Source organism: Malus sylvestris, chromosome 6, assembly GCF_916048215.2.
Source record: "Malus sylvestris chromosome 6, drMalSylv7.2, whole genome shotgun sequence".
Classification (NCBI taxonomy): domain Eukaryota; kingdom Viridiplantae; phylum Streptophyta; class Magnoliopsida; order Rosales; family Rosaceae; genus Malus; species Malus sylvestris.
This window is the reverse complement of record NC_062265.1, coordinates 18,823,669-18,895,757: the sequence shown is the minus strand read 5'-3', so window position 1 is coordinate 18,895,757 and position 72,089 is coordinate 18,823,669. Positions and strand designations below refer to the sequence as shown.

At 38.8% G+C, this 72,089-nt stretch overlaps 3 protein-coding genes, 2 long non-coding RNA genes and 1 pseudogene across 18 annotated transcripts; 3 read left to right on the top strand and 3 right to left on the bottom strand.

The window, feature by feature from the left end:
* Window positions 1-5,327: 5,327 nt before the first annotated feature.
* On the bottom strand, window positions 5,328-7,907 carry LOC126627308 (serine racemase). 2 transcript variants are annotated; one of them, XM_050296766.1, is made up of 7 exons: window positions 7,698-7,907; window positions 7,342-7,553; window positions 7,153-7,239; window positions 6,836-7,066; window positions 6,226-6,302; window positions 5,918-6,104; window positions 5,328-5,780 (listed from the first exon to the last, which is right to left on the bottom strand). In XM_050296766.1, exons 1-7 carry the CDS (start codon window positions 7,725-7,727, stop codon window positions 5,534-5,536), a joined length of 1,071 nt encoding a protein of 356 aa, XP_050152723.1. In that variant the 5' UTR covers window positions 7,728-7,907; the 3' UTR covers window positions 5,328-5,533. The 2 variants fall into 2 exon arrangements, with proteins under 2 accessions (XP_050152723.1, XP_050152722.1); XM_050296765.1 differs by having other exon boundaries at window positions 7,656-7,906.
* A 9,089-nt stretch (window positions 7,908-16,996) lies between these two features.
* Window positions 16,997-19,167, bottom strand: LOC126625493 (uncharacterized; annotated as a pseudogene).
* Window positions 19,168-30,013: 10,846 nt separating this feature from the next.
* LOC126625329 (uncharacterized) lies at window positions 30,014-31,439 on the top strand. The gene is made up of 3 exons (XR_007624386.1): window positions 30,014-30,128; window positions 30,348-30,424; window positions 31,294-31,439. It is a non-coding gene; the product is annotated as an uncharacterized LOC126625329 (long non-coding RNA).
* A 6,104-nt stretch (window positions 31,440-37,543) lies between these two features.
* LOC126625327 (uncharacterized) lies at window positions 37,544-39,196 on the top strand. The gene is made up of 3 exons (XR_007624385.1): window positions 37,544-37,726; window positions 37,946-38,022; window positions 38,892-39,196. It is a non-coding gene; the product is annotated as an uncharacterized LOC126625327 (long non-coding RNA).
* A 2,898-nt stretch (window positions 39,197-42,094) lies between these two features.
* Window positions 42,095-44,199, bottom strand: LOC126625325 (probable CoA ligase CCL9). Its single transcript, XM_050294413.1, has 4 exons — window positions 43,911-44,199; window positions 42,760-43,804; window positions 42,564-42,667; window positions 42,095-42,486 (listed from the first exon to the last, which is right to left on the bottom strand). Exons 1-4 carry the CDS (start codon window positions 44,109-44,111, stop codon window positions 42,268-42,270), a joined length of 1,569 nt encoding a protein of 522 aa, XP_050150370.1. The 5' UTR covers window positions 44,112-44,199; the 3' UTR covers window positions 42,095-42,267.
* Window positions 44,200-52,642: 8,443 nt separating this feature from the next.
* Window positions 52,643-57,523, top strand: LOC126625326 (uncharacterized). Of its 13 annotated transcripts, none has more exons than XR_007624384.1 (4): window positions 52,643-52,892; window positions 53,574-53,651; window positions 53,901-56,568; window positions 56,759-56,851. XR_007624384.1 is itself a non-coding variant. In XM_050294424.1 (4 exons), the coding sequence occupies exons 3-4, from the start codon at window positions 56,869-56,871 to the stop codon at window positions 57,376-57,378; spliced, it is 363 nt and encodes a 120-aa protein (XP_050150381.1). In that variant the 5' UTR covers window positions 52,666-52,892; window positions 53,582-53,651; window positions 56,865-56,868; the 3' UTR covers window positions 57,379-57,523. The 13 variants fall into 13 exon arrangements, 11 of the variants coding, with proteins under 11 accessions (XP_050150382.1, XP_050150381.1, XP_050150379.1 ...); XR_007624383.1 differs by having other exon boundaries at window positions 56,717-56,851; XM_050294424.1 differs by lacking the exons at window positions 53,901-56,568; window positions 56,759-56,851 and adding exons at window positions 56,865-57,162; window positions 57,310-57,523 and having other exon boundaries at window positions 52,666-52,892; window positions 53,582-53,651.
* Window positions 57,524-72,089: the final 14,566 nt, after the last annotated feature.

Here is a 72,089-nt window from a genome sequence, read left to right as displayed (position 1 = left end):
TTGAGCCCTAAACAATGCAGCTCAATTAGGGCTTGAGGCCATTTTAAATTGGCCAACCCGTGACCAATTACACACACATACACGTGCCAAACCTCCCTCACACTCTCCTTCTTTCTCGAACACTCTCCCATCCGTACAACCCATAACTCACCATACCCAACCACCCTCAAACTTCATAGATCGAACATGAACTTTACATCATCGTGTTCCTCGTGGTCTCACGATCCTAGTAATACCTTTGGGACAAAGAACAGTTCACGGGAACTCGAGAACTTAGGAGCTCCGATAGGGTGCCATGTTTCCCTGACGTGATCGCCGAAGTTTCACTTGATTTTGAGACTTAAAAAGGTATTCATGCGACTCCCCTAGTGGTTTAGACTCGTTTTGGTTAAGGTTGGACGTCGGAATAAGCTCGACTATGGGTTTCTAGGTTTAGCCGATTTTCGGCCAGTTTCTGTTAGATTTTGGACTTCAAATAGGTAAGGTTATGTTCTTCTATCTGAGAGCTTCAAATCCATATAAAATTCATGAATTTTGGTTGAAAAATGAGTGAGATATTGAAGTTTGAAGTTTTTCCATAATTCGGCGATACATACGGCGGCTGGCAACGGATCCCAACGAAGCACCGAAGAAGAAAGGAGCATATTGCATCAACTTTGACTGAATATAATGACGGCGTCAGGTAAAGTTAATGGTATATACTACTATTTAACGAAATATTCCCTAACGCCGTTAGGGATTCCGTCAGTGTGCCAGGCAAGTGCCTGCACGTGGCCGACACGTGGGATGTCGGAAAATTATTCTAAAAATATGGGGATGCTCGTGGTGTTGAGTAGGCCACGATGATATATTCAAACATCCCAATTGAGCAACGTATGAGAAGTTATTACACGGTTTTGGTTATATGCTTAAAATTAACGTTAAAATAGTTGTTTCACATATAGGTGAGACGTTTCCGAATGACGAGCGCAGCCAGGCGAGACTCGAGGGTTACGACCCTGCAACATACCAGTGAGTGAGTTTTTGGTTTTCTATATATATATATATATATATTCTTTACATTTTTCCCAGAAATTATTTTAAATGGATTTACATTTTTAAATGCCATGTCAATTGCATTACACTTTAGTATATGCATTAGTATAGATATGCATATTATTGCATGATGCTACGGACGCACAGGTAAGCTTCAGGTGAGTACATATTGATAATAATGATTGTGGTGTGTATGGTTATGTTGAGATACATTTAGTGCTCATTATCCTGCACCTCGGCGTTAGTGCTTCGCCCGAGGCCAGGGCCTAGGCTTCACGTGATCGTTCACCTCCTGCACCACATGCTCACCTTGGATCCAAGGCAGGTGCTAGCCCGTCATACAAACCACATTAAGTGGTTCCGATTTGTAGATGACTTGCGATTCTTCGCACAACCTTCATGTGATCGTAGCACTTGAGCGTGCCTATTTACATCCAGCCTGTTGTACAGACCACATTAGGTGGTTCTGACTCGTGTGTAGGATTTGGTAGATGAGATATAGGTTCAGCCGTACAAGTCACGTTAGGTGACTCCGGCTGGCATATCATTTTACATTGATTTATTCCACCTAGTTTACTTATTTCATTGCTGAGATACTTGACATGGCATATACTTGGTTTTCATTACTCTCGAGCTTCATTTCTATAAATACATATGTATTACTATTTTTTGGGAAATTATACGGGTTTTACAGTGAGGGTTATTACTTTTGGAAAGAGAAATGGTTTTGAAAAGCTTTGTTTTTGCCCACTCATGTTTTCTGTTTTGCGCCCCTCCAGGTTCTAGGTAGAAGTTCGTGTTGGTGGCTTACGAGGATTCTATGGCGGTTCTGATAGACTTCAAATAATGTAGGAACTTTATTTCTTTCATATTATGTTTAATTAATATTTAGCCTGCTGGACTGCACTTAGGTTACTTATGCTTTGAGTATGTGAATTTATACTTTAAACACCTGCACTCATACTTATATACTCACCTAGTGTAAAGTAGCTAGTTTGGTGTTTTTATTTACCCACATTTTCTTGTTGCTATCACTTCCGCACTGCACACATGACTACGTCATCCTCACGTGACGGCCAGCATGCCTCGATTTAGGTCGGGATGTGTCAATAGTAGTCCACGTATCACTTTTTGAAATTTTTTCTTCTTTCTTAAGTAGAGGTAAAACTATCCTCTTTGAGAGATTTTTGGCAATTAAATTGATTCCCTCAACACCACCATACCACATCACATACTCTTTTTGTTTTTATCAACTTTTTATTCTGGCTACTTAGTACTACGGTCTAGTAGTATTCCTCTTCACTTGCAAGTGAGAGGTCTTAGGTTCAATTTTTGTCAAAAGCGAATTTGAACCACATTATTGCTAGCTCATTGTGAGGCTTAACCTACTTCCCCATCCTTTTAGTGTAGAGAATATCGTTTGTTAATATATATATATATATATATATATATATATATATATATATTCTTCTGAATGGTTCAATATTTTCTTATTTGACCTAGTGAAGGTAAGGTTAAGAAGAAATTCAAATGCAAAGCCTTTAATTAGTTGAATAACTCAGCCAGCGAAAGGGGACAAACCATCTCTAAAATAAAATAAAATAAAGTTGAACTTAATTTAATGTGTTAGTTTTGGGAGTTTGTGGCTTAATAGTGCGATATTAGATAATCTGTCTTCGTCACAGTGGATATAAAAGGTAAGAAATTTCAAAGTGGTCAAAAAATTAGGAAAGGGAAGAAGAGCTCATTCCTCATTGATTTGGTAGAAGCAGCTTGCAGGTTCTTTTCTTTAGGGGATGAAAATGGTACACACTTTGGTGAGATTAATTCTTCGTCAACGATCACATGTGAGCTATCAATCATTTGGTAAAGGAAAAAGGACCACCACAATCAGAAACCCATATATCAAAGTAAATCAGTGAAAACGATAATGAGGGTAAAAAGACAAGTCTCGACTATGAGCAGAAGTCACAGATCCTAGGATCATAGATCACCGATAATAAGTACACGCTGCAAACCCATAAAAAGCTAACAAATTAACAACCTGATTACCTTCTCGATAGTTATGTGCGTAAATAAATCTATCAAAGACACCTAAAAAAATGAGTCATTTATCTAGTGAAACAAATAGAGTTTTAATTCATGTCTTGTTGTGACTTTCGACGCTTTGTAATTTAAAGGTGGCAAGTTTGTGCCCTATGTCATTTTGACACAAATAATCACATTGGATCCATCAAGTAGTATCATGTTTTCTCTTCATCAAGAAATTAAACTATTTGTATCATCTCAATTGATCATACGAGTGCATACTAGACTACATGTTGAAATGGTTACAAGAGCTACCATCAGTCGCTCGTCCCATCGTACGCATAAACCGTCCGCCATCAACAACTGCGATCAATACAACACATATACAACTGACCCTAGCACTCGTTGAACGTTTCACAATCAACAAAGGTGGTCACCATGGCAGTGGTGCATGTGATTCTCAAATTGTACGTGCAATATGCGTGGATCTGCATCAATCACTTTGTTATAAATGTGCGAATTGAATTAAAAGGTCCATCCCCAACGACATTAATTTCGTCACCTCACACACTAATTAACCACAACAGGGATACGACAGCTTCTCAATCATATTTTGCTCAAAGAAAATGCTAACATAGATATACATACATACATATATATATATATGTATGTATAGAAACAAAACCTTCTTGAGCATGAACTTGACTTTGATGCATTAGACAAATGTTAATCATAACCAGATGCATGAGGGTTCAACATTATGAATGGTAGGTTTCGTTTTCTCGGGCTACATTATACTTCGGGAAAGTGAGTTCCACACACCATTTTCTCCTCGCGTAGAGTCCTGTTTATTTTTGGTCTATAGTATAGATTGAATCAATCAAAGGAGAATCAAAGTGACATAGGTAAACAAAGTGTGCAGAAATCATTTCTCTATACTTTTGGTTCATGTGGTTTTACTTGTTTCCTATTTCGGTCGTGTCATTTTAATTTTGGGAATTTTAGTTGCGGAGCTCGGTTTGATTTGCAATCAAGTCCAAATCATAAATTTCGTTAAATTTATCAATGGAAATTTATAAATGCTCTTAACAATTAAGAGTGAGGAGTAAAGGAAAAGAACCTAGAACTTTTGATGCAGAGGTAAATGCTCTTGACAATTGCGCTACAAGCCCCTTGCTTTTTCTTAACTAGACTTATATGACTTACATTGCTAACTAAACCAAACATTGCTAACTAAACCAAACTACATGGCCAAAATTTTGTGACCTAAAAATTTCTGCAACATTGACATCATATCCTTGCTTTTTCTTAACTAGACTTATATGACTTACATTGCTAACTAAACCAAACCACATGGCCAAAATTTTGTGACCTAAAAACTTCTGCAACATTGACATCATTTCATAGTGGTCCCTAATTGCTAGAAAAATAGTTTACCACATTTAATTGATAGCGTTGCTACTGCAAACATAGTACGTATATCAACCTGCCAACCGCAACAAACATTGATGAGTGATGAAATATAGATATCAGTCACATTCTCCTCTCCTACACCCCATTGTCCAAGAAAACTGTAGTCACCCACCTTTCGATCTTTCTCCAAGGGGGGTGGTCATCTAATTTTCGTTCTTGTACTTTCTTCTTTACCGTTGGACTAAGATCAGAACGGTGGATGACCACAATTTTCTTGGACCAGAACTCATAGAGATATATAGATATATGGATATAAAGATATAGAAGTGGTAAAGCCATAGTACCGTGGTTCATTGAATAGCAAGACCAACTCACTGAAATATCTGATTGCACTAGGATAGGCTATCAGAGGGGTTATCACAACTAGCATCTGGTCCTACTGGTAGAATTTGATGCCATCACTTTCCTTTTCCTTCCCATTATTTAATGTAAGAACCAACAACAAATCTTTCAAGGAGATTCTTACAAGCTGTAGCTGCTGTGCAAGATTGGCTGCTCAGAAATTTATTGGGTTTTGTATGAACAATTCAGCCTTGTTTTGTTTCTCCATGATAGATCCGAACTTGGCCCAAAACTGTGAGTATAGACTGACACGGGTCTCCATTGGAGATGGTCTAACAAGACATAGTTTTCTAAAGGGTTTTTCTCCAAACTGTGAACATCTGCTATATGTTGGGCAGTCAATTCAAGCATATTCCAAGTCTCCCATAAGTTAGCGTTACAATCACCAACAGGACAAAGAATGCAAGCAATGGGTGAACATATAAATCCAAAAGAAATTTAAACAGGTATTCATGAATTTTGTTTCTTGAACTTTTGAAGCACAGAGAGAGTTCTAAAGCTGTTAATTGAGAATACTACTCAAGTAAAGCAAATTAGCGGCTACCGTGCATGATACATGAAAAGTGTGAAGGTTTTTCGTTTCAATTTCCGAAGAACAAGTATCAGTATTAAGGGAAATAGAGAGTTTGCAGACAAGAACAAAGTAATTTAGACTTCACTTTTTGTAGGCATCCCATAGGATGCCTAGATCTACATTACCTCCAGAAAGTATAATTCCGATGTTGCTGCAATCCTTCCAAGCAGAATTTTTCTTGAAACTTTTGGACAAAACAGCAGCAAGGCCTATTGCTCCACTGGGTTCTACTGCAACCTTCAAAATCTCGTAACAGAGTTTCATAGCATTTATTATCTCCTCGTCATTTACAGTTATAACGCCATCGACAAGATCTCTCACAACGGGCCTGGTTCCAGTGCAAAGAAAGAAAGAGTTAAGGCAAATTGCTAACTATGAGTAGAAGCTCATTAATACTGAGCATTATCGACAAGATGAAGATAGATTTCTAATGAACTGCTTGGATAAAATGTGATCTTCCTTTACCAAGTAAGGTCTCCAAGAAAAGCTCGAAGCCCATCTGCAACAGTGTTGGTCTCAGGCAATGTTATAATCCTCCCAGCTGATTTGGATTGAGCTGCATCGTTAGCACCCTCAGGTTCAGCTGCAAAAATTCGAATCGTGGGGTTGATGGACTTGGCGGCCAAAGCCACCCCTGATATCAAGCCACCTCCTATACAGACAGATATACATAAATCAATACTACTACAAAGATTAAAAGTCAACAACAGAATATTGAGGAACAAAAATGAACTAATCAAACAAATTTTATGATTATATGTAACTAAACCAACCGCTTATGGGTACTATAATGCCGTCTAACTGCGGAACTTGTTGCTCCAGAAGCTCCAGTGAAATGGTACCCTGCCCACTGCAAGAACAGTTAAACTTAAACATGCCATAAAGCCCTAATCTCATTAGTTACGTTAAGGAATGTTACTGTTTTCCAATACGTTAATACGTAGTATAGCATTGTCTAGCAGCATCTAATGGATTAACCTACAAGGAACAAGTTTCGCTAATGCATCTGAAATTATTTAAGTAATAGTAATACTTGCCGAGGAGTAACCAGGGTAGTACATCGCCATGAAATTCAAGGGAACGGCTATTGGTGTTTTTCCGAGAGAAAATATGGGAAACGCAATACTACCAGCAGTTTAACAAATCATAATATGATTTTGATTCGGTTCTTTAAGTAAACACACACTCTTACCGTAAAGCAATCTGTTTAAGTTGTCTTTATTGTGCATCAGCTCATTAGAATTTCAACATACATTTTACGTTTCAATAACATTTGCACAGAACAAGCCTATCTTTGAGTAAAAGATTCATGTTCTTCCCTTATCATAGGCGAAATTTCAAACATATGTGATTAAATGCAAATAAACTGAGGTCAATTTGTACCTTATTATGCGCCTATCATTGTAAGGATGGAGAAGAAGTGCGCCAGTTTCATGCAACACCTTAGCTGCTGTACTTTCCCTTGACTGCATAGTGGCCTCACTCCAGATAACATGACCACCGTAACGAATGACATTCTCAACTTTGCAGTTGGGAGCATTTTTTGGTATAACTATGTATGCAGGGATCCCCCGTAGTTTTGCAGCCAAAGACAATGCTGCAGCATGGTTACCACTAAATTCGGAGGAAAAAATCAGGGCGTAATCAGACAAATTGGTTAAGGAAAGTAGCGATGACACGCAAATGAGCGGAAATCAAACCTGCTGTGTGTTACAACCCCCTTAGCAGCCTGGTCATCATCAAGTGAAAACACGGCATTGCAAGCGCCTCTGAATTTGAAAGCGCCACTGCATAGGCAGGCACATAGATTACCCTAATGAAATCCAAACCAAGTTACGAAAGAAAAGAAGACACGCATACGCATGATTGAGTGCGAAGTAGAGTCTCACCCCTTCTGTAAACATTCGCATTTGAAAAAAAGGCGTCTTCCTGAAAGAGCATTGAGGGATTCCGAGGTCAAGACCGGAGTTTTGTGCACGAATGGCTCGATGCGTGCTTGCGCTTCCTTTATAGAGGAAATATCAGCAGCATATTTCGTCTCCGGCATTTGACTCCCTGCTTCCATCTCTATCCCAACACCAACAGAGTCTTGATTTTGGAGCTGGATTGCAAAATTGACATGGAATTCACAAAATTAAAGTTGGATATTTAGAAAATTGACAAGTAGTGCGAGTATTTGGAGTTTAAACTCTCAACAACTTACGGTGTTCGTTGGCCAAATATTCCAGAAACGCAGATTGCTCACCTCTTCTACTTCCACACTTCCAGAGTTCATATGTTCAGTTCTGAGTGCGGATCTGCTATGCCCAGAACCCCTGTACCCACCCTCCGCCTGCCTACGGTGTTGACAAAGGAAGAACAAGTAGACAGCGACGGTTTGAGCGTAGGTGCCAGTTTCAGTGGCTGGTTTGGTTTAATTTTTCTAATTTTCACGCCCTAATCAGATTATTAGTTTCCGTGATAAAATGATAGTTCTATGATATAAAAAATTAAAATTTAACCTCCTGTTGTAAAGTTTATTAGGACTTAGACATAAAATTAAAAATTATATAAACTTTCTATTAATTATTAACACATGAGCCATACATATAAGGCTAAAATCGAAGTAAGTCTCATGTGCTATTTAAAGGAGAGTTGAAGTCATTTTCAATTTTTAGTTTAAATCCTAACAGACTTTACTACAAGAACTTCAACCTAATTTTTTTAACCACATACGCTATTTTTTTATTATCCTCACAAGGGAACTATTAACCCAACTAAGTTAATTTTCAAGGCTAACAGAGTTATAAAAGTGTCATTAAGAGAACACGTGTCCAAACTATAAATTTTGTGACAGGCTGGGCACATCGTCATTTGGCACAGCAGAAATAATCAGAGCACGCCAATGAAGTTGTTTGTGGATAAGCAACGGGCATCATCTTCCCCAAAAGTCAATAAAAACGACACCTGAAAGGGTTTTGTGAATTGGAAGTTCCTAAAAACAAATATTTTTGTTTTATGGAAAGGGATTTGGGAGAATCCGGGCCATTAAAGTTTAATCCAACGGCTATAAACATGAGTTAATTTTAACTATTTGATCAAATTTCAATAGCCTGAATCTCCGAATTTTTTAGATTTGGAGAAAGGGATCCGGAGGGGAACCATTTTCTTGTTTTATAACCTAAAAAGCATTTTAGACTTTTTGTGCATAACGCTTGCAAAATAGAAATGCTACAAAGACTCTCTCAAAGTGAATTTTTTTATGGAATTTCTGTCACCTTATAGTTCATGTACCAATATTATAAAACATTGTGCTAAAAATATGAGGTGGTAGAGAGTCTATGGAGAGTCTCTTTAGTATATCTCTTTTTAGAATTGATAATTCAAAAAGCGATTCGCAAATGAAGAGCTTGTTTGAAAGTGCTTTTAAAATTAAAAGCGTTTTCTGATCACAAAAATCACTTATGACCATGTTTGTGGAAAAAAAAAACACTTTAGAAGAAGCACCTGCTATGTGTTTTTTTTTCTTCGTGAAACCAAAATGTCAACATGCTTCAAATAGATGCGTTTTTATTGAAAATGCATAAGCATAAATGTTTTTAAAGAAGCAATTTCAAAAGAACTTGGCCTCTTGACACCCCGATCCAGAATGTCCACTTGGACTCTGAATCGAGTTGTGCTGGCCGACACCTGGAAGGTGACGAAACCATAAAGTGTAGTGTGGTGGAATATGTGAATAAATTTAAACCTAAAAGTGCTTAAATATAAAAATGCGTTGTGAGCGGGAATGAACCCATTTCATACATGATGTCAGAGCATAAGTACATTACAGTAAAATAGGGTGAGAATTATACCATAAGGTAATCATCTACACTAGCCAAGAATCCTCGTCGATAAGAAAGCTCAGCTACTAAAACTTAGAGGGGCGAAAAATAAGGGTGAGTGGGCCTGAAAATATAGTTTTAATAAAAACATTTGAAAATGTTATAACCCCTCGCTATAAAACATGTATAGTTTCCAAGATTTACATACTACATATAGTATGAAAATACTCACCGTAGCCTGCAAAATATTAAGATATCAATATGGCACAATAGTTCTTATATAAGTGCATGACGTCAATAATCATATACTTTCGCATAAGAAAACATATCAAACTAAGTGCTCATCGACATATGTTAACACACAAGTTCATGCAAAGTTATTATAACATGAACATGACTGAGTGTAATAATGATATACGCTCTAGTGCTACAATAACTTGAAGACTGGCGCTATTCGCGGTCACATACGAGTTGGAGTTGCCTATTGCAACCTGTACAACATGACTGGCACTTACTTGGATCCAAGGCGAGCTTGCGGTGCGGATGTGAACATACACGTGAAAGACTGGCCTGACCTTGGGCGAGCACTAACACTGGTGCAACAAATGATGAGTATAAAATATAAATATTGTTTGTACCATACTTGACCCATCTGGAAACTACTGAGCATCGGTCAATACCGCCAAGGATCCACAATAATCTCTCTCCAACCAGGAGGTCAATCACAGCGCGACACATGTCGACATTAAAGGCTAATCATAGCGCAACACGTGTCAACATCAGAGGCTAATCAAAGTATGACACGTGTCAAAGTCAGAACAAAGCTAGAGACCATCTTCTATAAAAGGAAATCATTCTCTCACAATATTTCCTAATGTCATTTGTACTAAATCATTCACTAGAACTCACTAAAGGAGACCTTGAACCTATGTACTTGTGTAAACCCTTCATAATTAATGAGAACTCCTCTACTCCATGGACGTAGCTAATCTGGGTGAACCGTGTACATCTTGTGTTTGCTTCTCTGTTTCTGTCCATTTACATACCTATCCATATTAGCGACCGAAGCAATCTAGCGAAGGTCACAAACTTGACACTTTCTGTTGTACCAAAGTCCTCACTGATTTTGTGCATCAACATTTGGCACCATCTGTGGGAAACACACTTATTCCTACTCTCTTCAGCTTTGTCAAGCTGGTTTCCACCATTCGTATACTCTCTTTTGACCAGGTATCCCTCTCCAACAAGGGGAGTAAAGGAAGCCACATCACACAGAACGACACCCCATTGCGCCTAGTGTGAGGTTGCGAAAGAATGAACGAAAAAAGCTCGTTCTTCAAGCTAAAGTCGAGCAGCTGGAGGCTCAGAACAACAAGATAGCAATAAAGAATGAGATCTTCCAGGAACAATATGAGAAGCTTTTCGAGACGCTCCAAGAAACTAGGCGTACTCAAACATGAGAGCTTGTTGCCCCTGTGGACATCAACCATCATCTGGGTGCCCCCCAACTTGGAGGGTCACCTTCCTTCGACATGGGTATCCCTGATGAGGAACGAGCTAATCATCAAAACATTGATCAACATGAAACTTCTCTCAACCCAACTGCTTCGACTCGAAGCAGAAGAAGTGGAGGAAGACACCTCTTTGCAGAAAGGTTAGAAGGATCGAAAGCCGTTTATCGTGACTGTCGAGACTTCCTAAAGCAACGTCGAGATAATCCCCTCCACATAAGCTCGAAGATCAATGACCCAAGGGTTTTTGAAAGAGTCGACCCCCTCCCACGACCCAGGACAGCTGCCAATCTAGGGAAGGAACGACAAGTCCTAGAGGAACATAAAGGTACATGGGACTCGGAGGTATTCCGACAGACTAGCCCTAGAAGTCAGTATGGCGAGTCCAAGGAAAAATCACATGCTCTTGCTCAAACTTTCCTACTTCCAAGAGTCGATGGAGACTTACATAAGAAAATTTCAGTGGTACATGACTCTACTCAGGACCTCCTTGTCCTACAGCGCCTTGAGGAAGTAAACAAGTTAAAGGTCAAATATCAAGCCGAGATACCTGACTAGAACCAACCCAGGCCTGACCCTCTCATAAGGAGGATCCTTGACACACCCTTCAAGTGAAGACAAAACAAAAGCTTGGTTTACAACTCTATACTGGAATAGAGGACTCAATTGAACACCTTAACCTCTTTGAGTCCACCATGGCATATCAGATGCACACCGACGAAGAGCGATGTCTTCTCTTCCCTTCCACCTTTTTTGGCGGAGCTCTAAACTGGCATTGTCGTCTTCCACCTGAGACGATAGACTCATTTGAGGAACTGAGGAAACTGTTTGTCTTTCAACACATCTTCCAAACCAATCGCTTGCATTCTGCAGATGACTTGTACATTATTCGCCAGTAGCTGAACGAGGTAGTACGAGAGTATGCTGGTCACTTCAACCATGAGTATTCTCGCCGCGCTGAGGTAGATGATAAGACCGCCTTTAAGGCTTTCACGGCAGGCTTACGTGACTGTTTCTTCAAGTACATGATCAATGTTAACACTTGGAAGACTTGCTCTGAGGTGATGACACAGGCTTACAACCACACCTCCGTCGAAGTAAGGACATATCAAGGGAAACCCCATTCAACCACCCCTTATCAGCAAGTAGGGAGGGGAAGCCATATCCAACTAAATGAGAAGACCTCAACCTTCCAAACGGCAGTGGGGCCTCCCCCTGCCTTACTTAATACTTTGCCAAGTCAACAGACATATCAATCTCAGGGCAAAATGAAAGATTTCCATCCTCACCAGTCTCATTTTAGTAAAAGGAGTAAGGGACACTACCGCGATAACCAAGGGTATCGTCACGATAATCCCCGCCCCTAGGTAGTCAACACAGTAGGTCAAGCACGTGTCAGGATAGGCCCTACCCCTAGGTATAAGGCATACATACCTTTGAACGCCACATGTGTGGCCATTTACCCCAGCATAACACACTTGATACTGAAGCCAAAGCCGAGGTAGCCGGATTACAAGCCCACGAAGAACACGAGCACGTTTTGCTGCTACCACGAGCATAACGGCCATGACGGTGAGAAGTGTATCACCCTTCGTGATCATATTGAAGCTTTGACACGTGAAGGAAAAATTGTTCAATTCTTCTTTCACACTTTAAGGGATAACCATAACCAATGCCAAGTGAAAGTGATATATTCCAAATGTGGCGGCACACCCATACCTAAATCTTCCAACAGGGCCATGAAAAATAGTGAACGAACTTTGAGGCCTGGCCACCAAGTGTTTCACGTGGAAGACATTAAGGGAGGCAAGTATCAAAAGCCTAACTGGGATCCAATATCTTTTTACCTTGATAAAGAAAAAGGTATCATCTACCCTCACAACGACCCATTGAACATGGAAGCTCACATAGCCAACTTTAAAGTACGACGAATCTTGATAGACACAGGGGCTTCGGTTAATATCATGTTTGCTGAAGCTTTTAGGGCACTTAATGTAGCTGAACACTTGCTCGATCACTCGGTTTCTCATCTGATAAGCTTCTTCGATGATATCGTGCAACCTTTAGGGAGCATACACTTACCTTTCACCATTGGTACATGCTCTTACACAACTACCATTACCACTAACTTCATGGTGGTTGATTGCCCAGTGACATACAATGTCATCTTTGGACGCACATGCATTAATGATCTCAAGGCCATGGTATCCACACATATGTTGTTGATGAAATTTCCAATCCCTTATGACAATGGTTACATCAGAGGATATCAACTTAGTGCACGGTCACGTTACAACAGTTCGGTCGAGCAACAACACCTGTCTGTGCCCAAGGAAACCCTTTCTATACATGACCAAGTCATAAAGACCAGCCCAGACGAAGCCAACTTGGATTTTCACAGTGGCAACAATCAACCCAAGAATCCTCGAGATGACTCTTGCACCCAGCAAGCACAACTCGCTGAAGAGTTAGAGAAGGTCTCTATCTCAAAAGATTATCCGGATCGCATGGTGAAGATTGGCACCACTTTGTCACCACCCATTCAGTTGGCATTGATCTCTTTTTTGCAAGAGAACACTGAGGTTTACGCTTGGTCGTACAAGGACATGCCATGCATCTCTCCCGATATCATCTGTCATCGCTTGAGTATTGACCCCAAGATCAAACCGGTGAGATAGAAGCGAAGATCTTATGATGTTGAACGATACGAAGCAATGAAGGTAGACGTTGAAAAACTTAAAAGCATAGGCTTCGTCTGCGAAGTCAATTACCCAACATAAGTAGCAAATGTGGTCATTGTTAAGAAAAATCCGACCAAAAAAAGTCTCTCGCTTTAAAAGATCTTGTGGAGAATGTGTGTCGACTACACCAACCTAAACAAAGGATGCCCGAAAGATAGTTTTCCCCTTCCTCTTATTGATAGACTTGTGGACTTTACAGCAGGGTGTGAACTCTTGAGCTTCATGGATGCTTACTCGGGGTACAACCAAATCCTCATGAACCCCCTGGACCAAGAACACACTACTTTCACTACTAACATAGGACTATATTGCTATAAAGTTATGCCGTTAGGCCTAAAGAATTCAGGGGTGACTTATCGAAGATTAGTCAATTCAATGTTCGTTGAACAGATTGGGAAGAGCATGGAAGTTTATGTTGATGATATGTTAGTCAAGAGCAAACATGCTGACCAACACATCACCAACCTATCTGAAACCTTCACCATCCTGAAGAAGTATCGAAAGAGGTTGAACCCTAACAAATGCGCCTTCAGCTTGGGCTCTGGAAAATTCTTGGGTTTCATGATTAACCAACGAGGCATTGAAGCTAACCCCGAGAAAATCAAGGCAATCATTGACATGAAAGAGCCAATAACTTCAAAGGACATCCAAAGCCTTACTGGCAAGGTGGCAACCTTGACCAGGTTCATTTCTAAGGCTATAGACAAGTGCGCTCATTTTTTCAAAGTGCTTAAGGGAAGTAAGAAGTACATTACATGGACTGATGAATGTGTCGAAGCATTCAAGAACCTTAAAGAGTATATGGGTAAAGCCCCTATGCTCTCCAAACCTGAAATTGGTGACACCTTCATTGTCTATCTATATGTTTCGGCTTTAGCGATCAATTTCGTTCTCATTCGAAGTGATGGTAATGTTGAACGACCTGTTTACTACGCTAGCAAGGCTTTACAAGATGTTGAGACACGATACTTCAAAATTGAGAAATTAGCTCTAGCATTGGTCATGATTGCTCAGAAGCTTCGCCCCTACTTCCAAGCACACTCCATCATTGTACTTACCAATCACCCCCTTCAACAGATACTTCAAAGTCCTGACACTTCAGGGTGAATGATCAAATGGGCGATAACACTGGGTGAGTTTGACATCTCCTACCAACCAAAGCCAGCTAAGAAGGGCCAAGCAGTGGCTGATTTCATCGCCGAATTCACTTACCCTGTTGACATTGCTTTTACACTTGAAGTGGTGGCTTCATTACCTCCGGAATCTCAGAAGATAGAACCAACTTTCCTAGTATGGACTCTATATGTTGACGACTCATTCAACCAACAAGGCTGTGTAGCAAGACTAGTCTTGACTACCCCAGATAAAGTGGCAATGGAGTATGCTCTTCGTTTCAAATTCAAGGCATCAAACAATGAGGCCAAGTATGAAGCCCTTCTAGCATGTTTACGTTTGGCCAAACACCTTAGGGTTAAACAAATTGATATCTTCAGTGACTCCCAATTAGTGGTTAACCAAGTCACAAACAACTTTGATGCTAAGGATAGCTCTATGGCAGCATATCTTGCACAAACGCAACTTTTGCCCAAGCACTTCCACTACCAGATCACCCAAGTTCCTCGAGCAGCAAATAGTCATGCAGACGCTTTAATTAGCCTCGCCTTAGTAGTGAAAGACAAGATTTGGAGAAAAATTCAGGTCGAATTATTGGCAGCACCAAGCACCATAGCCACGGAAGTGTGCAACTTACCACAGGGGAATAATTGGATTACCCCAATTTATAAATTCCTTGATCATGGCACCCTTCTAAAGACAAAGTCCAAGCCAAGTAGATTCGATACAAGTCTACCGTTACTTGATCATTAATGACCAACTCTACAAGCAGGGTTTTAACCTACCATACCTAAGATGACTTACGCTCGTGGAGGAGGAAATTGTCATTCGGGAAATACATGAAGGAGTCTGCGAGGATCATGTTGGATCTCGATCCCTAGCATACAAGGTTTTTTGCCAAGGGTATTACTGGCCAACACTCCACCAAAATGCCAACAAAATATCCCGTTCATGTGATAAGTGTCAACGCTACGCAACTATTCCTCACTCCCTTTCCGAGCCGCTCATTCATATTATCAGCCCTTGGCCCTTCGCCCAATGAGGACTTGATTTGATCAGCCCAATGCCCGCAGGGAAAGGTAAGGTCTGCTATGCAATCGTTGCAGTTGACTACTTCACAAAGTGGGCCAAAGTAGAACCCTTGACAACCATTACTGAGGCAAAAATAGAAGACTTCGTATGGAAGAACATCCTTTGTAGATTTAGCATTCCCAATGCGATAGTCACTAACAATGGGCGACAGTTCGACATCAATAAGTTCAGGATGTTCTACTCTAAGTTCAACATCAACTTATGTTTCGCCTCCCCAGCTCATCCCTAGTCTAATGGACAAGTTGAAGCCATCAACAAAATAATCAAGCACAACCAGCTTGGACAAGGCTAAAGGCTGTTGGCCAGAATTTGTACCCTAAGTGCTTTGGTCATACCGCACTTCGTATCGGACTCCAATAGGAGAAACTCCATTCTCATTTCTTTTGGTATAGAGGCAGTTGTCCTAGTTGAGCTTGAGTAAGCAATGTTCCGAGTCCAAAACTACATGCAAAGCTAAAATGACAAACAACTTACCTTCAACTTAGATCTAGCCGAGGAACACAGAAACCAGGCTCACTTGAGGAATGTCGCCTACAAGTAGCGCATCTCCAACTACTACAACTCAAGAGTCAAACCTTATTCTTTCAAAGTGGGGGACTGGGTATTGAAGAAAAGATTACTCTGCGATAGAGTCCCGAGTGAATGAACACTCAGTTCAAACTGGGATGGACTGTTTGAAGTTGTTGGCATCAGTTGTCTTGGCTCCTACAAGCTCAGAAGCTCCGATGGCAAGACCCTTGGTTATCCATGGAACGCTGATCACTTGAAGTGCTATTACAAGTAGACTCACATTGTACAAGTGTTAAGCTTTAGCCGTTCGGCATCTTATGTAACGAAGATCATTTGGCATGAATTCAATAAAGAGGTGATTTAGATAACTCGGTCCTAATTCTCTTACATTCCTAGCAATGACACACTCAGGTTCAAAGCTTCAACATGAATGCTCCTAATATGAAATAAAGTCTAAGTATATGTCAACAAGACTATATAAATAAATGAACAGCTCTATAGTATATTTGTTCAATCTTACCCAAGTCATGGCTTATATCCAAACAAGGGATCTATTCAAACATAGCCAAACATCCATCAATGGTAGTGCAAACACTTGGCAATTAACATTAAACTATACGACACAAAGTCGTAAACATCCATAAATAAAAAGCTCTCAGGCTTACAACATGGCACATGCCATATAGACAACAAACTAGTACATCCAGAGTACATGGCACATGCCACACAAACAACAAACTAGTACATCCAAAGTACATGCAGAAAATGAAGGTACTACGAGTCATCCTCACCTGAGGTCGAACCCCTGGCAATATCACTTTGTGTCCCACCATCATCTTCTGCATCTTCAAGATCATCCTCACCCTGCTGAGTCTGCTCATCAGCACTAGGCTCATCATCAGACTCATCTTCGCTACTAGGATCAACTGCGAAGACGAAAGTTTCACCCTTTTGATGATACTCATCTATTTCTTCACGATACTTTCAAATAATACTTCCATCGTCATAACGCTCAAGGACGGCCATCCATTTCCTTTTCTCAAAGTGAACCTCCCGGGTGCAGTGAGGTCTAATGGCATGGTGAAAGGCCTGGGAACCTAAGTACTTCTGTACGGCAGCCTCCCTCTTAGTTAGGATACTCCTCTTCAACTCAGAATCCTCGACCAAGGCACCATCCAACTTTCCTTGACCTTGGATGCCTCTAGGGTAGCTATCTGTAACTGTTTTTTAGTCGCCTCAAACAGTTTCTTGAGCCTCACGTTCTCACCATTCCGCCTCGTCAACCTCTCCATGGTTTGGTCCTTAAGCTGGATGGCCTCAGTCAAAAGTTTCTTATTCCTCCTGGCATCATCCACAAGCTACATATTCTCTTTCAATTTCGCCTTATACCGCTCAACCTCTCGCAGTCTGTCGTCGTACTCAATCATGACCTATATGACAAGATGATCATCACTACCTAAAAATAATAAAGAGGAGAAAGTAAGGAAACGACAAAGTAACACTCACATAAAAAGATAGCTTCAACATCCGGTTACGATCTGATTCATTCTTAGCTAATGGCTCTCTGAGCTCATCAAAAGTGAATCGACGCCCTGCCAGGCAATTGTTGACATACCCAAAGCTCTTTGGCTGCATGGCAGCTTTCAAGTCATTCCGAGGGACACTGCTAACCTCTTCATTATCCTTACTCTTGCAGTTGGAATTAGGATCACCTTCTTGGTCAGTGTGCTCCATAACTGGAGGAAATATGGGATCAATAATAGGAAGAGGAGGCAACAATCGCCTCTCATCCCCTATAACTATGGCAGCAGCACGTCTGATGGCCCCAGCTTCAGCTTTCCTCGAGGCAGCAATCTTGAGGACCTCCTCTTGAGATTTAGGCTTAATGGCTGATCTTACTCAGTGCTTGCGAGCTTCCTTGTGAAACAGGATGTCTTCTGAGGGAACTAACATGAGTGTTTTCCTTTTCTTAATGATAGTCTCCCCTTTCTTGCTCACCTTCTCCATTGAACAAGGAAGACCAAAGTGAGGAATACAATTTTATATAAAATAAAAAATAAAAAATAAATAAAAAATAAAGAAGGGAGGAGCAAGGGTCAGGTGAAAGACACAACTTACTAACTTGTCTCTAGCAGTTGGGAAATAGGGGCTGGAAACCGTACTGTCAAAATAAGGGACGTAGCTTGCCCAAGTGTTTATCCTCTTTGGGCACCCTCAACACCTTCTCTACGTCAACTAGCTCCTGTCCGAACAACTTGATGGTTCCTCAAGTCACTGCACGAAGAAAAATGTTAAAAGCAAGAGAAAATCACAACAAATAGCAAATAATGCAAACAATGGATACATTACAACCTACAGTCTGGATGTGAGTAGGAACACGTCGCTCAGGTGTGACACCTTTAGCATACTCCCAATCATTGTAAAGAAAGCACCAACGGTTTTTCCATGTGCAGTATGCATTTTTTCTTACCAAAGACAATACGCTCTCTCTCGCTTTGACACGCACACTCGGCATAACTAGTGCATGACTTCACCGAGTGCATCTTATAGCAGTAACACCATTGATGGAAGGAAGGCTCACCCAACCCACACTCCATCCAAATGATATAAAACCCGACCAAGGTATCCTAGAAACCAGGGTTGAGTTGCCCAGGCGCATATCCAATAAAAGATAGCATTTGTTGCAACCATGGGTGCAAAGGTAGTTTCACCCCTAAGGTCACTAGTATCTGGGTGTAGAACATAACATGACCCTTAGGCGGCTTAGAGGGCAATTCTTCACAATGTACCAAACGTATTTCTACACTACAGGGGATACTACATGAATGCCTTAGGGCCTAAAGCTACTTTTTGTTATCTAACAAGTTGTTCTCTAAATGGTCCACTGTGAACTCAGAGCGAAATATGGGTATGGCGTCAAAAACAACCCCCTTACCCACTGACATGAAGGAGGAAGAACCAACATTGGCTAAGGTTTAACAGTTTTAAAGATCATCCAACGTTTCTTTTGTACAAAACTCTAACAAAGGCCCTGAAGACTTTGACATCGCAGGCTCAAACTTAGAGTTAGAGCTAGAGGAGCCTTCATCACTAGGATTCCAGGCTCTAACATCTACAACAAACAGAAACAAACTCTATCACTACATAAAGGATCAAAACCTAAGCAGTTCCTAGGCATGACGAAAAGCTCAACCAGTTCATCATGTTCTTAACCAAATACATGAATACTCAAACAAAAAAAGTGAAAGCATTTGATATAGTAGAGAAGACTACCAACTGAAGATGGTGCAAAGCATTGCCGGAAACCCTCTCAACTATAAGATCACTCTATCTCCAAAAATCATTACAACATGAGCAAATGAAGACAATGAAAAGAGTGGAAACTTATCATTCTTATATGGTTCAACATGGCCAAAGAAATTCAAATTTCAAATTTCAAACCATGAGAAAACCCCACATGGAAAGTCTTCAAACTTCCACACAAGCTAGGGAGTTTTCAAATTTCAAACTCACAGCTCCCATTCTCCCCCTAAAAAAAAGGGGAGGGGGAGGAGGTGAACACAGCAGCTTCATCAAAGGAGTTCAACCATAACTCTCAAAAGCTTCATACACTCTTGATTAAGATAGTGTGAAGCAAAATCAATTTATGGTGCCAACAAGAGCTTCATCAATAGAGGGCAACTACAATTCTCAAAAGCTTCACACACTCTTGATCAAGATAATGTGAAGTAAAACCAATTTATAGTGCCAACAAAAGCTTCACCTACAAAGCTTCACACACAAAGCTTCACTTACAAAGCTTCAACCACAAAGCTTCACCTACAAAGCTTCAACACAAAAGCTTCACCTACAAAGCTTCACTTATAAAGCTTCACTTGCAAAGCTTCAACACAAAAGCTTCACATACAAAGTTTCAACACCAAAGCTTCACCTACAAAGCTTCAACATTAATGCTTCACCTATTAAAAAAATATTTTCGAAAATTAGAAAAAAATTCGAAAAAAAAAGGCCTAGGCCTCCCCTTCTTTAGGCCTAACAACTTTCATACCAAATATATATGAAGGAGGAGTTTTGGGCTACCACTTAGTAAGGAAAATGGTGAAGTTTTGTTACTTTGGAAAATTGGCTACTAGCAAGACACCTCATTCGTCAACTCCCTCGACCGAAGATTTGGGGGACTCCTACCATATGCTACTACACCACGATACTCGAAAGTGTCACGACCACCCAATGGTCTGGATCTTTCAAGTCTCCAACCGAGAAATTTTCCTCACTTGGGAAACTAGGGGAGCACTATTTCAACCTACAGGATCCACCCACGAAGTTTCAACATGCAAATTTCAACAAAAGAAAAAAATCAAAGAACTTAGTGAATGATGCCTTAGTGTATTTAACACAACACGCTGAATGAAGTAAAGCTTATTTATTGACATCTTCAATAAATTACAAATACGTGCATACACATAAATCAAAACAAACCAACAGGAGAGGGCTTTCACAAAGGTTGCTCATGAGAAATCTCAGCACTCGACAGAGCCCCAGAAATAGAAGGCACATGAAGGTGATCATTTGGAGCCTCAATATTGGGTAGAACCCCAGAAAGAGGAGGCACCAGAGGTTGATCATTTGGAGTTTCAGTACGTGGTACAGCTTCAAATGATGAAGGTAATAAATGCCTTTCGAATAAACTCACAAACCTCTGATGATCATTTAAAATCTGACCATCGGATTCCTACAACTGGTCAAGCTTTATCTTCATGCTTATAGCATAGCTATGTGCGAGCCTATGCAACTGTTTGTTCTCATGCTTGAGCGCTCTGATCTCCTGTTTGAGACTTATCACTTCAGCCACCAATGATTCAATTTGGCAGGTTCGAGCAAATAGGTGTTGAGCCATATTAGACACTGAACCGGCACATTGAACACTGAGAGCCAAAGAATCCTTAACAGCCAACTCATCGAACCATTTGGAAAATAGTCTGTTATCTATGGGAGTGAAAAGATTCTTGGCCACCACCACAACGGTCATGTCATTCTTCATCACAGAGTCCCCCAATGGTAAGGGGACCAATATGGGATAAGAAGAATGGGCGTCATATGTTGTCTTGAGGAGACATGGCTACCTCTACCACAGTATTCAAGTCTAAACGACAGTCGAATGGGCCTAACATTTTCAGAAATGATGAAGAAAAAATGAGGTACAGTAAATCTCATAAATACGAAAATAGGGGGAAATTCCTACAAGCGGTAACTTTATCAACATACTTCTTGAACACAATTGGTGCTCCTATAAAAGAACGGGCAACAGGGCAATTTATTCAACAATCAAAGAGGCACCACTCTTCGAATTTTGAGAAGCATATTTTACTGAGTAAAATTTATCAGCAATCTTCACACGCGATATCAGCTCCTCGGATACCAAGAATAACTTTGCCAAAGAACTCTGACAAAGTTTAAGGCACGAGAATTTCAAAGTTTCAGCTACCCTACTATTACCCATAAGGGTAAAGGAATAGCACCACTACTGGCTAATTGGCAAATCCCTAGATGTGTCAACCTTCATCTTTCGTGGCAAAGTATGCTCACAAGAATGCCCAAATTTTCCTCATATCCAAGAATACAACTTCAACAGGTCTGTTTGTTCAAAAATCGAAGAGGCAACACTCTTCGAATTTTGAGAGTCAGATCTCCAATAGATTTGCTTATTCAAAAATTGAAAAGGCAACATTCTCCGCATTTCAAGAGCCAGATCTTCAACATATCTTCTTGTTTGAAAATCGAAGAGGCACCGCTCTTCGAATTTCAAGAGCCAGATGTCATTGGATAAAATTTGTCTGCAATCTTCACACGCAACACCAGCTTTCCGGATACCACATACCACTTTGTCAAATATCTCTGACAAAGTTAAAACACGTGAATCCTGCAGCTCCCACTACATTGCTATGACCGAGAAGGGTAAAGGAACAGCATTACTACTTGCTGTTGGAGAAATTCCTATATATGTCGATCTCCATCCTCCATGGACAGGCAGACCTGCAAAAATGCTCAACCTTTCCTCGCATCAGAGAGAGCACTCCCAACGAAGCCTCTCAAAATACTCAGCTTCCTTGTCCCATGATAATACCTCTGCAAACCAGCCACACTAGAGCAAGAGTATCTCATATCATCAGGGTTAAAAGCAAAAGTATCCCATATCATGCCTTTTCCCTGTTTTTTCCTTTGCCCTTGCTCTTACCTGTAAGACAATGAGAAAGAACGCAATCAGTCGGAACCTGAAATCAAACTTTCGATCTGGAACTGATTGCCTGGAACCTTTTCCTGGTTGTTTACCTAGCATTGCTCTCAAGTACTCATCCTCAACTGTTGTCAAGGTCACAAATTCCTTCAGCAAATACCTCAGAACAGTTTATACGATATTGACGCTTTACACTGAAGCTGCCATGCATGGATAAGTCGATGATGAGTAGTGCTCTGAAAGACCATTTAAATGCAAAGGTTATGCACCACTTTTGCGACGCAAAAGATTGAAGCAGAAGGTTCAACGATGAGCTGGAACAGATCATTACCGCACAATGCCCTTCATGCAGAACCGCACAATCCAGAAGGAAGAGTCTAAGCCAAATCCAAGCTCGCATCGCTGCCCTATCCGAAGAACTTGAGAAGCTTCAACAACCTTTCACTAGCACTGTCGCCAAAGAGCAAAGCCTCGTCATACGACTTCAACTACTTTGTTAACAGCAAAAGTATCATATATCATCAAGGTCGAACGAACTCTTAATTTGATGGACTTGTTTTGACCCTCAAATTCTTAAGTCGGACTTATACTCTGGAGCAAACCAGAAAATCCTCCAGCACAGTTCAAGAATAAGCATGTGGAAAATGAGGGGTCCTTTTATAGAATAAGGAATCCTCACTTATTACATATTTGCCCCTTCCTTTATCACATAATTACATTTAAGTCCCCCAAGTATTTGTACGAGGTCTAAATACGGAGGTCCTAAATATGGTATAAACAGTAGTCCCCCAAGTCTTCAGTCAAGAGAGTCTTTTGGCTGGAGACTTGAAATTCAATCCATGTGTGGGCCGAAATAACTAGATGTTATCTTGAACTGATGTTCGATATGAGGCGGTGCCCAATCTAAAATGATGTTCAACTATAAGTAGCACATGCTGCGAAGCTGCTCGGTTCGTGGCTTATGCTGCCTTGGTGGCTTGGCTTGTGGCTTTGAAGGTGAGGGAGTCCTTTTTTATAGAATAAGGGTTCGCTCCTCAATACATGAATGATGGGCTAGAGTTGATGCTCGCGGCGAGGCGGGTGCTCAGTAGGCGGCGATGCTCTCTAATGGTGATGAGGGAGTCCCTTTTATAAAATAAGGGCTCGCTCTTCAATACATGAATAATGTGCTAGAGTTGATGCTCTCTAATGACGATGAGGGAGTCCATTTTATAAAATAAGGGCTCGTTCCTCAATACATAAGTGATGGGCTAAGTCCCCCAAGTATTTTTCATGAGGCCCAGTTGAGTCCCAATATATGGTACATAATGTAGTCCCTCGAGTCTTCGGTCAACAGAGTCTGTTGGCTGGAGACTTCAAATTGAATCCATGTATGGGCTGAAGTGGTGGTTGTTCGGAGGCGGTATTTGTATACCCTACACTGAAGCTTCGTAGGTGAAGCTTTGCAAGTGAAACTTTGAAGCTAGAACTCTGTAAATGAAGCTTTCGAAGCTGGAGCTTTTGTAAATGAAGCTTTTGAAGCTAAAGCTCTATAAATGAAGCTTTTGAAGCTAGAGCTCTATAGATGACGCTTTTGAAGTTGATTGACATGAGTGATGCTCATGAATGTTTGAGTTGATTGACATGAGTGATGCTCATGGATGTTGTTATGAGTGATGCTCATGAATGTTAACATGAGTGATGCTCATGAATGTTGACATGAATGATGGTCATGAATGTTTATGTATGATTGTCATGAGTGATGCTCATGAATGTTTATGTATGAATGACATGAGTAATGCTCATGTATAATTTGGAGTATTGGGCGTACTTTTGATCACATGGTTGGTGGCATGAAGGAGAGTACGGGTTGTACCTTTCATCACCTAGTTGGTGGCATGAATGGCTAGTTGCCAAATGATATTGGAGTACGGGTTGTACATTTCATCACCTGGTTGGTGGTAATAGCGGCAGGTTGCCGAATAATTTTTGGAGTATTGGGCATACTTTTGGTCACCTGGTTGGTGATAATAGAGGCAGGTTGCCGAATAATTTTGGAGTACTAGGCGTACTTTTGATGACCTGGTTGATGCTATTTTAGGCTTATGGGCATTCGCCCTCTACAAAACATTCCAGCCCATTTATTTTGGGGTTTTTTTTTTTTTTAGTTACCCTTTGATGGGGTTTATATAGATGTCTCCGAAAGATAAGGAAAATAAATTACATCACTCAAGAATAAGGAAAGTACATCACATCATTCTGGTGGGGTGTTTATTCCTTGCTTTTGCAGTGTCACCATGTGCTCTTGCAGAGGAAGGCCTCTCTTTTGCTTCCTGCTTTTTCTTGGTTTTTTTATGCTTTGTTTTCGCTTTTGTTTCTGTTTTTTCTGCTTTGTTTCCCACTGCTTTTCTACTTTTCAAAACTGCAGGGGTTGGATTCTTTCTTCTTGCTGGGAAGAAAAAGTAGGGAAGGATGATGGGAAAACCACAAAGTTGCACTACTGTGGCCAGCCAATTGCCTTTTACTTTTTCCTGTTTCTGAAATATTCTCCCAACACCATCATGATCTTTTTTTCTTTTTTTTATTCCTTTCTCCTGATCTCGTATCCTCATCCTCTTCCACTCGTAACATTAACCCAACAGACAAAACGCTGTTGTAACACTGTTACCTCATTCGTCGACTTCCTCATCTTCAGATTGTATGAGCACGTATTGACAGAAATTAACAACAAGAAAGGAAGAAGATGGAAGTCTCTCTCTCCTCACTTTCTCTCTCCTCAATGCAAGAACCAGGATCATTTGTTGTTGCTGCTATTCTAGAGGCAATGGAAGTAGAGCTGGATCTCCGCCTTAAGGGTAAGACGGGAGTGACCTCCGCCTGAAGGGGACACTTCGCAGTGATCTCAGACTTCTTGTTCCCAAACAGTTTCCAGCTCCAGTGACACAAATAGTTTGGCCATGGCCGAAAACTGGTGAGCTATCGGCATGCATCTTGGTTTTTCATTGTCAGGGAGATAGTGATTGAGTTGACATTGGTCGCTGTTGCTGCTGCATGTCTCGTCCGTCAGAGGAGAGAGAGGAGAAGATAGTGATGTTATCGGCATGCTGTTGCTGCTGCATGTCTCGTCTTTCTTCGAGCCCCTTCATGAGTTCCCCAGGCGTTGATAACCTCCGAATCTTCCCGGGGCGGTGAAGATTTCATCGCGACCTTCTTGCTTTCTGCCATGCAATCTTTGATGAGTTATTGGCCATTTTTGAAGTTCAGAACGTCATAAATGCTGAAAGTGAGAGAGATGACGTGGTTGATGACGTATTCGCCACCGCCATTGTTGTCTTCTTTCTTGAACAGTTTTGATGAAGCGCAGCCCATTGACGAGTGAGCTGGATCTTTGAATTTGGAAATATTCAGGGAGGCGGGGACAGCGGCAACGCGATCGGTGTAGGAGCTGTAGTCAGCGTAGCTCTCGATGACGACGTCGTCCAGGTCAAAGTGGTTGTTGGAAACATGGAGATTGTCGCCGTCCATGCTGAACGCGTCGAAGGAAGCCATTTTTCGTGGTGGCGATTTCTCCCTCTCTATCTTTCTGTCTGCTTTGAACTTAGATGTTAGACCACTTGTCCATGAACTTTTTTACCATCGTGGAGATGTTGGGATCCGAGGGCTTGGATTTGACAATGGCGCGTGAGGAAGCGGGGTGCTTGAGCTTTCTGGAAGACGAGGGGTCGGAGAAGTGCGAGGACGTTGAAGAGCGGGCATCGTATGAACTGTACCGCGACGAGGGCTTTTGTGAAGTTGGATTCCAACTCATCCCACCAGAAGAAGAAGACTCTCAAACAAACCAACCTCAAAAGTAAAGCATAAAAAATGAGGCTTGCTTATTGCCTACTGCCTACTGCATGCTGCCCGCTGCCTGCTTTGATGATTTCAGTGGATTTGACTAGACTTCAGTTGGTGAACATTCGAGGAAAGGAAATGAAAGTACGAGACAGAGAGAAAGGTTATTGGGTTTCTGAGTTTTCGTGATTTTGCAGATTCACGGTGGAGGTGAAAAAATGAAAGAGAACCGACATAGCTTTTCGTGTCGATTTCCACAGACGACGCCAAATGTTGATGCACAAAACCGGAGGTCTTGGAACAACATAAACCGATCTTGAATTTGCAAATGTAAATAACACGAGATGTATCATGTTCACCCCAAGGTTTGGGCTACGTCCACACTGATTGTATTGTATTTTCTGAGAGGTGAGGGAGAGAACCTCTGTAATGATAGAAGATGTGAGAGGGAGTGAGAAGGCTCCAAAAATAGCCTCCGCTAATTATGAGGGTGAGGGGTCCTTTTATAGAATAAGGACTTCTCACTTATTACATATTTACCCCTTCCTTTATCACATAATTACATTTAAGTCCCCGAGTATTTGTACGATGTCTAAATGTGAAGGCCTTAAATATGGTATAAACAAGACAAATAAGGCAAGTGAAAAACGATACCACACTTCGTTAGTTAGAAGTTTCATGATTACTCAATGGCTTGGATCTTGCAAGTCCCTAACCGAGGAGCTTCTCTCACTCGGGAACTTAGGGGAGCACTGTTTGTACCATACTTGACCAATCCCAAAACTACTGAGCACTGATCAACGTTATACCACCAAGGATCCATAAGAATCTCCTTCCAACCAGGAGGCCAATCACAGCGCGACACGTGTCGACATCAAAGGCCAATCATAGCGCGACACGTGTTAACATCAGAGGCCAATCAAAGCACGACACATGTCAAAGTCAGAACAAAGCTGGAGACTCTCTTCTATAAAAGGAGATCATTCTCTCACAATATTTTTTAATGTCATTTGTACTAAATCATTCACTAGAACTCACTAAAGGAGACCTTGAACCTATGTACTTGTGTAAACCCTTCACAATTAATGAGAACTCCTCTACTCCATGGACGTAGACAATCTGGGTGAACCACATACATCTTGTGTTTGCTTCCCTGTTTCTGTCCATTTACATACCTATCCATACTAGCGACCGGAGCAATCTAGCGAAGGTCACAAACTTGACACTTTCTGTTATACCAAAGTCCTCACTAATTTTGTGCATCAACAAATATAGTCATGCCATAGTGGTTCGATAATTCTAATCAGCATAATATCATTCATAGTCGTAGGTATATTCATGGTATCAATAAACATACTCATACATGTGCATCCCATAGGATTTATGATCACTTCATAATTTTTCGTTATTTCGCTAATTCTTATAAGCATTAGTCTATAAGCTAGGCATACGTAGTAAATTCTATTTCAATTTATAAATGGAAACTAACAAATACGTATATACTATATAAAAGAAAAGACCCACTCACTTGAAGTCCGCGCTACAACTCCCTAGCATGAATATCGAGGAGTCACGAACGATCGTCGCTTAGAACAACTATCAAATCACATCTTAGAATTCTTATCAATAGAACACGTAACTTACATAAAACATATCCCGAAGGATGTTCTAGAATGATTTGTAACCCATTGACCAAAAGTCAATCGTCGGTCAAAGGTCGACGGTAGGGTCCACAACCCTACGAAACTCAATCCTGAAGATCCACACCTCGAATTTCTGATCCGTAACTTCCCAAAGTTTCATTAAGCTTCTAGAACATCATCTTAAAGTTTCGGAATGATCCAACGGTCGGATCTCCGTCAATCGCTAAAATTAAGTGACGACCGACATTTAGATTTACAAACTTAGAAAACCCATCCGGGAAGATCCATACGTCATATTCTCGATCCATCAGTTCCTAAAATCCTCAAATATTATGTACTATTACGTATTAAATTTTGGTTACAATCCAACTGTCGGATCGTCAAATCATATAATAACCAAGTGGCGACTCTTAACGGAAATATAACCAAACAATGGAATTTTGTCAATCGGATGTCTAATATGGAATTGAGGTACCCATTTTAGCTTGGGGAGGTCAAGTGGTGTCTTTGTCCATCCGTAGCTGGATGCGGCAGCCGGTCGCCCTGACTCGCTGGAAAATTCAACTAATTCCAAAAATTCTCAAATTTCACATAAATGTAGAACAAGCCAAGGGGAACAACTTTCATACCTGAGCTAAAGTCCAATTTGGGCGGGAAACGCCTGAATTTTCCCACGAACGGTCGGAACCCTAGTTTTGGGTGTGCTTCAAATCAACCTCCATACCCGCTCCAACGCCTCCACCATTGTTTGGGCTTTGTTCCTGGTCTCTAGAGAAGTGTTTGGTGGTGGTGATTGAAGGTAAGTGTTTTGGAAATGGATGGATTACCGCAAGTGTCTGTCGCATCCATCAGTGCGGTTCTTCTCGAAACTAGGGTTAAACCCAGTTGGGTTTGGATGAAATTGGAAGCTTGGATGGATCTAAGGTGTATGGTGGTGGTGGTTTGCCAATTTTCACCGAAGAATTCGATGAAAATCCCGTCGAAATCATGCAACCATTCGGGTTGCAATCAGGTCGTAAGGAGAAATGGGCGAGGATGGGAAAATCCGTAGCTTCTCACTCTCTCCCTTCCCCTCCTTTCCTTCTCTCTCCATTGGGCAGCCTCTTTCTCTCTCCTCTCCTGATTCGCCACCACCCCCTTTCTTTCCCCTCCTGAAACTCTCATCCTCCCTTTCTCTTCTTCGTTCATCACTCTCATTTCTTTCAACTAATTTTAAAATAATAATATAATAACAAAATAATGTTAAAATAATAATATAGTAATTATGAGAAATATATAAAATAGTAAATAGTAGTCTTTACAAAAGTACTTTTCGAATTTATAGTTCCGTAAAACCTCTGTCATAGTTCCGATTTCAATTCTGCTTGCGTGCACGTTCACACCATCGAGTAGTTTTGGAATATGATAAAGTAATAGTTCATAAGTGTCATGAACTAACAGTCAACAAAAATCAATAATCTCGCCTCTAGGGCATTTTTGTCAATTCACGCTTTTAAAAATAAAAAAAAATCGTAAAAGTAGGGACAGAGTGTCACACCTCTCCTCTAATATCTATAAAATGGACCACAATGTTTGTGTTATGACTTGCTCTCGTGCTCAGAATAGTGACTATGGGAAAACTTTAGTTTCCAACTCTGGTTGACCAACATCTTGACCAGAAAACTTATTGCTTTGAATATTAATTTAATAATAATTAAACATATTTACATTGAAATCCGTTTGGTCCTATTTTCTTGCACTTGCAACTTTTATTTGGCTAGTTGATATTTACATTGAGAAATTTGTTAGCTGAAAATGTGTTAATTATGTAGGTGCCCATGATCCAAATGTTGCAGCGGGTATCGTAATATCCCGAAAATTTTAAGTGGGGATTAAGAGTGAATCACTTGTGATCTTTGTTAGCAAAAATTGATTTGCCTTATTTGAGGTTAGATCAATTGGCCTTTGGCCATTAAAAAAAAAAATATATATATATATATATATATATATAAAGAAAAAAAAAAGTAAAGTTGACGTTTGGGATAAAACAAAAAGGGATGGGTTCTAGAAATCCCTATTTTCCCTTCCTGCCTTCCCTCCAGCCGAAAGTAATGAAGGGGGTTTACCCCTTTTAGCTCTTCACTTGTCAAAAAGGAAATCTAAGGAAGATGAGTTTAGTTTTCTTTACTAGTGAAGATTAGAACAAGTGAGGATCTTTCCTTTGTCTCCATTTAAGGTATCCATTTCTTACCTTTGGGATCTATTTGATTTTTATGGTTTGTTAACCCATGAATTAGTTTGGGTGGGAGTAAAAGAACATGAAGGTATCATAGTTCATGTTATAGTTTTAGAGTTGAGCACCAAGTGTTTGATTTCAGTCCCCAATTAACCTTGAATTAGGGTATATTGTTAGATATTTGTATAAGTGGTGTGTAATGATTTTTCTTGTTTATAGATAAGGAAGAGAAGGACAAGGGGATGACACAAGTCGACGAACACCCTGGAAGTTGAATATCAAGAAATTGTGTTGAGGTAGGGGAGTTTTAATCAAAAATAAAATATTTTGGTTTTTCATTTTTTACTTGATCAAGGATTGATGGCATTTGAGCATTATTTGAAGCTTACTTAAAATGTTTTCTTTTTCGATTATGTGAAAGAAGTGAAGAAAATATTTCACTATGGTTTGATCTTAATGATTCGAATTCCGTTACTACAACTTTGGTGAGTTTAAAGTGATTGAAATGATTTTTCAAGATTTTGTTTTGATGTACATGCCTCTTATTTTACTCAATACCAAATACTGAAGCATCTCAATACGAATGTTAAATTGTGAAAGTAGATGGAAAGTGGTGTAATACATGTGCAGTTGAGAATGTTGAGAAATGTATGAATGGGCACAATGACCCGTGAATTTGTTTGATTATGGGCACAGTGACCCAAGGTTCCCCGGGGAAAGCTCCATGTGTGGGGGCTGTGAGAATGAGTTACGAAAGTGATAAATACATGTGATATGTGTATTGGCCAGGTATATTACGGTTCTTTCCAATCTGTTTGTCACTTGTTTGGGATAAAAGAAGATCTTTGTGATTTGGTGTGCTAGTGATTCTTTAAATGATAATGGCTTTGTTATTCTTAGGACAAAAGAAGTGATTTTTGAACTTGTGTGTTGTACCGTTGTTATCAAGCTGCTAATGCTCCGAAACCTTTGGTTTTTCTGTCACATGTTACTTTCCATAAATTTTTGGGCATATTTCATATTGTTGGATTACGTGGTGGTGAAAATAAAGTGTTTTGAATCACTTTTATTACTTTTGGCATGCACTAGAGATTTTAAATGACTACGGACTTACCCCTACTGGGCATTTTATGCTCACCCCGTTTTTCTAAACATGTACTTTCAGGTGTGTAGAGTCGACTAGCTGATTTTCAAGTGGTAGCTCTAATGTGGGTTAGTTGACGGGAGTCCAGGCGTACACTTCTTTTGGGTGAGCTGCCAAAGTGTTTGTATCGTTAGTTTCTGTTTGTAAATGATCCTTTTTGTGGCGTAGTAGACTCAAATGATATCGACCTCAGTGGGTTGGATATTCTACTTACCTGGGCCATGAAAACCATGTATATATAACTACTCGTCTTTTGGCTCGTATAGTTTTGCTCATGTACATTTTCCTCAAATAGCCTGAAAATGTTTTCTTGTTAGAAGCCCTAAAGGTCTTTTGTGAACTTATTTTAATCTGTAAGGTTTTATGAACGGCTCTTGAAGAATCACTATGAGCTTGGTTATGTTTAAAATTATGGGTGTGTATCTATTACCTAAGTGGTATGTTGAAAAAAATTCAGATTTTGTTCCTTGGAATATAAATGGTTTTATTTGTAAAGTAATTTGGAACTGCTGAAATTGTTCTTACAGGAAAATAGCAGGATGCCTATTTTAGTTTTAACAGTTTCCTATACTTTCTGAACTCGAAAATCAATGAAATTTTGACACAACTTAGTTTCATGGGTCTACTTTGGATCTGGAAATTTCACGCATTTTGGTTGAACGAGCTATTTTCGGTGAATTTTATGGTTCAGGTCGCTTTACCATGAGATCTTTAACTCTATTTCTTTAAATTGACTTTTGTAGTTTAACTTTATGGAAACTGGGGGATTTAAATTTTCATCGACATAATCTTAAGATGAGATTTGTTTTGCATCCTTAAACGACCACTTTGTTCTATTTATTTTACTTAATCTCACACCTCAAGTTTTGGGGTGTGACAATTTGGTATCAGAGCCCAGGGAGTAGAATTGTTAGGGTTGAGTCTAGAAGTTTTAGCTTAATTAATCGTTTCTTGGGGAGTCTAGCAGAGTCTGTTGTTGTAGAATAAATGTTTTCTACATCTTCTCAGGATTGAAGGATGTCCGCTGTAGCCAACACTATTTATCATGATGGTGATGATCAAACGAATATTGATCATCCAACGAATGATCAGGGAGTTAATAATGTGAATTGGAGACTGACATGTTTGAAATATTTTCAAAAGTTGAATCCTCCTAACTTTGCCGGAACCACGGAACCCTTAGAGGCAGAGTCTTGGCTTAAACAAGTGAAAAAGAAATTAGATGTTTTGAGAATCCCCGAGGATTTTAGAGTGGAGTTTGCTGCCTATTTGTTTGTTGGTGAAGCAGATCATTGGTGGGACTACATCAGGAGGACTGACAATGTTGAAACCATGACTTGGGCTAATTTCGAGAAGACTTTCTATGGAAAATACTTCCCTCAAACCGTAAGTAATGCAAAGTTGAAGGAATTTGTTGAGCTAACTCAATGCGATCTCACAGTGACTCAATATGAAGCTAAATTTACACAGCTTTCTCGTTATGCACCACTACTACATCAGGAGGACTGACAATGTTGAAACCATGACTTGGGCTAATTTCGAGGAGACTTTCTATGGAAAATACTTCCCTCAAACCGTAAGGAATGCAAAGTTGAAGGAATTTGTTGAGCTAACTCAAGGCGATCTCACAGTGACTCAATATGAAGCTAAATTTACACAGCTTTCTCGTTATGCACCACTACTAGTTGCTAATGAGGAGAATAAAACTAACAGATTCGCTGATGGTCTTATACGCCCTATACGGAAGATGGTCGTCGCATTGGGGCTGACAGTCTACAAGGAGGCAGTGGCTGCCGCTTTATGAATTGAGCAAGAGCATAATGATCACATGGCTAAGCAAGCTAAGAATAAGGCTCTTTCAAACAGTGGAAGGAAGATTACTCGGAGAACTGATTATAGTGGTCAAAAGGGTGGTAACAAAGAAGGCAACAGTAATAGCTCTTTCAGAAATCCAAGACCTAGCCCTTACCCTTGTTTCAAGTGTGGGCAACCTAGTCATCTTCAACATCAATGTCCACAAAATCAATCACCTCAAATTTCTGGAGGGTCGTCTCAACAACAAATGGTTTCTCAAACCCGTCAGTCATTCTTTACTCCACAAACCAGCCAGCAACCTCAGGCTTCTTCTTAGATTCTTCAACCACGAGGGTCTCGGGGCAAAGGAAAAGATAATAGACCTCAGGGAAGAGCATTCACAGTCACTCGAACTGAATCTGTGGGGCAAACTAGCCATGCTGTTATGAAAGGTACGATCCTTGTTTCCAACTTCTGTACCAAAGTTTTATTTGATACAGGGGCTAATCATTCTTTCATTTCCCTAGGGTTGGTAAATTTCCTTGAGTTGAAACCTGAAAAGTTGGATCCTCCAATTACTCTTATTACCGTTCATGGTGTATTGGGTGTTACTACCATATTTAGGGCATGCTTTATAGAAATCTCTGGCCATAGACTAGAAGCAGATTTAATTATGCTAGATCCATATCCCTTTGATTTGATTTTGGGTACTAATTAGTTATCTAAGTATCGCGCCTTGATCGATTGTTATAGTAGAAAGGTCACCCTACGTCTAGAAAATGGGTCAATACTTGAATTGTATGGGAACCAAGGAGTGTTTCCTCAAAACCCCCTACTTAAAACATGTTTTAGGGGAAGAAGAAATCAGGAGGGTGCTGCTCCTTTTGCTATCATAGAGAAAATTCAAGGTGCCAATAACACAGTTTTATGCATTCCGGTTGTGAGTGAATTTCCTGATGTTTTTCCTGAGCAGTTACCAGGCTTGCCTCCAAAAAGGGAAATTGATTTCGCTATTGAAGTTTGCTCAGGAACTTCTCCAATATCTATTTCTCCATACAGGATGGCTCCGGCAGAGCTAGTGGAATTGAAGAAGCAATTAGAAAAGTTGTTACAGAAGAGATTTATTTGTAAAAGTACTTCTCCATGGGGTGCTCCGGTGTTATTTGTTGCAAAAAGTGACGGAACTCTACGATTGTACATTGATTATCGACAATTGAATCGAGCCACTATTAAGAATAGGTATCCCTTGCCTCGAATTGACGATCTCTTTGATCAATTGGGCAAATCTTGTTATTTTTCAAAAATCGACTTGAGGTCAAGTTATCATCAATTGCGAGTAAAGGAAGAAAACATTCCGAAGACAGCTTTTCAGACCCGTTACGGACACTATGAGTTCCTTGTAATGCCGTTCGGATTGACAAATGCCCCTGCAGCCTTTATGGATTTAATGAATCAGGTCTTCTATCCATACCTTGATAAGTTCGTGATTGTTTTTATTGACGACATTCTGGTTTACTCTAAGACGTATGAGGAGCACCAACAACACTTCAGAATAATCTTGCAAACTTTAAGGGAACATCAACTTTATGCAAAGAGGGAGAAATGTGACTTTTGGATGACAGAGGTTAAATTTCTCGGTCACATCATCTCAAGTAACGACATATCAGTGGATCCATCTAAGGTTGAAGCGGTGTTGAATTAAGAGAGGCCTAAAACAGTGACAAAAATTCGAAGTTTCCTTGGGTAGACAGGCTATTACTGAAGGTTTGTTGAGAATTTCTCTCGGATTGCTTCTCCAATGACGAGACTTACAAGGAAGGGCATCAAATTTGAATGGATGGCTGAATGTGATGTTGCATTCCAGGAATTGAAGGAGAAATTAACTACTGCTCCAGTTCTTGCAGTTCCAAATCTCAAAGAACCTTATGTTGTTTTTACTGATGCCTCGTCGAAAGGTTTGGGCTGTGTCCTAATGCAACATGGTCGAGTAATAGCATATGCTTCAAGGCAACTCAAGAACCATGAACAAAACTATCCCACGCATGACTTAGAGTTGGCAGCTGTGATTTTTGCTTTGAAAATCTGGAGATGTTATCTTTACGGAGCACAATTTCAGATATATTCAGATCATAAAAGCTTGAAATATCTCTTTACACAAAGAGATTTGAATTTAAGGCAACGAAGATGGGTAGAATACATGAAGGACTATGATTTTTCTTTACACTACCACCCTGGAATGGTAGCCGATGCTTTAAGTGGAAAGTCTGGTGATGTTGTTGCATGTTTCATGCTAGAGGAGTGGGAGGGAGGTTGTATGGTTGCAGATTTCAATTTGGCTCTCTGCAGTACTACTCAAACTGCATATGTCTTTGGTGTAGTAGCGAGTCCTACACTAATTCACAACTTGGTCCAAAACCAAATACATGATGAGGCGCTAAAAGATGTGTTGGCCCAGCTTCGAAAAGGTGAAGAAGTTAATGGGTGGAGCATGCACTCAGATGGAGGGCTTAGATTCCAAGGTCAGTTGGTTATCCTGAACAATCCACAATTAAAAGAGGAAGTATTGAATGAAGCGTATCGATTGTGGCACTCTATTCATCCAGGAAGTACTAAGATGTACAGAGATTTAGGAGGGTGTATTCAATTGAGAATTTGAGAGATTTTAATGGATTTATAAATCCATGGATTTTTATGGAGTTTAATTGATTTGTAGAGATTTCATGTAAAATTTTGATTCAATTCCCTCGAAATCTCTTGGAAATAGGTGAGATTTGTGGATGCTCAAAATACACTACGAAATCTCTCCAATTCCCTCTAATTCCTCAACTTTCTCAAATTATTTAAAATCAAATTCTAATTGAATACACCTGTAATGTGATAAACTTCTTTAAAATCCTAATTGAATACACCCGGATTTCTAAGGATTTTCATAAACTATCTTAAAATCCTGATTGAATACACATTGAATTTCAGAGAATCACTTAAATTCTTGATTGAATACCCCTCGATTCATTAAAAGAATTAAAATCCCTCAAAATCCCAATTGAATACACCTCCCTTAAGAAGACACTTCTGGTGGAAAGGTATGAAGAGAGATGTGGCTCAATTTGTGGCTAACTGCACGGTATGTCAACAAATTAAGGCAGAAAATCAAAAGCCCGCTGGACCCCTACAATTACTACCTGTTTCTGAGTGGAAGTGGGACAATGTCACCATGGATTTTATGAGTGGCTTGCCAAAGTCTAAGAAAGGGTATGATTCTATTTGGGTGATTGTTGACAGGCCTATTTCCTTCCAGTGAAAACTGCATATTCTTTATCAACCTTGAGTGATATCTACATAAGGGAAATTATTAAATTGCATGGAATTCCCTTATCAATAATCTCTGATAGAGATCCTCGGTTCACGTCTCAATTTTGGAAAAGCTTGCACAATGCGTTGGGAACAAAACTACAGTTTAGCACCGCGTACCATCCTTAAACGGATAGACAGTCAGAGAGACTCATCCAGATACTTGAGGATATGCTAAGGGCTTGTGTGCTAGATTTTAAAGGTAACTGGTGTGATTACCTGCCTTTGGTAGAATTTTCGTACAATAATAGTTATCAGTCAAGTATAGGCATGGCTCCTTTTGAGGCTTTGTATGGGAGACCATGTCGATCTCCGTTATGTTGGGCAGAGGCAGAAGATTTCAGTCTTCTTGGCCCTGAATTAATTCAAGAAACTAATGAGAAGATCAAGATTATTAAAGATAGGTTACGTACTGCTCAAAGTAGACAAAAGAGCTACGCTGATCGAAGACGGAGACTGCTAGAATTCCAAGTTGGTGATTTTGTTCTCTTGAAAATTAGTCCTCGCAAGGGAGTTTCAAGATTTGGAAAGAGTGGAAAATTAGCTTCGAGATATATTGGTTCTTTCGAAATAGTAAAACGAGTTGGTGAAGTTGCCTACCAACTTGCCTTGCCTTCTTCTCTAGCACATGTGCATGATGTATTCCACGTGTCAATGCTACAGAAGAGTCAACCTAATGCAACTCAAGTGATAGAATGGGATGAGGTGCCACTTCAAGACGATGTTACATAAGAAGAACAACCTACTCAAATCTGGGATCGAAAAGAAAAGACCTTGAGAAATCGGGTAATTCCTTTAATCAAAGTTCTTTGGAAGCTTCATGGGACTGAAGAGGCCACTTGGGAAGTTGAGTCTGAGATGCTTGAGAAGCATCCACATCTATTCCAAAATTAAGGTACTTACTCTATGAAAATTTCGAGGACGAAATTTATTTTAAGGAGGGTGGATTGTAATATCCCGAAAATTTTAAGTGGGGATTAAGAGTGAATCACTTGTGATCTTTGTTAGCAAAAATTGATTTGCCTTATTTGAGGTTAGATCAATTGGCTTTTGGCCATTAAAAAAAAAAATATATATATATATAAAGAAAAAAAAGGTAAAGTTGACATTTGGGATAAAAAAAAAAAGGGATGGGTTCTAAAAATCCATATTTTCCCTTCCTGCCTTCCCTCCAGCCGAAAGTAATGAAAGGGGTTTACCCCTTTTAGCTCTTCACTTGTCAAAAAGGAAATCTAAGTAAGATGAGTTTAGTTTTCTTTGCTTTTGAAGATTAGAACAAGTGAGGATCTTTCCTTTGTCTCCATTTAAGGTATCTATTTCTTACCTTTGGGATCTATTTGATTTTTATGGTTTGTTAACCCATGAATTAGTTTGGGTGGGAGTAAAAGAACATGAAGGTATCATAGTTCATGTTATAGTTTTAGAGTTGAGCACCAAGTGTTTGATTTAAGTCCCCAATTAACCTTGAATTAGGGTATGTTGTTAGATATTTGTATAGGTGGTGTGTAATGATTTTTCTTGTTTATAGATAAGGTAGAGAAGGACAAGGGGACGACACAAGTCGACGAACACCCTGGAAGTTGAATATCAAGAAATTGTGTTGAGGTAGGGGAGTTTTAATCAAAAATAAAATATTTTGGTTTTTCATTTTTTACTTGATCAAGGATTGATGGCATTTGAGCATTATTTGAAGCTTACTTAAAATGTTTTCTTTTTCGATTATGTGAAAGAAGTGAAGAAAATATTTCACTATGGTTTGATCTTAATGATTTGAATTCCGTTACTACAACTTTGGTGAGTTTAAAGTGATTGAAATGATTTTTCAAGATTTTGTTTTGATGTGCATGCCTCTTATTATACTCAATACCAAATACTGAAGCATCTCAATACGAATGTCAAATTGTGAAAGTAGATGGAAAGTGGTGTAATACATGTGCAGTTGAGAATGTTGAGAAATGTATGAATGGGCACAATGACCCGTAAAGTTGTTTGATTATGGGCACAATGACCCAAGGTTCCACGGGGAAAGCTCCATGCGTGGGGGCTGTGAGAATGAGTTACGAAAGTGATAAATACATGTGATATGTGTATTGGCCAGGTATATTACGGTTCTTTCCAATCTGCTTGTCACTTGTTTGGGATAAAAGAAGATCTTTGTGATTTGGTGTGCTAGTGATTCTTTAAATGATAATGGCTTTGTTATTCTTAGGACAAAAGAAGTGATTTTTGAACTTGTGTGTTGTACCGTTGTTATCAAGCTGCTAATGCTCCGAAACCTTTGGTTTTTTTGTCACATGTTACTTTCCATAAATTTTTTGGCAAATTTCAAATTGTTGGATTACGTGGTGGTGAAAATAAACTGTTTTGAATCACTTTTATTACTTTCGGCATGCACTAGAGATTTTAAATGACTACGGACTTACCCTTACTGGGCATTTTATGCTCACCCCGTTTTTCTAAACATGTACTTTCAGGTGTGTAGAGTCGACTAGCTGATTTTCAAGTGGCAGCTCTAGTGTGGATTAGTTGACAGGAGTCCAGGCGTACACTTCTTTTGGGTGAGCTGCCAAAGTGTTTGTATAGTTAGTTTCTGTTTGTAAATGATCCTTTTGTGGCGTAGTAGACTAAAATGATATCGACCTCGGTGGGTTGGAAATTCTACTTACCTGGGCCATGAAAACCATGTATATATAACTGCTCGTCTTTTGGCTTGTACAGTTTTGCTCATGTGCATTTTCCTCAAATAGCCTGAAAATGTTTTCTTGTTAGAAGCCCTAAAGGTCTTTTGTGAACTTATTTTAATCTGTAAGGTTTTATGAACGGCTCTTGAAGAATCACTATGAGCTTGGTTATGTTTAAAATTGTGGGTGTGTATCTATTACCTAAGTGGTATGTTGAAAAAAAATTCAGATTTTTGTTCCTTGGAATATAAATAGTTTTATTTGCAAAGTAATTTGGAACTGCTAAAATTGTTCTTACAGGAAAACAGCAGCATGCCTGTTTTAGTTTTAACATTTTCCTATACTTCCCGATCTCGAAAATCAATGAAATTTTGACACAACTTAGTTTCATGGATCTACTTTGGATCTGGAAATGTTCACGCATTTTGGTTGAACGAGCTATTTTCGGTGAATTTTAAGGTTCAGGTCACTTTTGTAGTTTGTATTACCATGAGATCTTTAACGCTATTTCTTTAAATTGACTTTTGTAGTTTAACTTTATGGAAATTGGGGGATTTAAATTTTCATCGACATAATCTTAAGATGAGATTTGTTTTGCATCCTTAAACAACCACTTTTTTCTATTTATTTTACTTAATCTCACACCTCAAGTTTTGGAGTGTGACAGGTATTATGTTTCGTGTAAATGAGTGACACATAATAGATAATTAGATGTATAGTAAGCATATACCAAGGTTTAGGTTGGTGAGCAAAAATGCTCCTTATAGTGTTGTGCGTGCTTCTCAACAATATGACAAGATCATAAATATTGTTATTAGTCAAGCAATCTCAGTAGCCCGTAGGCTACAAATCATTTCAGCTCTAAAGTTGTTTTCTACAAATATGTCTACTATCGAATCTATCATATAAGATGTCAAGTTTTTGCTACATTTGATCACTGAATCTACTACGTCCCACATCCGTCGCCAAGCAAACTTTGTAACTCATAAGCTTGTTCGTTTTGCCCTCCATAGTGGAACTGATTGTGCTAGGTCCGATGAAACTCCCTCTTTGATTTGCGACTTTATTGAGGAGGATAGTTTCATCCCTTGTATTGAGTAGTATATTCTATCCTCTTCTTGGCTTTGAATAAAAATCATATCGACTTTTGAAAAATATAAAAATTTTATGAACTAGAAATCTTTCACTGAAGATTGACTATAGTAATTATTCCGTACTATAATACGAAAAGTAGTAATGATGTGACGGTTAAATATAAAAAAAAATAAAAAACAAGTTTTGTGGAAGGTACAACCAAAGAAAGTGGATTATTACAGTAATACATTTCCCTTATAAAAGTAAAAAGGCCGCCACCATTTGAGTAAGTGGCGATCGACTTGGAGTTGGAAAGTGGCAAAGTATGAGCCCTCGGAATCAAAACCAACCCAGATAAATAGTCCTAGCCCTACAAAGCCAGGGGAATCAAAGTCGAATCAAACAACATCCTCGTCAATATTCATTGTGGTCAAATAAAATACGCGCACACCAGTCCACTACACGTTAACAATTGTGCCACTGTCACACCAATGTGTTTTAAAGGGTAAATTACACAGTAGCCCTTCAGGTTTTAAGGTTTATTACAACCCCATACAACAACTTTAAAACATTTCACTTCATACCTCAAGTACTATTTTATTTCAATATAATACATCCGTTAGATTTTTCATCCATTAATCCGTTAAATGCTGACGTGGCTGCCACATTTGTGCCACGTGGTTACCAAATATCTGCCACGTGGCAAAAAAATAATTTTTTAATTTTTTTTTAAAACCTGAATTTTCTCAACCAAAAAAAAAAATTTGAAACCCACATCTGCAACCAGCGATCAGAAGGAGGAAAAGAAAAAAAAAATTTGTCCCTCCCCAAGCAACCCTCCCCCCACCCCGACCCAGCTCCCTTCCTCCCCTCCCGTCCCCCCCCTCCCCCCCCCGCGCCCAGCGACCCTCCCCCCACCCCAACCCAGCTCCCTTTTCCCCCCCCCCTTTTTTTTCTTCCTCCGACGACCCTCCTCCCGTCCCCACCCCCGCGCCCAGCGACCCTCCCCCCCACCCTGATCTCTTCTTCCTCTTCCTCTTCTTCCTCTTCTTCTTCTTGCAGTGGGTTTCTATTTTTTTTTTCTTTTTCTTTCTTCCTCCCTCCTCTTCTTCTTCTTGCAAATGTGGGTTTCAAATTTTTTTTTTTTTATGAGAAAATTCAGGTTTTTTAAAAAAATTAAAAAATTATTTTATTTGTCATGTGGCATATATGTGGCAGCCACGTCAGCATTTAACATATCCATGGATGGAAAATGTAACGGTTGTATGAAATTGAAATAAAATAGTACTGGAGGTATGAAAGTGAAATGTTTTAAAGATGTTGTATAAGATTGCAATAGACCTCAAACCTGAAGGACTACTATGTAATTTACCCAATAAAAAATTAAAAACTTAAATGTTAAAATGATCTCAGTATTATTAAGAATATTTTTATCTGCCACTTAGTACTACATTCTGATGGTATTCCTCTTCATTTGAAAGTGAGAGATCTTAGGTTCGAATCTCGTTAATGGCGAATTCGATATCAAATTAGGTTGTCCATTGTGTAGTTTAGCAGAACTCTCCATCTTCTTAGTATAAAAATATTGATATATTAGAAAGAAAAAAAAGAATACCATCATATAATCTCTGAAAATTTCATAAATTGTAATAAACTTATTTATAAAATTACTTATTTGATTTAAAATATTTTCAAATGAAATAAAATTAAAAATTAAAAAAAAAATTATTCTCCTCCCAATTCCCCAACCTTCTCCCTAAAGATAACCCCTCTTCTTTTTATGTCACCCTTAATAATTTTTCAGATTGGAAGTATTATCTCTTATACATGTGTATTATGTCTCATTGATTAGGATTGTTTATGTGAAGAGAAATGGTAATTTATATTTCTTATAATTTTTCATATGAATTTTTTACGAGAGGTTGAATGAAATGTCCTTAATTGGCTAATAAAGATAAACATGATGACCAACTTGGCCAAATTGAAAACGGGAATTAAATTGACCATATGATTATAACACATGACCATTTTAACATTTAAGCCAAAATTAAACTAAAAAATGTTCTTGTGCTAGGCTGGTGGAATTGTAGTAGAATTAAGCGCCAAACTTGGGAACTTTGGCGGTGGATATTTGTGCAAGGAAGTGCTCCCCCACGATCCGCCGTTGGATTTTCCCGGTGGCAGTTTTCGGAAGAGAGTCGGTGATGAACACCTTCTTGGGTACTTTGAAAGAAGCCAGATTCTTCTTGCAATGTCGCATCACTTGTTCCTCGTCTAAGCTCGAGCCTTCTCTTGGGATTACGGCACAGTTAATCTACAAACGTAACACATTATACGTAAATAATCAAGCACAAACAATATCGACTTCTTGAAATGTCGCATCGCTTATACCTCTTCGCCATATTTATCATCAGGAACTCCAAATGCAACGCCTTGGGCAACCTCTGGATGTGACAAAAGCACTGCATCGACTTCAATCGGCGAAATCTTCTCCCCTGAAAGCAACAATACAAAACACATTGTCAGCCACACTTCACTACCGCATTTTATCAAACCCTTGGAGTGCACTTTGGATTCATCTGGTTACCTCCGCGGTTAATCAGCTCCTTAATCCGACCCACCAGGCTCAAATACCCATCGGAATCCAAAACTCCGATGTCCCCAGTATGAAACCACCCGAACAAGAAAGCTGCTTTGTTCGCTTCTGCGTTGTTCTTGTACCCTTTAGTCACATTGGGCCCTCTAATGCAAACCTCGCCGTTCACGCCCTCCGGCTGAATCGCACCGTTCTCGTCCAAAATCGCAAGCTCCTGACCCACGGGTCGACCAACTGACCCGGGCTTGTGGGCTCCGTCTTCCGGTAACGGATTCGAACACATCAAATGGGTCGCCTCCGTCATCGCATAGGCCTCTAAAACCGGCGCGCCGAACGATTCTTCCAGCCGCGCCAAAATAGACGGAGCCAGCGAGGCGCTGCAGCTCCGGATAAACCGGAGATTCGGGTATTGCGGTTCGGGTTTGCTGCTGTGGCGGTCGAGGATGATTTGGTGGATGGTGGGGACTGCGGTGTACCACGTGGCGTTGTATGCGACCATGTCGGACCAAAAGGTTGAAGCGGAGAATCGACCCGCGGCTGGGAGGGCCACAGCGGCGCCGGCGGAGAAGGAACTCAATAACCCGGCGATTAATCCGTGGACGTGAAATAAAGGGAGGACGACCACCGTCGAGTCCGACTCAGTGAGTCTGTAGACAGATTTGATGTTCTGGACGGAGGAGGCCAGATTGAGCTGCGTCAAGGGGACTCCCTTGGGCCGGCTCGTGGTGCCCGACGTGTGGAGGAAGATCGCCACGTCGGACGGGTCGTTGACGAGTTGCGATACCGAGTCGGGGCTCGCCTCGACGGCGGATGAGAGAGTCACGTGGCTGGCGGCGTCGGACAGGTTGGCGGTCAAGTGAGGAATGTTGAGCTTCGAAGACGCCGCTTTGGCCGCATGAATCGGTTCTTCCGGCGTGATCAGGAGCTTCGACTCGGAGTCGGAAAGGTAGAACTCGAACTCTTCCGCCGTGTACGCCGCGTTAAGCGGCGCCGCTGTCGCCCGGCACCGAATCACCGCCAAAAACATCACAACAAACTACAGAAAAAGGGGGAAAAAACCCGTCATATATTTTATTTTTTAGTTAAAAAACTTGTTTGGTTGCGGAGAAAATGCTGGGAAACCAAATAAAACGATGAGATACCTCGACGGTGTTGGGGAATGTGAGTGCGACGGTGTCGTTTGGGGCGATGCCGGAGGCAATTAAGAGGGTGGCGGCGTGATCGACGAGCTCCTGCAACCGCGCGTGGGTCAAATCGAATTTTCCGGAAACGGAAAGGGCGCGGTGGTTCGGGAACTCCGCCGCGACCTGCTTCAGCAATCCGGTTAGAGTCGGACTTTTCATTTTTAAGAATAAAATTAAATATTTTGAGAGAATAAAATAGAATAAAATAGAAATAATAAATGGAAGCGAATTTATATGAAGATTCGAGAAGTGAGGTTTGATATTTATAGCGTTCGGGAAAGTGAGGGGAGGGGTGGGATTTGGTGGAGGCTGGAACCGGAGGGGAGACGTGGAGCTCTGTTGCTGGTCAGTTAGAGTGTGCCGCACCTTGGGAGGTGCATATCCAGGTATCCGCGTCATGTCGTTCCTTCCGACACGTCAACAAGTTGCTGGGATGGAGAAATTTTTAGTTGTGATGAAAGATGATATACTACGTGTTTTTATTTAAGTGGTGAAAAATTTTATTTTGTATGTTATTGATTTTTTAACATACATATCTCATTATTTATATAATAGCACTTGATGTATCATTCTATATAACGATCTTAATGAAAAATCTCTTGCCAGGTTGGCCGACCCAGTGGGGACCATCGGCGGGATTGGTTGGGAAATGTGATGGATGATTCGGTGGCGGGGAATGGATGTTGAAAGGGTGGGCGAAGGGAGGACGAAGAGTCGTTTTGGGCTCTTTTATGGGATGGTTGTGGGCCCAGCCCATGTGACTTTCATGGACGGGAACTTCATTTTTAGTGTTATATGCCAATTTTGCTTTGTAGATTTTTTAAATTTTTTTTTGAAATAAAAGATAGGCTTATTTTATTAACACCACACAAATTGTTGAATAAACTTCACATACTTAATACATCCCATATTTTCTTTTTCAATTAAAAATTATATTCATACACCCCATTTCATTTCCCATAATACCCTCACACATACATTCTCAATATACACTATACATTTTCTACATACACCCCATATTTTTTATACACCTCATATTTCTCAAATCTTATAACACTCATTTTTTATTTTGCCGAATGATTTCAAACCATCTAAACATTAGTTTGCCAAATAATTTCAAATTGAATGATTTGAAAAATGTTTAGGTTCATTTGAACGTCTTTCAATAACAATAATAATGACCGTGATTCCACATTGCTCAACTTTTCTTTCGAGAAATTGTGCGACTATGTGGAGTGTCTCAGTCTATTACTACTGATCGTGATTCAACATTTCTCAGTCATTTTTGGATTACCTTGTGGAAATTATTTGGTACAGATTTGTGGCGTAGTACTACGACTCACCCACAGACGGATGGTCAAACCGAGGTTACAAACCGCACCATGGGTAACATGGTTCGTAGTGTTTGTGGGACCTTGCTCTTCCTCAAATTGAACTTGCCTACGACAGTGTTGTTCACAGCATAACTGGCAAGTCTCCTTTCTCCCTACTGTATGCTACTATCCCCAAGCATGTAGTGGGCCTCATCAAGCTCCCTAAGGGTCCAAGTGTGAGTGTTGTTGCTGAAAAGATGGCATAAAGCATCGAGGCTATTAAGGCAAAGGTTTGTGAACGTCTGGCACAGACAAATGCAAAATACAAAGTGGCGGTTGACCAACAAAGGCGTTCCCATGTGTTTCAGGTCAGTGACGCTGTGATGGTGTTTTTGAGGAAAGAAAGATTTCCAGTCGAGACTTACAGCAAGGTCAAGCCTCGCAAGTATGGACCCTATAAGATTCTACAGAAGATTAATGATAATGCTTATGTTGTGGATCTTCCTTCTTCTATGAGCATTTCTCCTACCTTCAATGTTGCTGATCTTTTTGAGTTCTAAAATTAAATAATTATCGATGTCGTCGAAATCACTAAAACAATGAAAAATATAAAGTCTTACCCCATGTGAAAATTTCGAAATACCGATTGCGTGTTCCATTCGTCAAAAATAATTTTTTTCAATCAACATATTTGTAGTTTCATTGGTTAGAGTTTTATTCAACAATGGAGGGTGGGTGGGGTTTTGATAGTTGAAGAAGATAAATAATACGTTAAAAGTGATTTAGGGTCTATTTAGAAATTTTTTATTTTTTTAAACCTAATAAGGTCAAAATTGTCATTGCATAGTAAGATAAATAAGTCATTAATATTAAATTTTAATGTGGGGTGCATTCAACATTTTGTGGGGTGTTAATATAAAAAGCCTAAACGATATTAGCTACATTAAGGAAAAATAAGGTTGACTTAGCCTTATAATAATTTAACAATAATGTGGTTTAAATTCTTTTTTGGAGAGAATTGAATCTAAAACCTCTAACTTACAAGTGAAGAGGAACAAGACTAGACTGTAAATTAAGTGATTAGATTTTAAATGTTTAACGCTTGTAGTTGTAGGAGGATGCTGGATCCTCTTTGTGGGGATGTTAGCGATCCTCATATCCTAACCGAACATCTTACATGATGTAGCCAATTTTCGTTAGATACTATTTGTATTTAATTTTAATAAAAAAATTCAAATGATTCTGACCGCTTAATATACGACGAATGATCAAGATGTGAGAATCCTTAAATCCCACAATTTAGATCCGGTTGAGATCCAAATCCGTTGTAGGCAATGGCATGTAGGGAAGGGGACTTTGTTGACGTCATCATATTTGCATTTGTCTGCATCGGAACTTTTTGTTTTTTTTAAAAAATAATTAAGTGCTTTTCTTATTATATTTTTTATACCGTATATGTACTATTCGTCTAATAGCAATGAACATGTATTTGCGGCTCTACTTCTAATAGAGTTTGCAACTGATAATCATATTAACATAAATGTAGATCAGTAAGTGTAGCTTTACTCTAATTTCTTTTAAATCATACATATATAGCTTGTAATCGATAATTATATCAACATAAAATCAACAAAATAAACACAAGAGTGATTGTATTCATGTCTCATTGTAGCAAAAATGATTGACTGGAGTCGTCAAGGAACCTTAATAATTTTTCCATATTAATTTTGTAAAATATATTTAGCAAAACTAATCTTTATATTAATCATAATAGTATTACGGTTTAAATTTCATTATTATTTTATTAGCTTTCCGACGTAGGAATATTTTTAATATAAATATTAGCGTATTAGATGTTGATTTTTTTATTTTTTGGTAACGAAATCTTTAGTTAATTGAAAAAAAATGGCACCACACATTTTGTTGATGACTGGAAGAAACACCGGGCCTAGCCACCAGCGAGGCAATCAGTGCCTTCTCATAAGAGCAAGAAAAGAGCAAGTCCACCCAGAGGCGGCTTCCGGAGGGAGTGAAAACTAATCTCAGGGTTCTAAAGCCCCTTATTTATAATGTAATAATGTTGTACTTGTACATTAAAAAAAAATAGTTTTATTAACACTTTAAAATCTTTTTGTGTACGTGTAATTTTCTTTTAAATATAAAAATTTGAAACGCACAATGAGATATTTGAAGTGTTCATAACAACATCCTAAATCTAGCAAAAAAAAAAAAAAAAAACACCCTAAAAACGTTTTTTTATTCTAATTTTATTATATCATAATGCTTTATATTGGATGAGGATCCTCTCCGGATCCTCTTTGTGAGGATCTCGAGAATCCTCCAAGCGAATCAGTTTATCGTACATCGTGCGACCAGTTTTCATAGGTACTATTTATATTCAATTTTATATAAAAGAATTTATAATGATTTCTGACCACACGATATACGATTGGAGGATCCTTGGGATCCTCATAAAGAGGATCCATAGAGGATCATAATTCCCTTATATTCAAGTGAAACTTTAAAGTTAGAGTTATTGAAGCTTCTTTTCTTGTTTGGTTGTTTAAGATTGAATTGCTTTGGATTATTTAGTAAAGATTATGTTTGTAGCTCTTTTTACGTATTATTTCATGACATTTGTAATCTTACAATCAGTGAGTCCTAAAATTTGTTATGATTTAATTTATTGCTTTCTAGTATCAATACATTATCCTACTTTTTTCTTCTTTTTTTTTGGGAAAACCATCTTAAAGAGGCGCCCTTTTTTTAAATTTCACATAGGTCTCTTGAAATCTTAGAGATAGCCCTCAATCCACCCATTACCCAAAAGGCAGGGTAAGGGCTGCCAAATTGCTGTTTAGCCCGAAAAAAAAACACTTTCACCTGTCCATTTTGTGGGGGGCAATTGATGGGCCAACACATGACCATCCAACATCCCGAGCAATTTGAGCCCGACCATGCAGCAGCAGGCAAGGCTGACGTTAGTATGACATCAGCCATGTTCGAGTGAGCGGAGCTGGCAACTTCGGTTATTGTGGGTCCACTGCAGCAGCTCCATCAGAAACCTCAACGTCTTTATGGCGTGGCGAGATGTTAACCCTAGGATTTTCACGGCCTGATGGTCTAGAACAATGAATTTTCAACAATAAAATAAAGTTGAAAAAAATTTATTGGTGTACCACTTGACACATTCTAGTGTGTCAAATTCAATAATAAGAAAAATCAAATGGTCAAGATTAATCCAGTTGTTAAAAATAGAATAAAAAACATAGAAAAGGGGGAAAAAGTTACCTGACCATCTTCTGCATTTGCCTTTTATTTTTAAATAATTATGCTTGTTGTAATGCTATGTTTTGCTTTGTATTTGAAATCAAAATATGAGATTTTTTTTTTAACAAATGATATTATTTATATTAAGGGAGGGAGGGAGTGAGTTTAACCTCATAATAAGTTATCAATAATAATGTGGTTCAAATAACATATTACAGAGTTAACATTGTTGCGCAAAAATAGTAAATTTAAAAGGTACAATTCTTAAGTAAGTGGGCCTCTATTCCAGTGGTGAAAATAAGCGTTAACAGATTTATTGTTTGACAAAAAAAAGAATTGCAATTCTTGATAGAAAATCAATGGGGGGATTATCAATATTGGACGTGTACTTAAGAGGGAGGGAGGGAGGGAGGGGCAGACGGACGACAGAGGGAGCTAGGGAGAGAGAAATAAGGAGAGAGGCCCAATTATGGACAAAGTTGCAGGTTTGAAACAAAGGGAATCGGGTTTCCTGGAAGCCATGGCAAAGCGGTGGGGAGAGGGGTACTTTATAGAGGAGGAGATGGTTGGTTGCTAGAGATTTTTTTTTTTTTTTTTTTCACAAAAGTTCTTTATGTATTTTTCATTTTTCTTGCGTAGCTAGTTCTAAGGTTAAATTTGTCTTTAATAATTTCTTTTAGATGAAATCTGATTAAAAGGGGTTATGTGAAAGAGAATTAAAGCATGAGAAGGTGTTAGTTTAATGTAAACTAGCATTTGCCTACACACTTTGTGTGTATGAACACATTTTTTTTTTGTAAAGTGAGAGAGAGAGAGAGAGAGAGAGAGAGAGAGAGAGAGAATGTTGGGAGAGTGGAAGGTTTTTGTTTTTAGTTTTTTTTTTTAAATTTTAAATATTAGAGATATTTTAATATTATTTGTAGGTGAGGCTTCAATAAAAAACAATAAAATTTGAACTTATGAAATTACATTACTGCCTATCATTTTTTGTGTGATAAAAAATTAAGTTGTCTTTTCACTCTCTTTTGGTTGACAAAGAGAGTTTCAATAATTAGTAGAGATAACACCTTATGTATGAAAAAAAAAAATCACTATTTGACTTTAATGAGAAATGGATGGTCTTTTGGTGGGGCATGTTAAATTTGTTAGTTGGTACTTGGTAGGGTGTTTTTTTTTAAAGAGGTCGTGGTTCGAGTATGATGGTAACTCAAATAGTTGGTACTTAGAGAAAATGTTGGAATTTGAATAAGTACTAACAACATAAGATTTCTACTTTGTTTAGGGTCTAATTTATGCACGTTTGGTATTTTTTTCTTTTTTCTCATAAAAAAACGGCTTCATTTTAAATTAAGCAATAAAAAATGTTTGATAAAAATAAAATATCTTATTTATTTTTAAACCAATTGCTTTTAGACGGTTGTTTTAACAAATAACATGTACATTGCTTTTAAAAGCTAATTTCATAAGACAGGGATAATTTAGCCATCAGATTCACAACCTGTATGAAATGTTAAGGGCTTGTACGTGAGAAAATGACGGTATTAAACTCTAAAGTATGTCAAGTAACTTAAGTTGACGAAAAATTACATAAAATAGCTTTGAATATAATAGCATGGATGAAATTAGCAATTTTTAAAGAATTTAGGGACTTATTTTACCGAAAAAGTAATTCAGATACCTAATTTTCACTAATAGGTCAGCAACTACATCGGCACTTCACCCTTCTTAAAAAGTTGCATTTTTGTTCTTCACTCTTTACAGCATCTGCACCTATTAGTGGAAGGCAAAGGCAATAAAATTGCTTTCACTATTTACTCTAAACAATAATTGCCTTTGTGCAGGTCCATCTGTTTGGAAGGAGGAAGGGCATAGGCGATTGCTATTATTCACAAATATTTTTTTATTATTCTTTTAATGTTTTATTCATCTAACGAAATGACAACATGTCATTCCGAATTAGACCAAACAAATCAGACCAAGACTTTCCCTTCAAAAATTGTTGCCTATGTTAATAACTTTGACACTTTCCAATGATACGTGGAGAAGCCGGCGAAAGTGCATCCAATTAATAGCTCCTAATAGGCCTCTGTCCATGTAAATCCAAAATGGAAGACATTGATGAGATTAAGGAAAAATAATGTATACGTCTTGCGCTTTTAACTTCAATCCAAAACTCGTGTACAAACTCACTACTTAGCATGGAAATTCTTTTATCTAGATCAAAACTTGTAACTGTATGTATTTTCCCTAGCGACTTAATCAACAGTTGGTCGAAGTGTTCGTACATGATGCCTTAAAAGTCGATCACAGTTCTGGTTTGAAAATGACTGAGTGGTGAAAGGACTTTGTTGTTAGCATAATACTAGTTCCTAAACTCGTTGAATCCACTTATCGGACAGTTTCGATGTATGGTGGAAAATACGATCACCCAAGTCTTTCTTGTCATTATGAAATACGAGAAATATCTCTTGAATAATTAGAATTTCCACCACCGTAGTTGGTTGGAATTGAGACTGTGTTGCTGTTGAAGTCCCCACAAATGAGCTCTTACCAAGCCACTTGCACCAATTAAGACATCGGTGTAAGGGTTTTAGTCGCGCTATTTGCAAATTCCATTAAAGGCCTCTAATTGGGCATTCATATCCTTTACACAACCATTAATTTAACATTCAGTGACTAATTGTTAATAAATCAATGATCATGAAAAGAAGAAAATGGATTGCAAAGTCAAATCTTGTTTCATAGATAAAAAAAAGAACGTTACAAAGTTTTCAAGACGGTTAGATTACATGAAATGAATACATCTTGTCAAACATTTATTATAGAGTTACAAGATTCTCGACCATTCATATAGTGCCATGTGTCATTATTCATTAGTAATATCCTCTCAGATTTTTGATAAGATTCTCGATATAATACCACATTGCTTTCACTATTTACTCTAAACAGTAATTGATTTTGTGCAGGTCCACCTGTTTGGAAGGAGGAAGGGCATAGGCGATCGCTATTATTCACAAATATATATTTTTTATTCCTTTAATGTTTTATTCATCTTATCCTCTACATGTCATTATTGCCGTAGATTTTGTTAAGATTCTCGACCATTTACATAGTGCCACGTATTATTATCCATTAGTTATATCCTCTCAAATTTTTTTATAAGATTCTCGACCATTCATATAATACCACGTGTCATTATCCATTAGTAATATCCTCTCAAATTTTTTTATAAGATTCTCGACCATTCATATAATACCACGTGTCATTATCTATTAGTAATATCCGCTAAGATTTTTAGTATGATTCTTTACCATTTATAAATTAGGGTAAAAGACTGTTTACTATCCTTATGTTTCGTGGTTTTCAACATTTAGTACATCAAGTTTTTTTCGTCTCAGATTCATACCTAAAGTGTAAATTTTGGGATAGTCTCATACATCCGTTAGTCAAACTGTTAAGTTTTCTGTTAACTGTGACGTGGCGCACTAACTGGGCGCCACGTGTCATCCGAGTTTTTTTTTTTTTTTTTTTTTTTCTTTCTTTTCTTTTCTTCTTCCTTATTCCTTATTCCTTCTTCTTCTTCTTCTTCTTCTTCTTCTTCTTCTTCTTCTTCTTCTTCTTCTTCTTCTTCTTCTTCTTCTTCTTCTTCTTCTTCTTCTTCTTCTTCTTCTTCTTCTTCTTCTTCTTCCTAAAAAAACAAACAAACTTCCCTAGATTTCGGAGGAAGAAGAAGAAGAAGAAGGAGAAGGAAGAAGAAGGAAGAAGGGGAAGGAAGAAGGAGGAAGGAAGAAGGAGAAGGAGGAAGAAAAAAAAAAAGTTGCAGTCGGGGGAAGAAGAAGAAGAAGAAGGAAGAAGAAGAAAAAGGAAGAAGAAAAGAAAAGAAAGAAAAAAAAAAACTTGGATGACACGTGACGTCCAGTCAGTGCGCCACGTCACAGTTAACAGAAAACTTAACAGTTTGACTAACGGATGTATGAGACTGTCCCAAAATTTACACTTTAGGTATGAATCTGAGACGAAAAAAACTTGATGTACTGAATGTTGAAAATCACGAAACATGAGGGTAGTAAACGGTCTTTTACCCTATAAATTATATATTGGCATGTGTTATTATCCAATCATTTTCTCAGTTTTCTTTGTATAAACCCTTCAAACCACCATCAAACCACCATATATACTCACACCAATCCTCTCCGTCCTCCCTACTCATATCAGTTCATAAATTTTTACAAAACAAAGTTCTTTCAACCAATAGATAACCTAAGGAGGTTGCAAGAGAAAGAAGAGGGAAAAGATAAACAACTAAGAAGGAGACATACCCAACACCGAAGGCGTAGGAGAAGCATCAAGAAATTGAGTAAGCTTTCTTTTTCTTGTTCTTCTTTAACCTGAAATTGAATGCAGATTCTTGTGTTTTAATGGCGGAAATTCCTTAGCTTGCTTGATTCGGTGCCGAAACTCTGGCGTCTAACTGTGAGGAAGTAGGTGGTAATATTACGGTCGAGTCGACTCATTGTTTAACTCAGTCAACAATGGCGAGTGTTGCCGTTTTCTCTTCTTTTTGCCCAACGAAAGTATAATTACGCCACAGGAAACCGAATTATAAAAAGGAAATGTGTGTAATTTTTCTTACATTGGGGATAATCGATTGATTGGTGATGTGGGTAGAATTATTGAGTTATTAATATTAGTTTTTCAATTAAATTCCAAAATTTATATCATCATTCATGTGCGGCTTACAAGCCCATGTTTCTGCTAAAAGATAATAAATTTTTTAATTAGTGCACTGCAAATTTCCAAAATGATTAGGTTAAAGATTTATCCACTGATTATTGGGTATTTTTCGGTATAAAAAGAGGTGAATTGGGGAGGGGATTTTATCATTTTGTAGTTTTTTAGTTATGCTATTATCTGGAAAAATATTTGCTAATCCTCTTCATCACAGGAGCAATGAGCAAATAGTTACAGTTCATTTATGTTTACATTTATGGTGACTATTGGTGTGAATCATGTATAATAGTTCTTCTAACACTAACAGCGTGGAAGGTTGGGGAAGATGGAATTGAGGCAAGAACCAATCTTCTGACGGAATTGAAGCATTGACACGGAGAGGAAGGTATAACAATTTGTGTATCTCTTAAACCGAAATTGAAATTATGCTAAAGATAACACGTTGTGCTGGGACAATTGTGTGTATTTGTTTCTTTTGCTCCATTGCTTTGTGTTTCTTTTAAACTGGTTTCCATAAATGTAGCCCAAAAGATAACTGTTATTGAATCATATTAGACATGAAAATCTAATTTGGAAATAATATAGTTGTTCTGTTTTTCGTTGCCTCCTTGACATGTTCAATTTTCATTGTCAGTTTGTTTTTCGCTTCTTTAAAATTAGATATTTATAGATACGCTTCTTATAAGTCCATAATATAAGTTTGACAAAATATATTCTTTTCTTGTAATCATATGGTATGAGCAATTTTGAAATGTTATTCTTTATTTTGTAATTTATAATCCATTTTTGGTTAACAATTAACAATTAATCACTAAATGTAAATTAATGGTTGCGTATAGGATATGAATGCCAGTTAGATACATTTAATAAAATTTTCCAAATGGCGCGACTAAAACCCTTACCCCATTGTCTTAATTGGTGCAACACGCTCAGTATGAGCTCACTTGTGGGGATTTCAACAACAACACGGTCTCAATTCTAGCAAACTACGGTGTTGGCAATTCTAATTATTCAAGAAATCTTAAAGTTTTCGTACTTCATAATTGCAGGAAAGACTTGGGTGATCGTATTTTCCACCATACATTGAAACTGTTCGATTAGTGGATTCGATGAGTTTAGGCACCTGTATTCTGCCATAGCAAAAGTCCTTTCACCATTTTGTTATTTTGAAACCAGAATTGTGATCGACTCTTAAGGCATTATATACAAACACTTCAACAATCGGTTAAGTGAGTGGCTAGGGAATGTACGGACAAATACAAGTTTTGCTCAAGATAAAAGACATTTTCAGGCTAGGTAATGAGTCTAGACACGGGTTTTGGATCGAAGTTATCAAGAAAGTGCAATTGTATGATTTTTCCTTAATCTAATATATCCAATATCTTGTGTTTTGGAATATGTCTTCTATTTTGGATTTACATGGACAGGGGCCTATTAGGAGCTATTAATTGAATGTACTTTCATCGGCTTCTCCACATATCATTGGAAAGTCTCACGAGCTACCTGACTATTGGGAAGCATGTCAAAGTTATTAACATAAGCAACAAGTTTTGAAGGGAAATCTTGGTCTCATTTGTTTCGCCTCATTCAAAATGACTTGCTGTCATTCTAGGATATGCTCAAGAAACTATTGGTACCTTCTGCAGAAGTATGGCCTGAGTGCGCTGCATTTTATGCTTTCTTTGATATGTGCAATACTAGTAATCTACGTCACAAGGAGGAGTAAGTTATATAGTTATATCCCACCTCTTGTTACATAAGTAAGTTTTAGAGAGAATGTATACCCAATTATTTGAAATTCATTACAATTTTTATAAAAAATCTAAGTACTCTTAGCACTTGAGAATACTTGGATTTTTTTTATAAATATTACAAGAATTTCAAATAGTTGAGCATTCTCTCTCTAAAACTTACTTGTGTAACAAGAGTTGGAATATAGCCTCTCCATAAAATGGGGGTAAGGCTAGCCGACATTCACCTCTCCCAGACCCTGCGTAAAGCGGGAGCCTTGTGCACTGGGTACGACCTTTATCCTACTCCTCATTGTGACGCAGATTACTAGTATTGCACAAATCAAAGAAAGCGGCGCACTCAAGCCATACAGTTGCAGAAGGTACCAATAGTTTCTTGAGTGTATCCTAGAATGACAGCATGTCATTCCGAATGAGACCAAGACTTCCCTTAAAAAATTGTTGCCTATGTTAATAACTTTGACATGCTTCCCAATAGTCAAGTAGCTCATGAGACTTTCCAATGGTACGTGGAGAAGCCGGCGAAAGGGCATCCAATTAATAGCTCCTAATAGGCCCAAGTCCATGTAAATCCAAAATAGAAGACATTGAATATGATGAGATTAAGGAAAAATAATGCATACGTCTTGCGCTTTTAAATCCAAAACACAAGATATTGGATATATCAGATTAAGGAAATATCATACCAGTGCACTTTCTTGATAACTTCGATCCAAAACTCATGTACACACTCACTACTTAGCATGGAAATTCTTTTATCTAGATCAAAAATGTATCTGTATGTACTTTCCCTAGCCACTCAATCAACAGATTGTCGAAGTGTTCGTATACGATGCCTTAAAAGTCGATCACAGTTCTGGTTTGAAAATGACTGTGTGGTGAAAGGACTTTGCTGTTGGCAGAATACAGGTTCCTAAACTCGTTGAATCCACTTATCGGAAAGTTTCTATGTATGGTGGAAAATACAATCACCCAAGTCTTTCATGTCATTATGAAATACGAGAACTTTAAGATCTCTTGAATAATTAGAATTTCCACCACCTTAGTTTGCTGGAATTGAGACCGTGTTACTATTCTCTTGAATAATTAGAATTTCCACCACCTTAGTTTGCTGGAATTGAGACCGTGTCACTATTGAAGTCCCCACAAGTGAGCTCTTACCAAGCCACTATTGCACCAATTAAGACATCGGTGTAAGGGTTTTAGTCGCGGTGTTTGCAAATTCCATTAAAGGCCTCTAACTGGGCATTCATATCCTTTACACGACCATTAATTAACATTCAGTGACAAATTGTTAACAAATCAATGATCATGAAAAATAGAAAATGGATTGCAAATTCAAATCTTGTTTCATAGATAAAAATAAAGAACATTACAAAGTTTTCAAGATGGTTAGATTACATGAAATGAATTCTTGTCAAACATTTATTATGGAGTTACAAGAAGCGTATCTATAAATATCTAATTTCAAAAAAATAAAATAAACCGGCAATGAAAAACTGAGCAGGTGAAGAAGCATAAGAGATGAAGAGTTAATGAAAAGCTAAACAGGTATATTTTTTTCAACTTACATTTTCATGCCTAATACCACTTAATGTCACTTGTCTTTTGCGCTACATTTATGCACACAATTTTATAAGAAACACAAATCCATAGAGCAAAAGACACAATGTGTAATTTTAGCTTAATTTCAATGTAGATGTACGAATTTTCTCACCTTCCACCCCGTGTCTTGCAATAGATAAACACTTACTATGGTATCAAATTTGCTCCCACTTTCAAAGTTAGTTAAGAGATGGAAAGTTTTTCTCACCTTCCACTCTTTTTGCCATGAGGTCAACTTGAAGGTGGATGTATCAGCTTGAAAGTGGCAGGGGACCCTTGGGTGTGATAGAATACACTGCTCTCCTGGGTAGATTTGATAGGGAGAAACAAAAATTGAGAGGACAGTTTGTGTTCTTCTACCAAGTATGTGACATCACAGAGAGAGACGTTCACTTTATGGTTAAATCACTTGTGATGCAAGGAAATGGATGCAATGCATTTGATGCAAATGGTGAGGTTGTGTATCAGGTCGATAACTATGATAACAAGCACATCGACGAAGTTTATCTCATGGATCTCCGCGGCAATCTTCTCTTGACGGTATGTGAGAACAAAATGTGGTTTCCCGAGTTGGAAGGGCTATGGAAGCAATAATAATATTACTGCTCAACCTGATTCTTTTCTTCATTCAATTAACTAAAATGTCTTTGGATTTTGACTGGGAGCATTGTATATTTTCTGCGGCAGACAAGCATGCATGGGTGGGACAAAAGAGAGAGCAACAGGTTGTTAGCAATTGCAGAAATGGCAAATTAGAAGCATCTTATCTGGAGGAGAGATTTACTCGAGGAGAGATTCTAACATGTAACCGACTATATATCTTCCGATTAGTATCACTCTCGAGGCACCATGATGTACTACGTTCTGTTTAATAATCATGGCCCAAATTTTATTACAATAATGAAGTACATAACCGACCTAAATACAACCGATGAATTTTAACGAAGACTAGCTAAACGCCGGCCAAAGGAATACGGCATACAATACAGATTGAAGCAGAAAGCAAGAAAGGTAGAAAAAAAATGAAAAAAAATTATATTAATGATATAAAATTGCCATATATATTGGACTGGTAGACCAGAATATTGTTAGCAGAATGCTCAATCTTCATATCAACGAATCAACGAGTTTGCCCTAAGTCTTTCATCTCAAATTCCCGCTTTAGGTGTGAGGTAGTTTTTCTAAAGCTCTTCCAGAGTTCAGTTGAGATTTATGTAAGAAGCGAACGATTGGATAGAAGGCCAAATGAGAGGGAGGAAATATAAGTAGTGAACAAAATGAAGGTGTACATTAACAGAGTATGAAAGGATATTGGACAAATGAGATTTCTTTAATAGAAAACTAGCGAAAAGTCAAAAAAACTTTAGTTTTAATGAAAAATTATAAATAAAGGTCTAGTGAATAATGCCTAGAAAAGGTAAAAATGTGATTTTTCGTTAAAAGTGAACAGTACTAGGAGTTTCGTTAAAACTCCCTTGTTTAATTGGGTGCTTGGTGAAAATGCTATAAGAGAGAAACGGAGGAGAGTTTTTCAGTTTATTGTGAACACATTCGTATACCAAGTGCCATAGACTCATAATATAAGAAGTTGAATAATAAAAAATAAAAAAAATTCTAACCACTTGTGTGTACCGAACCATATTTTTGACGCATTAGAAAATTTCTCGAAAGAAAGAAGACTTAAGGCCTATTTATTTGGCTTCACTAAACTTCCTTAGACTAGACTAGATTACACTTTGGTTTAGTCCCGTGTTTATTTCACGTCGACACTATGTTTAATGAGACTCGCCTAAACTAAGTCAGACTAAAAACTTCGTTGAAAAGCCTTAGCGAGGCCCCCACGAAATTGGCCGGACTACTAAGCCAAATATGCTCGCTTCACCCCTCCCTACTTCGTTCCTCCCATCTACATCTTTCTCGTGTCTCAAAATCCTTTTCAAACACAGATCCCGCAAAATTCGAAAAAAAAAAGCAAAAAATTTCGAACCCAGAGAACCCAAAATTTGAACTTAGAAAAACTTAGAAACCCAAAAAACCAAAGAAATCCAAAAAAAATCTGCAGTGGGATGATCATGGTTGTTTCAATCACAAATGCACCAAAAAAAACCCAGAGATCCAACCCTTATCTTCCACCTTTGAGCCAATCACACAATCACTTCGCCTCTTTCAATCTCTTTCTTGCTCTATGTTTTGATTTTGAGATTTGCTATTGATTTTGTGAGTGGAAGTGAAGAGATAGGAGGGAGAGGTGAAGTAAAGAGGCAGGAGGCGAAGATGAAGTGAAGAGATAGAGGATTTGCAATAAAAAAAATTTCAGTCTGTTCGTCTGATTAATAATGGCTGAGAGGATTTGCAAACGTGAAACATAATTAGGATTTCAAAAAATTAAATAAGTACAATATAATTTTTGTTTTTTTAAGGTAAAAGTAAATTAAATATGATAAAAAAATAATTTGGGTCCTAAAAGTATTTTAGTCCATAGTTTAGTTACCAAACATTATTATTTTTATCTTACTTAGTCCAAGTCAAGTCAATTCAATTTAGACATGGAGGAATTAAGCTCAAAGTAATATGTCGTTTTTTGGTCTATTAAATAAATTTCTTTTATCAATTGACAATTTTTTTTTTTAACAATGGATATTATTATACTAAGGAGAGAATGTAGGTTTAACTTATAATAGACGAGTAATAATGTGGTCAAATTCATAAAGGTAAAGGTCGTACCCAGTGCACAAGGCTCCCGCTTTACGCAGGGTCTGGGAGAGGTGAATGTCGGCTAGCCTTACCCCCATTTTATGGAGAGGCTGCTCCCAAGTCTCGAACCCGAGACCTACCGTTCATGTGGTCAAATTCATGTTCGATGAAAATCGAATCTACGACCTATCTCAACCTGCAAGGAGCAGATAACAATGGCGGTGGAATGAAGGGGATAGGGGAGAGAGAGAGAGAGAGAGAGAGAGAGAGAGAGAGAGAGAGAGAGAGAGAGAGAGAGAGAGAGAGAGAGAGAGAGAGAGGGAAAGTATTTTTGGTATATTGTTTTTAATTCAGATCACCGTTACAATGCTTCTTCCACTATTAGGGGATATATTCCCAATCTCAAACAGAAATTGCCAGCTAGCCATTCACTAATTAAACTAATTAAACCCAATAAAACGACTTAAGTAATACTTAACAGATAACAGACTTAATGCACAGCCCTAACACTCTGCATCTACTTCTTCCAGCGGTGCTTCACAAACGAAAAACTGGGCTGCCCAGCCGTCCTCCGGTTATATTGTTGTGTATCCGATAAGTGATTTCACCACCATAGCCGCAGTCTTAAAATCACGTTCTGCGTGCCGCGGCTGCCGCATCCCCAAGCTTCTGGGTGAGTGACCTAGTCGATTTCTTCTTCGTAATTCTTGGTTTATCTGTAAAATTGTTGATGTTGTTGGACCAAATTGTTGTTGGTTTTTAAATTTCTTGACCAATTTGTTTTCTTGTTACATTGAGTATGGCTTTGTGGTATTTGTCTCCTTGTTAAGGGCATCTATCTGTCTTTTTCCTTTTTCTTCTGGCAATTTGTGGTATTTTGTAATTCTGATGATTTATTCAGTGAATTGAGTATGGCCTTGACATTGCTTCATTCTCTCTAGGTAGTGTCTTGTTCTATCTCTGTTATGATCCCACTTCTGAGATTGCCTTAATCGTAGGACATTGGACAAATTTGCAATAGGGAGTTAATTGGTAGGAGATTTTGGGGCTCTTTTTGTAATAGAGTCTAAATTGGGGGCTGATTTAATAGACTTTTTTTTGTTTTGTTGAGCTGGCAAGGCAGCAAAATGTTGTTATATACCCTTGGATTGTGGCAACGGTCATATATGAAAAAACAATATTCAAATACTTCTTCAATTGTTCTTTTCTTCTCTCTGCAATTCCACCATTGTTGCAGGTCAAGGTTGAACCCAGGTTATTGGGATACTAAGATTGGTATCACCCACGATCTTGGCTCCCTTCCGTGCATGCCCCGCCAAATTGCTGCTACCTGCGCAACCACCATGGATGCTCGAGTTTCTTCCTTGGAAGCTGCTTTTGCTTCCATTCCTGCTCTCATCGCCGAGAATGTGAAGTCCTTTGTGAACGCCGCTGTTGCTACTGCCATGGATTCCTAGCTCTCGGCACAACTCGATCATCATCTTCCCATCTATTTCGAGCAATTTCGACATGAAATCCGATCATCCACCTCTTCGCGATCGGGATCAGATCCAGTTGCCTCAAAGCCTGTTGAAGTGTTGAAGTGTATTTTGGCCTCTAGAGTCAGCTACCATGTTCTCTAGGGATAGCTCTAGGCACTAGAGTAATTAGTCTTCTTTCCTTGATTTAAGGGATGTGATTGATTGGTGAGTTATCATGTTCCCTAGGGATAGATCTAGGCACTAGAGTAATTAGTCTTCTTTCCTTGATTTAAGGGATGTGATTGATTGGTGCAAGTTGTTTTTTGTAAGGTGTAGATTAGGCTAGCATTAGGCTAGCTTCCCTTTCTTCCCCCTCTTTCTTCTCATATATATCTGGACCCCTTGTACATTAAACTCATGAAATACATTACAAATTAAAGCCATAATTTCTATAAAGCCCAAATGGGACTGGGGGTGGTCCACCGCCTCGTCCGGTGTGGACTCCTCGCGTTGATTTTCCACATTTCATGGAGGAGGAGCATACTTCATCGATGGTAAATAAAGATGTTCAAGATAGGTCTCTGTTTTTATTCGCGCCTTTTCTGAGTGGTCCACATTGCGCTGCATTCTTTGAAGTACAACTCAAACAACAAGGAGATGATCAAGTGAAAGGAGGAGGAAGAGTCAACCGCGAAACCCCCGTGCTCAAACCTCTTCTCAAGTTATTTGATGGTCCAGAGCAGTCTTATCTCTGTACTTCTGCAAGGATTTTCAGCCACTCCAAGGTATATGTACTTCTAGAGGATGGTCATCGTCCCAGGCCATTGGAGGCTGACACCATTACCAACACCAACACTCCACGTGCGGGGTATGCTTTTGGCCTGAAAACTGGATCATTTGATAAATTCGCTTCCCTAAAATCAATTAAGCCACTTGGTACTCTTCTTTCGGCCCATGGACAACTTTATTATATTGCTTCTCCATGGGGCTTCCCATGGATTCCGGAAGCATCCTTTGAGCGTTATGATCCTGCTCATGATAAATGGGACACACTGCCCTCTTTTCCCTACTATTCTTATCGTTTGGATCGTACGTATAAACTGGTTATGCTGTTTGTTACGGCTGGATTTTGTTTTCGATGCTGGACATGCGTTCCCAGACAGTCCAACTCTTTGGCTATCATGACAAGAAAAATGAATGGTACCCAGTTAAAGGTTCCACTGGTTTCGCTGGGAGGGCCGTGGTTGCAGGCGAGACTCTCTATGCCGTAGCATTGTCTCATAATCTGGTTATAGCATTCTCCTTTGGGAAATGTGGTGGTGAAGACGGGGTCCTATTGCCTATACACTAAGCCCATCCTTACCATTGAAAGGCCTAAAGACTGCAGATCCACCATCTCCATTTTGTGAGAGGACGTCAGTGTGTTTGGTTCATTTGGGTGGCCGTGATTTTTTGTCATGTCCAGACCGGGCAAAGCCTATACCTTGCTGATATCCAACACATTGGTGTCACCACGTTTGAGATTGTTGATGATGGAGAGGAAGGGAACCCTATGATCAATACCTTACATTCAACTGTCTATGCTGTTGATACCTCAGATTTGGATATTTTCGATATTGACTTCGGCTTCGCGACGTAAGTTTTCTTCAAGTTTCTTATGTTTTCATCTATAACTAATCTTAATTCGTCTGTTGTGGTTCATTTACACATTTGTATGTAATGTAACCTCTCTATGGTTGATGATATATATGACTTGGTTGGACGATGTTGAACCGGAAGGGTAGATTATGACACTCCTAATTGAACAAGAAGAAACAGAGTGCAAGGTAATTAAGCTACCATCCTCACCTACTGTGACTGGAATGTGTTTGTTTATATTGGAAGGAGTAACGCAATATGGTCTTCCTAGCAATTTTCAATTGGAAAAACGATTTGTTCTGGTTCCTGAATTGGTCATTTCAATTTGTTTGCTGGAGTTGATATGTAGTGATTTTCTTATGTTTAGAGTCCGCGAGAATCAATTTGCTGTGCGATTTTATTGAACAGGAAACGGGTCTGGAAGAATTGAATTGGGGTGTCGCGGATGCTTGTCAGCTGACCAAGGGAGAGGTGAGATTTCTTCGCAGATTAAAATGGTTGCATATCTATTAAGTGATTTTATTAGCCATAGAGGTCGCACTTGGTGCGATGACAAGTGCCTTCGTCCATGAGCGGTAGGTCTCGGGTTCGAGACTTGGGAGCAGCCTCTCCATAAATGGGGGTAAGGCTAGCCGACATTCACCTCTCCCAGACCCTGCGTAAAGCGGGAGCCTTGTGCACTGGGTACGACCTTTATAGAGTCATGATTTCTGCAACATTATTATTGGGTTTTGCAGGGAAAAGTCAAGAAGAAATCCAGACCAGGGAAATAGAAGAGAAAGAATATATTTGTTGGCTTCTCTCAGTAAAATTGAGGGTTAACATAGTGCTTTAAATGCGGGCTTCATTTGAACTACGTCAACAATTAACGTCTAATTAGACAATGAAATTGACGGTAAACGTGTGCCTACCATTTTCCAATTGTAAAAACGTATTATTTGTTCTGGTCCTTGTATTGGTCATTTCAATTTGTTTGCTGGAGTTAATATGTAGTGAGCTGGCAGGGTGGGCAAACGGGTAGAGGAACCGTGGGTTGGGGTGGGTAATCTAGGTTCGAGGCGGGGTACGGGCCGGTTTCAAATGTTTTAGAAAATAAACGGGGCGGGGCGGGACGGGGCGGGCCCGTGTCATTTACGGGGTGGGCCGGGTCCTAAACCTTAGAAAAAGAGGGCCTCGGACCGACTCGTTTCTAATTATAATGAACGGTTGAGATTGAATGATAACCTATCATCCAATCTGAACCGTTAGTTTCTACCCTAGTCATCTAGAGTCCAGGTTTCCGAATTAGTCTCACTCTCGCCTCTCCAACATCCGTCACTCCCTCGACTCCGACAACATCCCAGAGAACCCAGCCCATCGCTGCCGCCGTAACCAACACAACGACACCACCCATCTAGCCATCCTCCTCAACGACATCCCAGAGAACCTAGGTCCTAGAACCATTACGGCTTGATTCTCTCCTCTTCGACAACACCACCGCCGTCGCAACCACCATCACCCCATAACCGTCGTCGAGGGCACTGCTACCAGCCATCACCCCTCTAAAATTTAGGTAATTTTGAATTAGAGTTTTGTTATTAATGTGAATTTCTGGTGTGGGATTTTAGGGTTTTTAAATTAGAATTTGTAGATTGATGAATATTGAGAATTTTTGTGGGCGTTGATTTTACTAGGTTAATTTGCCCTCCAATTGGGTATTGGGTATTCATTTTCTTTTTTGTTTTCCATCTTTCGATTATCTGGTTCTTTTTTTATAGGAAGAAACAAACTTTTATATACGGTTAAATTATACCATTTTTATGTGTATATGGTGAATTTCATGTATTCCTCTATCACAGGGACTTCATATGTCTGTCCTGTTTATCTCATAGTTGAATTTGTTGGGTTTGAATTTTGTTTACTACTTCCTATCCGATTCCGTGTCTAGAATTGTTCGTTTTGTGCTTGCTTAGATTGAAATCTTGTTCTTGTGCATGATATACTTAATCTGTTTTTCTCTCTTTGATTCTCAAAGAACGTAATTGATCGAGTATTTTGCTTTGGAATTATATTTTCTCATGTAAGTTTCCTGTTAATTTCAGATTGTCTGTTCTTTAGAATTAGCTTGGTTTCAGTTTCGTATAAAAACTTTATGGAAACTTAGTTATATTTTACCCGATTGGGAGTAATGATTTAAGCACCTTCCCTTTGTGTTGAAATTTATCGTTTGTTTGAGAGTTATCTATGTTTTTTGTTTGGAGACCTTCATTTCTAATAGTCCTGATGCTTCCATATTGCTGAATACATGTTTTCTAGAGCTGTCTGCTCTGCTGAATACAGTTCACCCTCTCTTGCCTATCCATAGTTCTGTATGATTTCTATTGTATCGAAATACAGTCAAACTTTTCATATTTCAACACCTTCCCTTTGTGTTAAAATTTATCCAAGTGGACATTGTTATTGACATTATCATGAATTTGGAATTTATTGTGGATGCGGATGTCATGTTTATGTTATTTTGGATTATTTGATTTTGGACTTCGGAATTTAGATGTATCGGACTCTCGGATATTTTGTATGTTGATTTGATTTTTAGATGTCTCTCAGATATTATTTTGAATGACTCAGATTTAATGAATCGAACGATGTTGGATGATGTAATATTGTTATTTTAGATGTATTATTAATCTATAGACTTGGATGTTGGACTCTGTAATATTTGGATTGGATGTGAATTTGTGTAGGGAGTGAATTTGTGCAAATTGTAAAATCTGCACACTGCACTGGTAGTGAATTAAAAAAAAAAAAAAACCAAAAGACTCGTGGACCCAACCCGAACCGACCCGTTTCAATCTGGCCGGGTTGGAACCGGTTCCTATATTAGAATATGTTGTCCCCGGCCTGTGCCCAGCCCTCCGTTGGCTTGATGCTTACCAATTGCTAGGAAAAGGAATAAAATGCGTCTATAAAATCCTTTTATTATTTTTCTTATAATTTTTATACTTCAATTAGCATCTCCTAAATTGTGTAAAAGTACTTGGAATTATTTCTACATCTTCAATTTCCTCTCCAAGTACCGTATATTTCTTAAGACGTAAAGCGCCTTGTTATTAATTAATTAGGTCATCGCTAAGTGCACTTTCAAAATAAAATGCTTTCCACTTCTTCACCTTCCAAAAATCCAATCGCATTGTAACATGTGTTTTGAACTCCGGTGTACCATAGCCGGCCCAACTCCAGAAATTTTTGTTGATATCATTTTAGATCTTGGTGTTATTTATTTATTGCAACAAAGATTTGTTGTTTCTTAGTTTTTCTTAATAAGCAACGGTTTTTAGAAAATTCAGCCATTTGCCTTTATAATTTTATCCTTATCTTGTTCAATTAGCATCTCCTAAATTGAATAAAACTTGCAAAATACTTTAACTATTTACGCACTTCAATTACCTATTCAATTATATTGAACTCCAACTCATAACCGAAAGGAGTGGGGTGAGGTTGAGTCTTTTGAGCAAACATATGGGAAATAACCGGATGAGTAGCACCCTAGTCAATTAAAATTCTAGCGAGATGACCAAGAACATTCAACGTACCTATGATCAAATCGGGGTTACTTTGAGCATCCTGTAAGGTGATGTTGTTGACGCAACCCTGCATTTGCTGTCTACCTCCACGACCCCTGTTTGCCTGATTGATGTGTCCCTAATTACCTCGACCCTGGTTGGTTTGATTAGGCTGCCTGGCTGAGCCGCCACTGCTAGAAGCTACATCAAGATTCTGGTACTGCCCTCCAGCATACCATTATGATCTGCCACCTTGATACGGCGTATAACTTCCTTAGTACTGCGGATAGCCGCCCTGGTAATAAGGATCAGGTGGGTATTGATATGCTCATCCCGGATACTGGGATATGTCGCTATTGTAGTGAAAAACACCACCATAACCTGTTAGCGTGTAGGTACCAAGTCCTGGAATCTGCTGTAGAGGAACTACAAGTGGTAGTGTAGGAGGTTGAGGTTTTTGATTCTGAGGGCATTGATTATCTTTGTGCCCTATCTAACCACATGTATAACATCCATTACTTTCCCTCTTACATTCACCATAATGGCGATTATTGCATCTGCGATAGAGCTGAGCACCGGAATTGTTGAAGTTCCTTTGACTCTGAAAGCGTGAATTGCCTATGGACTTGCCGCCCCTTTGAGGCGCATTAGAATTTGACCCACCGCTAGATGGTCCAAAACTATTACCGCTTTCTTAAAACTTTGAGTCTTTCAAGGGCCAAATGATGATTGCCCCGTGTTATTATTCTTCTGGTCATTATTGTTATCCTCATCATCATCAGGAGCATTCTCGGAATCTTCGATACGGAGCAGAACCTCAAAGAATTCTTGGTAGGTAGAGCATGGAGTAGAAGTCACCAAAGAATGCAGTCGCTTACGAGTCCCCCTTTTAAAATAACAGAGCATCTCTTTGGGATTCCCAGCGATCTCGGGACAATAACGGAATAAGTCTCTGTGACTGACATTTTACCTTGCTTTAACTTCGTGAATTCATTTTTCTTGTATTCTGGAGGTGTGAATCTATCCTCAAATAGGCGTCTTAAAACATCCCAATTCATGGCATATTGACCAGACAACGGGCGTGACTCTTGAGCCGACCATGATTCCTCTCCCAGACAGAGGAACCAAGTCGCTATCTCGACCCATCTCTCCGCTGGAAGATTCCCCTGTCATTGCATAACGTGAAAGGTCTTCTCAACATGGTCGATCCAAACCTTGGATTTCTCAGGCCCCTCATTGCCAAAGAGATTATTTATTTGACGATGGGATACGACCTCTAAGGTAGTCTTTTAGGGAGGACGAAGTGTGGACGGAATGGCACTAGCGATAGCCTCACCGAGTTTCCCAAAATCAGGAAAATTAGTCTCAGAAGAGAAGGGTGGCACTCTACAAGGTGTCATGATTCTTACATAAGAGATCAAAAATTATTAGGACCTATAACACATACGAGGAATGTAAGATTGCCAAACCTATGCTCTGATACCAAACTGACACACCTCGACTGGAGTCGAGGTATGCTGGCCGTCACCCAAAGGTGACGTAATAAAAAAGGGAACTGAAGCATAAAAATATGGATAAATTTAAACCAAAACTAACATTTATTTAATCTAAAGTAGCGCATGTAGAGTAGTGGGAATAACCCATAAAACATCAGTGTTCAGAGCATAGATGACCTAAAAGTGTGCAGTCGAAACTAGATAAAGTACTTAATACACAACCGGGAAAAGTCCCCTACATTTATTTATGGATATGTCAAAACAGCCAGAGATTCCTCGTACATCACAGAGTAACAGCTAACTAGGACCAGGAGGGACGAAAAACAGAAATGTGAGTGGGCAAAAACAAAGGTTTATAAAACACATTTATTTTCTGAACATACTAACCTCTTGCCGTAAAACATGTACATTTTCCAGAAAATCATACTACGTATAAGTATGAAATCAAATGTAAATCAACAATAAATCTAGAAATACGCCAAATCACAACATCACAACAGTAGCATAATAAAATCAGGTGCTCATCAATCTATGCTAGCACAAGAGTATGCAGAGGGAATCTGACGTGAACAAGACTGGGTGTAATCATAATATACGCTCTAGTGCTACAATCACATGAAGACTGGCGCTATTCGCGGTTACATACGAGTCGGAGTTGCCTATTGCTACCTGTACGATAAGACTGTCACCTACTTGGATCCAAGGCGAGCTTGCGGTGATGTGGTAGAAACTAACACCCAAATTAAACCCTATAATTTGTACGATTGTAGTATGAGTAAGTAGGGATCATTCTAGGTTGGGGATTAGGAGGGATGCTAATCAACTCAAATTAAACTTAAAAACTGAAAACTAAGCTAGACTAACACAAAATAAGAATTGAGGGTTTTTTTTTTTTGACGAATTTTAAGAAACAAAAGTAAATAGCAGCAATTAAATTGAGTTGTAAAGGGAATATGGGTGAAAAGCTAGCTAGAGGGTTCATTTGCACACATGAAACATATGCACATAAATCGATTTCCAGTTATTCTTTCTATAAACCATGAATGACAATACCCTAAATTAATTGTGAACAACACTAATTAACTCTCAAATTTTCCTAAGTTCATTGAATTGGACTCAACGACGCAACCAAATTATCCTTCTCAAGTTCCCTAACTATGAAAAGTATGATAGAGACACATATCAAATGTCATTAAGTTCTGTGAAAATCATAAGCATTGACAAGGCATTCGTAACTAAGAAAAGCATGATACTCCCGCCATGGATTTACTTAACTCAGTCATGACTAGTGATTTTTATTACTTATAAATATAAGTTCATAACGATTAGGTGAAATTCCCTTATTCCAGCATCAAATCCCTACATGCAAACTAAGTATGCATCCTTAATAAACATACAAGAATAAGTTCTCTATAAAATAGATAAGTAAATCGCATTCATGTTTTACGAAACAATAACTGGATGTAATCAATTTATATAAAACATATGATCATGGCTTCGAATTCACCTCTAACTAAAAAGAAACTTAGCTACACATGTTCATCATAATTGAAAAGCAATCTAAAATAAACATTGAAACTAAACAAGGATAGAAAGAACTCTGAAAATCTCCAATGGTTGAATGCAATATGCGACACACACCTTCTTCTCTGATCTTTGCAGGTTACGACACAAACTTTGAATAAGGCATGCGACACAAGTCTTCTCCTTCTCCAATTGCAGATTGCAGCACACTTGTATTCTCCCTTGAATGCTCCTAAAACATGCGATACAACCCCCCCTGAATGCTGTAGCACAATTATGTTTATATAGGGTAGGGTTCGGCTGAAACCAAGGAGGAAAGGGATTGAGTTGTTTGGATTGGTTTAGGACTCCTAAAATCATGTGGGAAGCATTTAAAATATGATAAGGATTCCTTTTACAACTGGAAATAGGAAGAGATAATATTAGATAATCAAGGATAATGTTGGATAAGATTAGATAAGATAAGATATGGATAAGATAAGGTAGGTTTGGATAAGGTTGGATAAGATAATGTTTTTCCTTGTTTTCCAAGCTTCAATTTGGATTGCTCCAAATCTTGGCACATGTCTTACACATGTTAAACACCTTCTAATCATAAAAAACGTCCAGCCCACTTGTTCTCTAAGCATGCTATCCATTCCATATCCAAAACTACTTCAAATTGCACCAATTAGCCATTTATTGTCATCTTTACCAATTGGACCTACAACATTGTGAGACTTAGCCCACTCCCCCATTCCCCTTTAGTGTAGATAATATTGCTTGTTTAAAAAAAAATTACCTCTTCAATTGCCACATATTTCTTAAAACATAAAACTCTTTGTAACGAGTACATTCTTGACATCCTTTATTCATGAATCTCTGTTATATATGGTGCTAAAGGCTAAACTTGTCTCTTTCTGGTCACAGTGCCTCGGCCTCCACATCACGCACAACCTCAATGCCTTCAATGCAACCACTCACCTCTCACTTTTCACTAAATACCCCCCTCTCTCTCTCTGTTTGTCTTTCTAAGCACTTCTTCTCACTCCACCATTGATTTTATGTTCTCTATCCTCAATATATGGCTTCAAGGTACTTTTGGTGACTATGGAGGTGGATGGGAAGGTGGCCATGCCACATTTTATGGTGGTGGTGAATGGTGATGCCTCTGACACAGTGGGTATGTCAAACTCACTTCTTTTTCACTTTAGGTTAACTTTATGTGGTAAAAGTCAAGTAACTTGAGTTTGAATGACCCAAATTCGCTGATATGGGTGTAGTCACATTGATTGGAGCATATGTGCCTCCAATTTTGAAATTGTCTTATTGTAGTTTAAATTAGTTTAAAGTAGAACATCACTTGTACATAAATAAAAAAAATCGAAATCCAAAATCCAAAGCCAAGATAGCAAGTATTTTTTACCATGAATATTGATTGTGTATTTGGATATTGCAGGTGCTTGTGGATAATTAGACGTTAATTGTTGACGTAGCATAAACTAAGCCCACATTAATTCTACATCTTTAATTCTTCCCCACTTACCACATTTCTTAAAACATAAAGCGCCTTGTTACAAATTAGGTCATCGTTGAACGCGCCAATGCCTTACACTTCTTTGCTCCCAAATATCCAACCGTGCCATAACAAAAGTGGGTTGAATTCCGGTGAGCGAGTGAGTCTTTTTCTTTCAAAAGTATTATATTAATATAGTTTCCAGGCTTTTACTTGTGCCTATTATTGTGACATGTCATGTTTAATTTAGAAAATAATAATTCCCTACAGTTTATTATTATATTATTATTTTGTGAGTATAAATTGTGACATGTACACACTTGTATTTTATCTGCTCATCATTGAATGTACGTAGGGTAACACTTTAAGCATTGATCAACACATCCCGACTCGAGGGCACACGTAAACATTTTAAGTGGGTACGTGTCATATTTCAAATAAACAATTTGGCACGCCTCCAAAACAAAATGTCTTCCCCTTCTTTTCCCACACCACCACCACCACCATTACACCCCTAAAATCCAACCGTTCCGTAATACATGACCGCATGCCCTCGGACCCAAACTATCAATCCACCGTAGACGAGCTCCAAAAAGTCCGCCCCTTTGCATACAGTCTCCACGCAACTCCATCGCCAACGACGGACGTTGGGACTCTTTGCCACCAAGAAATTGAGTAAGCTTTCTTTTTCTTGTTCTTCTTTAACCTGAAATTGAATGCCAATGTTGTGTTAATGGTGGAAGTTCTTAGCTTGCTTTGTTCAGTGCTTAAACAATGGCGTTTGACTGTGAGGAAGTAAGTGGGAATATTACCGTTGAGTCGACTTGACTCAGTGTTTAACTCAACCGACAATGGCGAATGTTGCATTTTTCTCTTCTCTTGGCGCAACGCAAAATATATAATTACACAACAAGAAACAGAATTATAAAAAAGAAATTTTTGTGGTCTTTCTTACATTGTGGATAATCAATTGATTGGTGATGTGGGTAGAATTATTGAGTTATTAATATTTATTTTTTAATTAACCCTGTAATGTTCTTTGTTTTTGTCTTCAAATTTGCAATTTATTTTTCTTGTTTTCTTATCCGTTCATGTTAGGCAATGGATGTTAATTAATGGTTGTGCACAAGATATGAATGCTCATTTATAGGCTTTCAATGGAATCCGCAAACGGCGTGACCTTATCCCAATGTATTAATCGGTGCAACAGTGTCTCGTTATGAGCTCACTTGTGGGGATTTCAACAACAGCACTGTCTCGATTTTGGCAAACTACGACATTTGCTATTCAAAATATTCTGGAGATGTGAAAGTTTTCGTACTTCATAATGGAAGCAAAGAATTGGTTGATCGGATTTTTCATTACACATCTAAAGTGTTCGATGAGTGGATTCATCGCAATGGATGTTAATTAATGGTTGTGCACAAGATATGAATGCCCAGTTAGAGGCCTTCAATGGAATCCGTAAACGGCATGACCAAAACCCATATCCCAATGTATTAATTGGTGCAACAGTGTCTCATTATGAGCTCACTTGTGGGGATTTCAACAGCAGCACTATATCGATTCTGGTAAAGTACGACACTTGCAATTCGAAGTATTTTAGAGATGTGAAAGT

Bases quoted from the DNA above. Each gene is read 5' to 3' on its own strand.
- LOC126625326 (XM_050294425.1), top strand. From the start codon at position 56,869: ATGTATCAGCTTGAAAGTGGCAGGGGACCCTTGGGTGTGATAGAATAC. The intron at 57,163-57,309 runs GTATGTGAGAAC...TTTCTGCGGCAG, and splicing joins GCGGCAATCTTCTCTTGACG to ACAAGCATGCATGGGTGGGA.
- LOC126627308 (XM_050296765.1), bottom strand. From the start codon at position 7,727: ATGAACTCTGGAAGTGTGGAAGTAGAAGAGGTGAGCAATCTGCGTTTC. The intron at 6,105-6,225 runs GTTGGTTTAGTT...CTGTCTGTATAG, and splicing joins CATTATAGTACCCATAAGCG to GAGGTGGCTTGATATCAGGG. The intron at 5,781-5,917 runs GTAAAGGAAGAT...CACTGGAACCAG, and splicing joins TTTCTTGGAGACCTTACTTG to GCCCGTTGTGAGAGATCTTG.
- LOC126625325 (XM_050294413.1), bottom strand. From the start codon at position 44,111: ATGAAAAGTCCGACTCTAACCGGATTGCTGAAGCAGGTCGCGGCGGAG. The intron at 42,668-42,759 runs GTAACCAGATGA...TGTTGCTTTCAG, and splicing joins GGAGCTGATTAACCGCGGAG to GGGAGAAGATTTCGCCGATT. The intron at 42,487-42,563 runs GTATAAGCGATG...TTACGTTTGTAG, and splicing joins ATGATAAATATGGCGAAGAG to ATTAACTGTGCCGTAATCCC.